This window comes from Sitophilus oryzae, unplaced genomic scaffold, assembly GCF_002938485.1.
Source record: "Sitophilus oryzae breed Bouriz unplaced genomic scaffold, Soryzae_2.0 scaffold_1059_pilon_pilon, whole genome shotgun sequence".
Taxonomy (NCBI): Eukaryota; Metazoa; Arthropoda; class Insecta; order Coleoptera; family Curculionidae; genus Sitophilus; species Sitophilus oryzae.
The window spans coordinates 1,357,191-1,429,279 of record NW_022145681.1 but is presented as its reverse complement, the minus strand read 5'-3'; the positions used below and the strand labels follow the sequence as shown (position 1 = coordinate 1,429,279).

Genomic DNA, 72,089 nt, shown 5'->3' with positions numbered 1-72,089 from the left:
TTTTAAGGGCGAAATGAACTCGCCATCAACAATTTGCAATTTTTTCAATTTTCATTCCTTTTTGAAGTTGTTTTTTAATATGATAAGGCGGCTTTGGAGATTATTGTGAACTGTAAACCACTATCAACTGTTCGACATTTGGGAAATGCTTGGCAGGAGGGCCAGAGGTCGCGAAGCGCTGCCAGCTTCATTAAATGATCTTCGCTTGGTTCTTAAACAAAAATGGGAAAACATATCGCAATATGATATATGCAGCCTCAATGACGTTATGAACGGACGTATACAGGCAGTTATAACAGCCAAGGGAGGCAATCCAGTGTATTAGGTTATTTTTTACATTATATTGATTATTACATATGTTTTCTGCAATATCGTTAGTTCTGTTATCGTTATTAATATTTCTTAAAACTAGGACTATATCTTACCTTAGCATTTAACGTTTATTTTTAATTTAGTATAGAGTATCCAATGCAGCATAATATGACGTTATGATAATAGTCACCAAAACCATCTCGTCATATTAAAAAATTACATCAAAAAGTAATAAAAATTGAAAAAATTGCAAATTGATCGTAATCAGTTCATTTCGCTCTTAAAAATTAACCAAAGCATGTATTGACATGAATCCAAAAACAAAATGCTCAGGAGTCATGGTTCTGACCGCAAAATTATATTTTAGGAAAATTCACACACGAAATTATTGCACAGGGTATTTTAAAGTTAGGGTAAAAAAACAACCCCACGATTAACCCTGTATAATATGCCAAATACTAAAGTTTATAAAAAACTTAGTTTACGAATTAAAGGCTAAAATATGGCTAAAAATAACAAAAATATAACACTTTCAATTTGACCAAAAATTTCTCTGTTGCGGTTTTTTTGCATCTGAGTGTATTATAAAAATATCATTGATTTACTGAATTTATCTATATTCCATGTTAAAGAACCACTCTGTATCAGAACGTCGCTTGTAAAATTTCTCCGTTGCGTTTTTTTGCATCTGAGTGTAGAGTGTAGATATAATATTTTAAACATATAAACAAATTTACATGAAACATTACCATAATTTATTCAAGTCATTATATATTATCAAAAAATGTAAAAATAAAGATACCTACTAAAAATAACTACTGCGAGTAGCAGTTCCAGGTATACCTAGGTGATATTGAAAGGGAGTGATAATAACCCATATAAATATGTTACATATTTAGCAAACTATTTTCATAAAAAAATACGACATACTCTCCTGGTTATCGGTGTGTTGTTGTCTTTGCAGATCAATATGAAGTATTTGCTTGTAGGTTTGTTAATATTTTATACGGTTTATTCCGCAGCTCCTCAGAAAGTCGTGTGTCCCGAACCAGCTGCCAAATGTGAGAAACCTATTGAAGTCTGCTTGGCTTCATATCGATTTGTTAAAAGTCCCTGTGGACCTTGCTGTAATTATTGCGAACCTCTGTAAGTCTTTATATACTCAATACAATAAACAGAGATATTATAGATTTTGATACAAATCAGATGTAAAAACTGCAACGGAAACATTTTTGGTCTAGTTTAAAATGGTTATATTTTTTTTTATTTTTATCCCTATTTTCTTTATTTTTTTAGCAAACTGTATATAAATATATCTACTGAAATGAACAAAATTCTTACAGCTTTAGTGTATATTAATTAATAAATAATATTTTCTTGCCTTTAGCTGTGTATTTTTTCTAATTTCGAAAATTCGAAAGTAGAGATAGAAAATAAAAAGTAAAAAGAAAGTTGTTTTGCTTGTCGAAAAGGGAGGAACCAAGCTCCACTCCCACAACCGGTTTCTAAGCCTACCCTTCATGAGGTGGGCTGTCCAGGGGCTGGTTTCTTTTTTTTTGAAATTAGAAAAAATACACACCTACAGGCAAGAAAATGTTATTTATTAATATATCTACTTTGATTCGTAAACTTAGTTTATTATAAACTTTAGTATTTGATTTATTATACAGGGTTAATTTAAGAGTTGTTTTTACCCTATCTTTAAAACACCCTGGTGCAATAATTTTGTGAACATTCGTCGGAACCATGTTTTCTGAATATTTGGTTTTTTGACTCATGTCAACACATGCCTTGATCAAGTTTTAAGAGCAAAATGAACTTGCCATAAACATTTTGCAACCTTTTCAATTGAGGTGACTTAGAGGTGACTGATAGCGTCAAAGATTGTGCAAAAGTCATTGATCTTGTCGAAGATGGCCGAAATTATGAATATTCGCTTGGTCCTCGAAGAAGAATGGGAAAACATAACATAATATATTTGCAGCCTCATTAACAGTATGTACCGACGCGACGTCTACAGACAGTTATAGTATCCGGGAGAGGCAATACAAAGTATTAGAGTACTTTTTAAAAGTTTTTTGCTTTTACAGGGTGTCCCATATTTTGGTTGAAATCATACGGTATCTCTGTTATTAGAGAATATAGAAGGGTGCGCTTTGCACCAGCCCGTCCCACTTTTTTGTCAAACGGAACATGCTGTAAACATAATTTTTGATGCACTTTTCGTTTCTGAGCTACCGGGTCCTTCCGAAAATTTTGCAATTTAGGACACCCGACACACTTGTGAAATGTATCGAGAAGTTGAAAACTGTTTACTGTATAACTTTTTGAATGATGATATGAACTAAAGTTATGTTTTCTCAAATGGAACACCCTGTACATTTATAAAAATAAAATAAAATATAATCTGGCTTGCTATACGCTTCTCAAAAATATATATAACTCTATAATTATTTTCACTATTTACTGCAATATTTAAAAGTTTTTATTAAAAGATCATATTTAATAGTAGGCCATGACTGATAACTAATTGAAGGGTTGATTTTTTCTTTAACTTAAAAAACTAAAGAATTATTAAAGAATTATTATTAAGTTTTTTAAGTTAAAGAAAAAAACAACCCTTCAATTAGCCCTGTGTATAAAGCCAAATATTAAAATGTATATAAAACTGAGTTTATGAGTTAAAGTTGGTAGATTTATAAACATTTTGCAAAAAAAATCATGAAAACAGAGCAAAAAATAAAAAAATATAACACTTTAAACTTAACAAAAAAAATTCAGTTGTGATTTTTTTGCAACTGAGTGGACATACAAATATTTGCAATTTGAGATATTCTTATACCACTTCCGCCAAAATTTTATTAAAATAATGATTGTTTTGTTCCAGAAAAAGCTAGTCCATTTGCATGCAATGCCTCATCACCTCTGGAAAAATAAATTGAAATCTTTCGATACACACTAACTCTGTTTTTACACATTATAATATTATTATTAAATGAAGGGTCAGGGAAAAAAGCGACGATGTCGCAAAACTGATATTTACATAGAAAACTAATATTATTGGGACATCGTTTGTTATATCCAAATACAATTTAGCATGTGTTGAGGACTTGGTATTCTCAACAGTTTAATTGATTACATAAAAATTGCTATAAAATGAACCTCGTCGGTATTATTCCTTACCCTTCAAATAATTTAATTAAAATATTGAATTATCATGTCATAACCTATTTATTAGTTTTATTTTTGGAACTAAAGAGGTTACTCTTAATTGTTCTGTATTTTAAATATATTTTTTTGAAAATGCAAATTCCGTTTAAGATTTTTTTTTTGAATTTGAATATTTGTTTTGAATTTTAATATAACATAAAATAGTATTGAAATAAAAATAATGAAATAAATATAATAAAAAATTCAAAAAATAATTATTAATGAAACAAAAAGAAAAAAGGCAAACAAAAACCAAAAAAAAAGTATAAAACGTAAAATATAGAATTAATTTTAGTAATTATTTCAGTTTAACTTAAATAGATAAACATAAAACACAAAAAATTCTGGTCTTGTTGGATACGTGATCTACCCAGATTTTCAGAAGACGTCTGTATATCCACATCTCAAATGCTTCAAGTTTTTTTGTGGACGCTTCTATCAATGCCCAGGACTCGGCATCATACAGGAGCATAGATCAGATATAACACTTAAATAATTTCAGTTTGGTCTGTAAATTAAGATCTCTGCTCTTGAACATTTTTCCCATTCTAATAAAAGTAACTCTTGCTTTCTCTATGCGACATTTCATTTCTACAGAGTGGTCTCCCATTGCTCATTAATCATATTAATGAACATAACATAAGTAAAAATTAAAAACAATTTAAAAAATAATCATACAGAATGTTTGAGGTATTTTGGTTTTACCTTATTAATTAATTGTCATCAGGTAATAAATTTAACTTGAGATAATGTCATTTTAACAGAACGCCATCAGTTTTTATAGACATAGCTGTTAAAAAAAACTAAAGTGTTCTTGAATAGTTGTATTTAGATATTATGAATAGTTTTTCTTTGTTCTTTGTGTTATTTTTTTGCTTTCGAGGACGGCAAGAGATAAACTTCACGAAAGTTAAGTATTTTTTGTCCGTTAGGCAAATTTGTTTAATAGTAAGTCACTGCTGACAAATTGGTTTCCATTGGATTAACGCGCAGCAGTGTTTTCCTTACCCTTCAAATAATTTATTTAAAATATTGAATTATCATGTCATAACCTATTTATTAGTTTTATTTTTGGAACTAAAGAGGTTACTCTTAATTGTTCAGTATTTTAAATATATTTTTTTGAAAATGCAAATTCCGTTTAAGATTTTTTTTTTTTGAATTTGAATATTTGTTTTGAATTTTAATATAACATAAAAAAGTATTGAAATAAAAATAATGAAATAAATATAATAAAAAATTCAAAAAATAATTAATGAAACAAAAATAAAAAAGGCAAACAAAAACCAAAAAAAAGTATAAAACGTAAAATATAGAATTAATTTTAGTAACTATTTCAGTTTAACTTAAATAGACAAACCCCCCGTTTGACGTTTTTATACAAAAATCAAAAAATAGTAAAATCATCGAATAATTGTAAATATTAGAATAAGGGCCAATTTACGAAAAAAATAAAATCAGTCGTCCGTGGAGTTGGAAAATATATATTTCTACTAAATGTAGAAATATGTATGTTCTATATATACATACTCTATATTTCTACTAAATGTACAGTACGTATAAATTTATGTAGAGGTAAGGTAGTTTTACCTTACCCGTACTTTTTCTTAAATTTTAAGGCGCTTAATCTTAAAGCGCTTAGCAAAACATGGGCACCCCAAATCTCATTCAAATCGCAATAATGGTCCTTAAAATATCTTAAAAATGGCATTTATTTTTTTAATGCTAAAAATACATAGTAGTTCTATGTCAGAATATTGGTACACCCTGTATTAAGAGCATAAATATTTTTTAATAACTAAGTATATATATTTTATGCTGTTCCATTATTAGAGATAAATTATTATTTTAAAGTGACGTAAAATATAGTAGGAGATTTAATATAATAATGTTTAACATGAGGCCCAGCTTTTAAATGCGTCTGTTAGCGTGTTAGTTTATATTTAGTACTTGATAAGGTACTAATTGTTAAAACATGTAAATAGTTTCTTTTACTCTCTCTGTGTATTTACCAAATACGTTCATTTAGTTTGCAAATTAAAAAAATTAAATAAAAAAAATGTGTGTGCACTATGTGCGCATATAATATTTGAAGTGACACTTCTTACTAACATTTATTAAATTGAAGGATTTGAAGGACTTGTTAGGAAAAGTGTAGTTTGAAATGTTGAAAACGGAATAAATTAGAAAACAAGTAGTTTTTTACGCGTAACAAATAGTTTTATACGCGAAAAATAAAAAAAATAACTAAATAGTTTTTTGCGCGTAAAAAATAGTTTTTTACAAGTAGGAAATTTGCCTCACTTTTACAAGATTTGTATTGAAATATTGATATTTTTGATAAACACGTGGACTGCTCACAGACATATCACTTGATTCGATCGTTTAGGAATTTAATATTAAAATTCTTTCAGCAGTTATAGTTTATGTAGTTCAAGAGGTTTTTAATTTATTATTGCTCTTTCAGTTAGTATTCTATTTTTAGCAATAATGGCATTCATTAGCTAAAGGTTTCACCAGAAACTACATTTAATGTATAAAAGGCATCATAAAAACCGTCTACATCTACCGATTTAGAATTATTTCAATTTTCAATTGCAATTAAGGAATTTGAATTCTAGTTAGTGGTTAAAGATTCCCAACAGAACCTGCTTCGAATAATTCTATCATTTTATTTCAGTTAACCAACTAAACGAGTTACGTGATTCTCCTATTTAACAGAGTTAAACAATACTACAAAGTCTGGAATTGCAATGCTCTTTGTTGCTTCTTTGTTCTAGAAGAAGCAGAAAAAGATAATGATAGGAAATGCTAGTAGATAAGCAAGGGGAATTCGGCCGCAAAATCCCATGCTTTTTCTTATGAAGGTCCATTCTGTCGTTTTTGGTACCCAAGTGGTGGGGGTAATTTTTCTGACGGAAGTAGGCGTGGCCTAGGAATGGGTAAAGGGGCGGGGCGAGCTTCATAAATAAAAGATAAGATTTTGCCGGCGAATCAAAATTGAAAAGGCGTTACCTGTACAACCAATGAGAAAGCCCAGAACCTAGAGGGAGGAGTTATCTATGACCAATCAGAAAGCAAATAAATCTTACGTCATACGTTGGGTGGGGCGTTAAGTTGGCACCTGGGGGTCTAAGTTGTCTCAAAGGTATAGATCACGTAATGAACGACGTTCGTGTCACAAGTCAAATACCATATACGAGCGCCATTCATCATATGCCATATACCTAACATCTAGTCCTGCGCCCTCAGGAGGCCCCTCAACATATAGGTTAATTAAATTAAATTTTATTAGCGCATCCACCATTTTGTCAAGACTGTTTAGTAATTTAATAAAAATTGTTAGCACATTCATCATCATTTTAATAAGACTTAATAATTTATCAAAAATAAAATATAATAGCGTAGATTAAAAATATTATTTACTCTACACAATAGCTATTCCGTCTACATCAGCTCTGTTTAGGGAGGAGGAGGATACGGCGGCAGAAGTGGCGGCGACGGCGCAAGGTAAGTACCTATAGATATTAACACAAGACCCATTAAGCGCAAAGTAATTAGATGTAATTCAAAAAAGGAAAAGTTTAGGTAAACAAAGTTGACTTCGGCAAACATCGGTTGGTATCGTAAGCGCGTTGGGGTGTGGCACTTGTCTCTTTGTAGCGCGCACGCAAGCCCCACTAATTAATAGTTTATAGGATAGTTTAGCAAAATAGTAATAAAATATATACGTATAGCTAAATGATTTATTATAAAACATAACGATTAATTAATTTAAGAGTATTGGGAATCAAAACAAAGATTAAATGTCAAACGCCAACTATGTCAACTAGGTGTGGCTCTAAGCGCAAGCTCCAAAGTAAACCGAAAAATTCAAAATATGTACATATATAATGCAAAACATAACGATTGTGGGGGTATTGAAATTAATTTAAGAAACCAAAAGACATTTCTTTACTAAAAAGATTAAAAGTATTAAGTCAAACGTCAAATGTCAACTAGGTGTGGCGCGCGCAAGCTCTGAAATAAACAGAAAAATTTTAAAAATCTAATGCAAAAACATAACGATTAATTTTAAGAGTATTACACCAAAAGACATTTCTTTACTAAAAGATTAAACGTCATCTGTCAAACATTGACGCTAAAATATACTAGGTGTGGCGCGCAAGCTCTAAAATAAATAGAAAAATTAAAAATCTAATGCAAAACATAGCGATTAATTAATTTCTAGAGCATTAAACAAAAAGGCATTGTTAAAAAACAGAGATTAAACGTCATCTGTCAAACATTGACGTCAAAATCGACGCTAGGTGTGGCTCTAGGCGCAAGTCTGAAAATAAACAGAAAAAATTTTAAAAAAAATATGTACAAGTACTTTTAACGCTATAAGAATAAAATTTAGAGATGAGACTAAAAAGCAAAATAATCTGAGAATCTAACAATAAAAAATAATTAATTTAAAAGTATTAAATCAAACGTCAACTATGTCAACTAGGTGTGGCTCTAAGCGCAAGCTCCAACAGAAATTTTTTAAAAATATATACAAGGACAATTAGCCCATCGTTTAACTTCGGTAAACATCGCTGCTGCAGTCAAACGTCAAAAATCAGCGCCAAAAAACTAGGTGTGACGGCGCGTGGCGGCAGAAATAAAAACAGAAAAACCCTTTGTAATGTAAAACTTTAATATTTATCGAAACGAAAATAAATTCTAAGAGTATTAAATCAAAAAACAAAGCGTGTATTACTAAAAATACGTACTTACGAGGTTTATATGTATTATTATCCAGCCACTCAACACATGCACTTACACCCTTTTCTTCTTCAATAGCCCTTTCACTCAAACGCAACTGAAAATACACAGTAAATTTCTTTTGATGCAGTACCATGAAAAAGTTAGAAACAAACAGGATGATTTTGTAGCTAAAAATATAAATGTGAAGGCCGAATGACAGACAGGAAACTGATAAATACCAGTAATTTGAAATATACGAGGTGTGTAGAATAAGGTTATTATAATGAGGTGTGTAGCTAATTTAGTTGGTTGCTTTCTGTAATAATAATTTTACTACAAAAACAATCTTAAGCCCCAACGCCGCGTCAAGGCATAGCTACATTGTTGGGGACACATTCACACACCCATTCACCTCCAAAACAAATTACTTTAGGAGTAGGCAGCACGAGCCAATAGATCTAAAATTAATCCAGACGGCTCTTTAATTCGCCAATAAAATCTAGGTGGTTCATTATTTTACCTAAAATTTGTATATAGGCAACTATACCAACACAAATCTAAAGTTTAATTCACCTAAAATATTTATTATTTTCTTTTTTTATTTTTTTATTTTATTTTTTTTGTTATTTTTTTATTTTTTTTATTGTTATTACCATTTATTTTTTTTTGTCATATAATTTTTTTATATTTTTAACCAATAATAATTTGTTTTAATTATATTAGCCATGCAATAATGTACTCATTCATACATACAAACATACATATATAATAAACTAAGTATCCATTATGGAGCAATGCCCATGTAAAGTCTGAACAGAGCCCTTAATTAGATGTCTCTTATCGTCATGGGACTTAACCCAATTTTCGACTGCTTTATAGGTATAAATATTATGCTTACTAGATCGTATTAACGTTCTGTGAAATTATTTTTCATTACAACTCTTCAAACAATCAACGTAATCATCAAATGTAATACAATTTTTAATAAATAGATTTTTAACCCCTTAATCTTTTTTTGTTAAAACCAATGTTTTCAGATAATTTTCAATTTCTTTTGTTGTTCTTCCCCTTTTTTTCAAAATGCGATTTCTTTCTGTTCTAGCTCCATAGGTGTATAATATAATTTTGTTGCATACATTTTAGATCGAAGGCCAAATAAAATGAGTCATAATACGTCCGTTATTTTCTATCCCTTCATCATACCGAGAATTTTTTTTATTTACTAGAGGAATACTATAAATATTATCTGAGAGTAGTCGCTGGTGTCAAAGTACAGCGAACAATCTCTGCTTTCATTACGGGTCATAGACGTCTTGATTTTAATTTCATAAATCAGCGAATCGGTATCATCTGTATACAGAACGGTACAATCGGAAAAGTTTTTTCATATAATTATAATGGAAATCGTAAATTGTGGTTTTCACAACCAAAAATACACATTCCCACATAAATTAAGTTTATTAAAAATATATTACAGATTTAGATAATTCAATTATTATAAGGTTTTCATTAATTATGGTGCTGCTTTTAAATTCAGGTCTTGAAATTAACGATTCCGCCCCCGTATCGACCTTCCACATTGTTATAAGTTTAACAGAAGAATGCTTCCGGATTTTTTGGTCACAAACACGTAAACGTTTACGCGTCATTACGCGCATTTCTTTGTATTTTATTTTTACACGTAAAGATTCTTTACGTCTACGTATACGTGTCAGCAGCGGCTGACTCCTGACCGTATGCCGTTGTTCTCTAATGTTAAAATAATCACTTCTAAGAACAGAAGAAAATGTTAGGTAAATGATTTATTTATATGCAAGAAAAGGGAAATGAATATAAAAATATTTGGTAAATTTAAAAATGGAAAGTTAAACCGGTCAAATTCTTTGAATACTTGTAATTTAATCATTATACCTAAAATAAAAATAAACCTGGTATTCAACTCGGTATTCAAAATATTCAAATTTTTAGGGAAATGTATTGGGCCCAGAGATATAAAAAATTGAACGCTCTGATGAATGTGATGAAAAAAACAAACCAGTTTGTTTTCATCCGACCAACGGAACACGTACGTGCACGACGCGCAAACTCCATGCAATGTAACCGCCTACGTAGATATCATTTGTTTTGTTTTTGCTGTGCACGTCCGAGCACGTACGACCAGGTTCAAAGTAGTTAATTAAGACGTAATTTACCTGATTAACTACGTAGTTTTTCCAAAACCACAATTTTTCCCGTTTATTAACTACATGAAATCTGCCATTAAACCATTTATTGATATTATGTCAATTTGCTTTGTATGAGGTCAAATGTAATATGATGTGAATTATTATATTTAAAGTCATATTTCTGTTTTCTTAAATACAGTATGTGTTGGAAGTCAACTACTAACCTCACCTCAAACTTGTGATATTTAAAAGATACATACATAGGTTAAGTATAAATCATACTTTACATAAACCATTAACTACATATAACAAGCTTATGTAGTTTTTAAAAGTAACATGCTTTTCCTTGAACCCCTGCATACATTTAGATCGAAGGCCAACAAAATGAGTCATAATACGTCCAAGTTGTCATCCTTCATCATACCGAGAATTTTTTATTTACTAGTGAGGAATACTATAAATATTATCTGGAGAGAATTGGTGTCAAAGCACAGCGAACAATCTCTGTTTCATTACGTATCGCCTTGATTTTAATTTCATAAATCAGCGAATCGGCATCGTATGAAACGGTACAATCGGAAAGTTTTTTCATATAATTATAATGAAATCAGAATTGGTGGTTTTCGCCAAATCCAAAATATCTCACGTTAAATTGGTTTATTAAATATATCAGATTTAGATAATCCGAATTATTATAAGGTTTTCACTATGGTGCTGCTTTTAATTCAGGTCTTGAAATTAACGATTCCGCCCCTGTATCGACCTTCCCACATTTGTTGGCAGTTTAACAGAAGAATGCTTCCTGATATTTTCCATGGTTTTACCTTGAAAACCGCTTGTTCATCAATTTAAACAAATTCTTTTCAAAATCATTTTTGAAGCTTGCCTGAGCTGTGTGTTTCAATCAATATACGATTTTAACCAGGGAGACTGGATTAAATTCTAAAACACGATGAATTTTTCTACTTAACGCCTAAAGCTTAAAGCTTGTTGTAAATTTCTTATAGTGAACAACATATTCTTTTTTTTTATCATATAACGTGGTTAATAATTTAGAATTTTAGACCCTTTTAGGTATATCATCATGTTCAGGACAAGGTAGATCAGAAAAGAAACTTTGCACCTCGGATGGAATATACAGGTCGACTTCTAATATATATCCCTCACTTGACTCATTGCGATATTCTGAATATTTAAGTTTGAAATTTCATTTTCGTTAAGCCATTTAAAAACCGCCATATGGAAGGTATTGACATTGGTCCCACCCGTATTGATTATTAATATCGAAATACATAAGATAGGTTTCTGTCTTTAGAGGAGTCGTACGATGGAATGTACTTATTGTTCGCTTCAGCGTACCTTTTCGAGCATTGACTCAGACTGCCCCGGAATTCCCTTTCAAATGAAGAGTACCATATCCAAATCTGTAAGGAGTTCAAGTTTTAATATCAGATTTCCTCATTTGAAATAACATACATTGCCAAGCGTATCCGGGAAGAGTATAAGTGTGAGCTGGATCCAAACAATAAGTTTTATGGGACGTAGTTCTAAACTGCTCAAAGATATCAGCCAGTAAAAGAATATCTACTTTCATATACAGTTCTGAATAATCGCGCATATTTTGACAATTAAAAATATTCCAAACTTTTTCAGCATGCGCATAATCTTTATCGTTAATATATGAATCATTTAATTTATTGTAAAAGGCAGGTTTAGGAGGTAGTTGAGTTTCATTCAGTTTATTCCAATCATCCATGAAATCATACGGGAAAATACCTTTACGAGTGAGCAAATTGAAATGTTCTTCGTTTAAGTGTGGAAATTCCGACTTTAGAATTGTATATTCCGAAAGATTAGAAGCTAAAGTATCCAGGCTTGATGCCATGAATCTAAAACTATCTAGAAACCTAAATTGAACTGAATTTCCGGGCACATGTTTAGTTACTGATATATATTTTTCTTTATTGACGGGCAATACATCAATTGATCCTTCTACTTCTGCCAGGGCCTTAATCAGCAGATGTCCGTCGTAATGAACTAAAGTTGTGAAATAAAACAGGAACTATATGTTTATCTTGAAAATTTAAATTGCATTTTTCTATGTAAGCCGCACCTCGATATCTCCCCGTTAGATGGCAGTGATCTCTAACTTTTTTATCATCGGTATTAAAAGGAGATTCACATATATGACATAATTTAGAATTTAAAAAAGCTCGCGTTTGTTGTTGTGTTAAGGGATCCATAGGCAAATCGCAAAGGAAAACCGTTTCCACATTTTCGGCGAAATCAAACAGTTCTTTAACAAACCATTCAATACAGTCTGGTCCTGTGTACGATTTATAAAACGAGAGCGAATCATCGTAATCACATTTAACATAGTATCCTACGCTAAACGGTATATGTGATTGATATTTTTGAGTGTTTTTAATTTTGCTATCTTCGGTGGGTATTAAAAGGCATTCAGAGTCGGCATAAATTGTGAAAGGAACTTTAGTTTTAAATGAAAAATCTTTTAAATTCAATCCACTTTTTTATCGTTTTGTGGAAGTTTTGGAAGAGGGCCACTCATTATGGTTTATACAGTCTCTTTAAATGTAAATTTAATTTGTCTTCATCATAGAAATAGTGAAGACACCTTGTCACATATAATTTTTTTCCATGTTTCTTGTTTATCTATCTGGCTTTGAAACTAAACGCGATAAATTTTTGATCCATACATAATGAAATTTAACAGGAGTAAATATTTGCTCCTCGTTATCCGAACTGAAATAATTGTCTTGTATCATAAGGAGATTGATATGCCAGTTCTAGTTTATTTTTAGTTAGATGAGTAGAATAACGTTGAAAGATTTATTTAATTGTTCCAACCTGTATACATTAATCGATAAATTATTTTGTTTTTCAAATCGGGGAATTTGTTTAAGAGTCATAGGAAATTGAATGCCTTTTTAAATTAAGTACTTTTTGAGGATCTGGGTAAGAAGAAGTTCTATCAGCAATTTTGATGGTGCAGGATACAGATATGATAGTACGGCCCACGCAAACACATATCATCGGAATTTTGGACATTTACACAAGCCTCCCTTTTCTTTTTATTTGTGTGGAAGATCGATATAGGTACCTTGCTCTTAAAGGATTATATTTATTTATATTTACTGTTAAATTTTAATTTCATAGATAACGCCCACCGCCATCTTTTCTCTTTGAAATTCTTCCAATTCAACTAGCAAAGAATTTTGGAATATGGATTAACAAACCAATCATCTAAATTGTAATCTTTATAAATTATTCCGTTTTTAGTATTTAAATATTTTAATTGGTCTCTACTCTGATCTGCTTTATTGATAGTAAACTCTCCAGAAAAACACACCATTAACCCTTCAAGGCATCAACCTTTTTCAGCATATTCTGAATTCGTCTTTTGAACAAGGCCTTACAGTCATTCAAAAACAGTTTCGGATCCGTATGATGAAGGTTGATAATAACGCCCGTTCTAACGCGAGAATCGAAAGCAGAGTGCAAATCTTCCCATTTGACGCGAGAACAGGCAGTCGCTTTCTTTTTATTGAGACCCGCCCCTTTCTTTTGTTTTAATTTAAATTGTTGCCTTAGAGTTTTCACATTAATGAGAGCCGCTTGTAATTGTTGCTTTTCGGCAACAGTTGATGCTTTTTTTAACGCTTTATTAATACGTCTAGTAGCTTTAGTACACGCACAAAGTCCTTCCCGAAGAGCTTCGTCGTTACCTTTCTCCCGAAAAATTCCGAGTAAGGTAGCGATATGCTTAATAAGGTCAACGACAAAAGACATCACACTAAAAAAGAGAGACACACTTTAAACACGTCTTAACTCTTCAAGAGCCAAATCAAAACTAACACTTTTCAATCGACGACGTTTTATTTATAACCTTTTAAAGGACACGCTCAGAAAGGATGCACAATCGGGATATCTCGTAACAAGTATCTATTTTTGTTATTAATATATTTATGACACACGCTATCCAAAAACACACGTCATCCCACAAACTATTCATTAGTGGGCAGAATCACCATTTCCTTTTAAAACCGCATCAAAAATTTCTGATATAATTATCTACACTCGGCATCCGGCGGATGTAGATAATTATTCATTAGTGGGCAGAATCATCATTTCCTTTCAAAAACCGCATCATAAAATTTCTGATATAATTATCTACATCCGACATCCGGCGGATGTAGATAAGACCTATGCACAAAGTTTAATTTTACTTAAATATTTATCGCTAAAACCAAACCATGATGACGAATTTTCTCACGTATTGCTTTTACACCATATATACTTTTTTTCACACCCGGTATATATTCCAAAAAAATTTTATAAGTTCTTTTTAATTTTCCACACTATATTTTCTGTTAAATTACCCCGTAGCATAGTTAATTATTTTTTTAAACTATCGGTAAAGGAGCTTGCGCTAGTGGATTTTAAAAATATGTACCTACCTAAGCCAACGTTAGACAATCAGGGGTCCGTTGAAGCGGTTCAATCAGGTAAACGGGGCCGTTCCAATCAGATCTGTTGTAATCAGAGCCGTTCCAATCAGATCCGTTCCACCGGACCTGTTCCAATCGGCTCCGTTCCATCGGGTCCAACAGGGCCGTTCCAATCAGATCTGTGTTAAGTTTATTGTCAGCGATCCTGTTGCTTTACTGTAGTGTTCCTGTTGCTTTACTCGTAGTGTTCCTGTTGCTTTACTGTAGTGTTGGGTATAAATACTACATATTCTTATGAAAGGTAATCATAGGTAATGTCATCGATCATGGAACGACAACGCTGTAGGTTAAAAACTCCTGATATACCCAAACCAAAATGTATTTGGTATTAGAAGAGCGAAACAAACGGTTCGTTTATCGGTAACGAACCAGTTAAAGTTCAATATGATGATGGGTATCTAGCGATTAAAGACGAAAAATTTGAACTGACGAGCGGATTATTGAATCTTCTTACTCAATCGCATCCTGGTACTGAGTAATTCGAAATAGATCTAGAGAATTATAAGTTTATACTGTTATTGACAAACGCGCATAGACGTCAGTTTAATCAGGATAAACACATTAATTCAAGCAAGAGCTGGAAATATGTAAATATTATTTCTAAACTATTTCCCACCGGCAAGGAAGAAAGGCGGAAAGAAAAACGTACCGTGAAACAAACAACAAGGAAGTCAGGATATAAACGAACAAGTCTTAAACAATAGTTCTCCTGCTCTGGGAATACTATGATATAAAACGAACAAGTCTTAAACAATAGTTCTCCTCCTCTTGGAATACGACGACATTAATGAACTGGTTGATAGGACTATATGTAAATTGATCAGACCCAAGGAAAAAAGAGGGATATTTTCAAGATTTTAGAGGGAGCTTGAGCTGTTTAGAAGTGGTATATAAGCCCTAAACGTATATATGGTGGTTAACAAGCTACTTACATTCAGTTGACAGTCTAATCTTTGTCTGAACAACATGTACGTTATTTTAGCGATAGTGGCAGCGGTTGTTGTGCTTATTCACCCTGCAAGTGGTAAGGAGTTACAAGAAGAAGCCTAGACTTTCTTACGATTTCACGGTTATTTTCATAATAACGAATCAGCAGAAGTCCAGAACCTAGAATCATTGGCTGAGGGTTTAAGGAATTTCAGGCTATATATAATCTGCCAGAGGATGGAACATTGAACCCCCAAACCGTTTCTTTTATACAGAGGTGGTTGGTGTGGAACTCTGATAATTACTATACCCTTCTCGTAATAGCAAACAAGGAAAAATGGAATACTAATATTCTAAGATGGACAGTTTACCCTCCATCAACCGCATATCTTCCACATAGACAAAAATATGTGGAATAACGAGATCGGCTTTCTTTCGAAATGTGGTCTGCCAATAGCAATTTGCAGTTTGAGTATGTCAACCCGTACTCGAAAAAATATTTCTGTAAATATAGTGATTTCTATTTACGGAGGCAAACCATACGTTCCAAAGAATTAATAATAGGGATTGGTGCCCATTTCCAACAGGAGGAATGATACTAGGGTACGCCTATTTTCCCGATTTAATGTCCACGACCGAGGAAGTTCACATACAAAAGTTTAAGTTGGTATTTGATGAGGAACCAGTCCCGGAAGGCGCTACAAGTCTGTTGAGAGTTTTAACACTACGAAGCCAGGCTATGTCCTTGGTATAGCGCATTCTGCAAACTACGAATCTATAATGTACCTGTCTTTGGTGTTTGAAACACAACGAAACTATCGCAAGATGATATATTGGCAATTAAGAGTTATACGGTTCCAAACCGGCAGTAGAACTAATGGTGAGAACCATGAAGACAACAAAAAACGATACCTACGACAAACTACTTGAAGACAACGACGACTATCCCAACGCTGAACACGCAAGGAATCAATTTAAAAGTTCCAAAATTATGCGGGATTTAAATTTAAGATGTCAAATACCCTCGTTTCTAATTGTGAATAATAAGCTCTATTTGTTTTATAAAAAGTACGTGTGTGGATGTTAAATTTAAAACACTAGGGAAATTCTAAGATACACCGCTTGTAATAACTGATTGGTTAACATTTTCACATTACACCTTTGGAAAAAATATCGGGTATTTATCAAAACCAGATAACGAAGTTGTATTATTCAGTGAAAGTATTGGTTTATATTTTCGAATACGCTTTCGTGCTTATTACTTAAACGTGAGCATTATAATCGTTCTTATGGCAGAATTATCCAACCATACGAGGGGTCGTCAATTCAAAATTCGTGGTAAAACGTACTGGTTTTCTTCGATAATAATATGTTTAGCGAAATTGATGATTGTCGGTTTTACCTAAAAGCAACTGCTCTCATAACTGAGCAATTTACAGGAGTGCCTAGTGCAAATAGACTGTGATGGTACAATCTCCTAGTAAAATAGACTCTCTTGTATTTCTTTGGCACACCGATGGCATAATTTATTTCCTTTATAATGGGCATTATTATGGTTATGATGAATTTTCCAATAGTTTAAAAGTAACCGGTAAACTTAGCTTGGATTTCTTTGGAATATCTTGTCCGAACATTAGTATATTAGAGAAACTAAAAGTATTGTTAAATAAAATTATAACTCAAAATATTGTATAAGGCTATTTTATATAATTATATTATGTTTCCTAAATAAATGTAATTAAACATTATTTCTCGTTTTTTATTTAGTAGAAAAACAAAATTACCCATATAAATCGGTTTAAAACCCTAAAAGAACCTTTGCGAATTTAATTTTTATGTAAAAAAAGGTTGACTTACCAGATAGACACACAAAACTACAATGTTTTTGCAATACGTTTGTCTGTTTATTGTAAATTCATTGGAGCGCTCTGATTGGTTTAACTCTAAGAGAAAAATATGCGCACATCAAGCGTTATTGTTTTTGACGCAAACTGAGAGGTGGTTAGCGCTTGCTGATTGGTTGTAAGGGAAAAATTGTGGGGATTTTTGGCTATAAAAGGAATGGATTTTTTTCATTAAGGTATATAGTTTTCAAAAACAAGTGTTAATACTTTCGAAACTTCTCCTAGTGTAGTGTAGAGTCGGTAGAGAAAGGCGTCAGTTGTTGCAAGACATTGATACGATGAAGTTCGTTGTTATAGACGTACAAGGATTTCCCATCCCCGAATTTGAGGTTAAGGAATTATCCATATACGATGGAAAAGAAATGAAAACCTATACGTTTAAACCGAAGATTTGTTACAACCATCTGCCGATACACCATAAGAAGACGATAAATTATATATTTCACAATGTTCATGGAATCCCTTTATAATTCAGGGTATTTACCCTATAAAGCGATGTATAACATAATACAGGAGGAATTGAAGGTGTCGATATGGTTTTCAAGTTAAAGGATCTATTAAAAGGGATTTCTTGCTGCGCACATACAACGAAATGAATCTTTGGTCCACCCTGTATAGTGAACTTGAATTTACTTCTGACCTGTGCCGAAATTAGAACAATCATACAGTAATATTTGTAATTATCATAGACTAGAAATATGTTCTTGTACTGTAAATAATGCCTATATATTATATGATTTATATTATAAACCTTTTAACTCAATAAATTTAAATCTATTAATATCTAGTATTTTTACTTATTAGCTCATTCTATTTGTAAACCATTGTCTTGTTCACATCAGCTCATCATCAAATCGTTATGGATAAATCAAGTGTATTAGAACCAATAATTAATGTAGCATTAAACATTTCCGAGAACCTGGCAGAAAAAGCAAAATTATTTTCCAAAGTACAAACAAGGAGAAGCAAGAAGATTCAAATATCATATGAAGGTTTTTCAACTGCTCTGACTCTGTTGGATGAAAACGTTAATAGTGGTTGGTGTGATAAATCTATAGAAATTGATGGGCATTTCTAAACATAACTTATGCTTTTGAAGAAGAAGTGAAAGTGCTGATAATTCAAGATAGGAAATGGAAAACTTATATTGATTGGGAGGATGATTGTATATTGTTATTTAAATACTGTTTACCTATTTTTTATAATTTACTAGATGAGAGAAATGTGGAAAATAAATACACAGTGAAATGAAAAAAATTGTTTTATTTAGAATACTCTAAATCATTTTTTTTATATAATCAGTCTTGTACAATATAAAAAAGTTTGAAAAATGTTTTTCAGTATTACTGTTAAATACATGTGTAAAATAAATATATAATAAAAATAATTATTTATGTTAGGAAAAATTACTAAATTTGAATGCAACTATTGAAAAGCTTAAATCAAACAGTAGACATAGTATAAAACGCCTAAATTTGTATACAATATAAACATGTTAAATATAGTAAGATAAAATATATTGGATATAATACTCTAAATAGAATACACTAAAAATAGAAAAATAAAATTAACCCATCCTCTTAAACATGAAAGTAACTAAATCTTAATAAATAAATAAATAAAAAAATAAATAAAATTTTACGAAGAGAAACAGTATATGTTTTCGAAACTTCTAGAATTGAAGATCTCCCATAAACATGCTAAATGATGTGGCTGGATGAACATTCGATTAATTTTAAATCAAAAGTTTATTGTTAATTATAGGTTAGAGTTACTTGTAAAATTAGGTTTAAAACCCTTTCATATTATATGTTGGAATTTCTAGATATTAATCCAGATAAGCTCAAAATGATTTTCAACTCATATGTGTATTTACCTCTTATGAATAAATGTATAAATATAATTTAGCGTTTTATTGTATTTGAACATATTTTTAATGTAAACTCTTTAAATTAATAAATATTTTAAATACTCTATTATAGTTATGTGTAGTATCTTTTCTTAATTTCTTTTTAGATATCAACCAAATATACTCATGTATTAGTATAATGATTTAAGACGATTGTGTGTGTGTGTGAGATGAATAATTAATTTTTTGAGTTAAAACCCATGTGTAGATTCAACCAAAAACATGTTTTGAACTATGTGTCTAGATACTTTGATTTTTTAGCGTTTGGTCCCTATAATAATTTTAAAATATATCATGACAAGAAGCGTATAATACAAGTGAATGTGTTCAATTTAAATAATAAATCATTTTGTTATAATTTTAATAAAGTTTTAAATTTTTCTACCTATTTTAACAGATTAAAAATATTATATTCTGAATTATAACGTGGTCTTAGGTGCTTTAAATATTTATGTTAAGAAAACAAAAGTAAACAAGAATACTATGTATCATATAGGTTATGTTTAGTTTTCAAAGTAATGATGACGTCAGAGTATTTCATATGGATTTGTCAAGGCTTGGTTTCTGCGTTCGTCTTATTATTTTTAGAATTCTAGAACCATAAATTGGTGCATGTGTAAATAATGATATGTTTTATTTTCCAATAATTATCCCTTATAAATAAAAAAATAGAAAAATGGTCTTCATGGAGTAGAAGATACTTATCCAAGTTAGCAACTTAACAAACTTATGCGATAAGAAAATATAAAACCACTCAATCAATATAAATGTCTCTCAAATTTTCTGTTTATTTTTCTTTCAATTTGTACATTTTCAATAAACAAATTTTCTGTTAATTTGTTCTTTCGTCTTGTACGTATATATATGAATTGGGATATATGGTGAATATATTTAGCTGATAACGTCATTAACGGAAGTCTCTACTCACCTTATACATATTATTTGTATTAAAATTAATCCTTTTAATTTTTCGTTTTATTTCATACGTATAGGGTATAAATAAATTTAAGGCACACTACTTTTGAATGTCTTAAGTTTTAATACGCTCGCCGTATGTGTTTTAGTGAATCTGTGTTTGTTTTCTATATTGCCACATAATCCAAATGGACTGATGAGGATTACTTACTTTTAGAAAGGCGTTATAGGTAAAGTACATACTTGTAGACTAATTTTAATTCTTATTTTTTTAGTAAAGCGGATATTTTCGGTTTAATTCAAACAGTTTGAACTTTGTTGTTTTTATTTTAATTAAATATCAATCTATCTATCATTGTAGAAAGGGTCGTTATAGTTTTATTTTGACTGTTTACCTATAGGTTAATTTCTTGGACTTAGTACCCATTAAGGAATTAAAGAGCTGTCTGATTTTCCATTTTTAGATTAGTGCTCGTGCTGGCTCTACTCATAGTAATTTGTTTGGAGGAATGAGTGTGCGAATGTGTCCCCAGCAATGTAGTTATGCCTGACGCGGCGTTGGGGCTTAAGATTGTTTTGTAGTAAGATTATTATTATAAAAGCAGTCAACTAAATTAGCTACACAACTGTATATTAATCTTATTCTACACACCTCGTATATTCCAAGTAATTGGTGTTAGTCAGTTTCTCTGTCTGTCATTCGGCCTTCACATTATATTTTAGCTACTAAAATCATCTGTTTGTTTCTAACTTTTCATGGTACTGCATCAAGAAAATTACTGTGTATTTTCAGTGCGTTTAGTGAAAAGGGCTATTGAAGAAGAAAAGGGTGTAGTGCATGTGTTGAGTGGCTGATAAATAATACATATAAACCCTCGTAAGTAGCGTATTTTAGTAATACGCTTTGTTTTTGATTTAATACTCTTAAATTTATTTTCGTTTCGATAAATATTAAAGTTTTTTTTACATTACAAAAGGGTTTTTTCTGTTTATTTCGCCGCCGCCACACCTAGTTTTTTTTGGCGCGCTGATTTTTTGACGTTTGACTGCAGCGATGTTTATACCGAAGTTAAACGATGGGTTATTGTCCTTTGTATATATTTTAAAAATTTTCTGTTGAGCTTGCGCTTAGAGCCACACCTAGTTGACATAGTTGACGTTTGATTTAATACTTTTAAATTAATTATTTTTATTGTTAGATTCTCAGAATTGTTTGCTTTTTAGTCTCATCTCTAAATTTTATTCTATAGCGTTAAGTAACTTGTACATATTTTTAAAATTTTTCTGTTTATTTCTGGAGCTTGCGCCTAGAGCCACACCTAGCGTCGATTTTGACGTCAATGTTTGACAGATGACGTTTAATCTCTGTTTCTTAACAATGCCTTTTGTTTAATGCCTTAAATTAAATTAATCGCTATGTTTTGCATTAGATTTTTAATTTTTTCTATTTATTTTGGAGCTTGCGCGCCACACCTAGTAATTTTAGTGTCAATGTTTGACAGATGACGTTTAATTTTAGTAAAGAAATGTCTTTGCGTAATACTCTTTAAAATTAATCGTTATGTTTTGCATTAGATTTTAAAAAATTTTTCTGTTTATTTCAGAGCTTGCGCGCCACAATTCCTAGTTGACATTTGACGTTTGACTTAATACTTTTAATCTCTTTAGTAAAGAAATGTCTTTTTGGTTTCTTAAATTAATTCCCTCAATAATCTCCCCACAATCGTTATGTTTTGCATTATAATATGTACATATTTCTTTTGAATTTTTTCGGTTTACTTTGGAGCTTGCGCTTGGGAGCTATCACAATCTTAGTTGACATAGTTGGCGTTTGACATTTAATCTTTGTTTTGATTCCCAATACTCTAAATTAATTAATCGTTATGTTTTATAATAAATCATTTAGCTATACGTATATATTTTATTACTATTTTTGCTAAACTATCCTATAAACTATTAATTAGTGGGGCTTGGTGTGCGCGCTACAAAAGACAGTGCCACACCCCAACGCGCTTACGATACCAACCGATGTTTGCCGAAGTCAACTTTGTTTACCTAAACTTTTTCCCTTTGAATTACATCTAATTACTTTGCGCTTATTAGGTTCTTATTGTTAATATCTATAGTACTTACCTTGCGCCGTCGCCGCTGCTGCTGCCGCCGTATCCTCCTCCTCCTAAACAGAGCTGATGTAGACGGAAATAGCTATTGTGTAAGTAAATAATATTTTAATCTACGCTTATTATTTTATATTTTGATAAATTATTATTAAGTCTTTATTAAAATGATGATGAATGTGCTAACATTTTTATTAAATTACTAAACAGTCTTGACAAAATGGTGGATGCGCTTAATAAAAATTTAATTTAATTAACCTATATGTTGGGGGCCTCCTGAGGGCGCAGGACTAGGGTGTTAGGTATATGGCATGATGATGAATGGCGCTCGTATATGGTATTTGACTTGTGTAATGAACGTCGTTCATTACGTGATCTATACCTTTGAGACAGCTTTAGACCGCAGGTGCCAACGCCCCCCACCCAACGTAGTGACGTAAGATTTATTTGCTTTCTGATTGGTCATAGATAACCCTCCCTCTAGGTTCTGGCTTTCTCTGATTGGTTGTACAGGTAACACCTTTTCAATTTTTGATTCGCCGGCAAAATCTTATCTTTTACTTATGAAGCTCGCCCCGCCCCTTTACCCATTCCTAGGCCACGCCTACTTCCGTCAGAAAAATTACCCCCACCACTTGGGTACCAAAAACGACAGAATGGACCTTCATAAGAAAAAGCATGGGATTTTGCGGCCGAATTCCCCTTGCTTATCTACTAATGCTAAAATATCAAAAATTGTCCAGCGATAAAAAAGAAGATTTTGACAGGCAACGTCTAATTTTTTTTACTAAAATAATGCCTGTATGAACAACTCCTACTTTCATATATTCTATTTTTGTAGGAAATATATACTAGGTCTCGATGTGGTGGTTAAAATAATAAAAAAAACTCACAGATTTCGCAATCGCTGGAACCATCAGAGACATTGAAAATGATAACATCACATATAAAACATAATTATCGTTATGATTTTTCACGCAGATACCTTAAAATTAAGTAAATATATTATATCTTTTAATCCTTAGATCCTTTCTGAAATATATCAATACCTAAATAAAAATATCGTTTTATTACAAACAACATAAATAATTGTCAAAACCCAACCTTTTTTGTAACCTTTGCAAATATCTATGTATATCAATCTATTCAATTTTATAATCGCCCCCCGTAGCATAGTCGTCAAGTAATATCATAGTAATATCGTCGGGACTAACAAAACTAAACCTCATATATCGCCGAGAGTTTCGTGCTGTCAGGCCAGTTCGCCTAAATTAGGCATCACGCGACAAAGTTGTGATGCTTTAATTTGGTCGACTGTGCGGCTAGTGCGACACCGTTGCTGACGAACTTGAAAGAAAACTCAAAATTTGGCCCCCATATACGAACATAAACATTTCCAATGTTAAAACAAATTTGTCATGAAATATGAGTGTTACTTTGGTGTTACTTAAAAATTAATAACTGATGCCTTCTATTAAATTGGTTAAACTAAAAGGCTTACAGAAATACTGTTAAAACTGGAGTAGGTCTAGCATCTAGCGCTTTTTCGCTGTGAGGCTTTCTAAGTACGGTCACTACTAATAGTTACTCGACTACTAAGTACTCATTTCAAATATTAGTTACTTTGATTACTATGATTACTTTTTATTGATTTTGGTACTGCTGTCTAGAGGGATATATTTTCAAAAATAGATTCTTTTAATAGATGCGTTTTTCATTTAATAGACCTCTGTGTGTAAATTTAATAGTCTAGAACCATTACAATTTTTTTTATAAATATTCAAAAAAAAAAAAAAAGTTCAGTTGTACAAAATTTCACCCTAATTTCACCCTCTTAGGGTATGAACTTTAAAAATCGTTTCTGAGTACATACTTTCAACGCTTAAGGGTACACTATTCTGTGCAATTTTTTATACTTCTAAAAAAAGACTTTTTCTAAACATTTACACCACATCTCACACCCTTAAAAGGCAAATTTCTAAAAATCGCTACCTAGTGCTCAATTACGTTACCTATAGAACTTCTACGCAAAATTTCATACTTCTAAAACCCATTTTAACAAATTTTTGACACAACTTTCACCCCTTATTTCACCCTATTAGGAGGTGAGTTTTCAAAAAAAATCGCGTCTAAGTACTCACTTTCGCCAATTAAGAAACATCTAGGTATACAAAATATCATAGGACAAATTCAAAAAAAAATATATATATAAAAATTCACCACCAGTTTTACCCCCTTTTATGGTGTGAATTTTCAGAAATCGCTGCTCAGTGCTCAATTATGTCACCCAAGAGACCTCTGTGCAAAATGTCATACTTTTAGAAGCGATTTTGATAAATTTACATAAACAATAAAATCAATGTATTTTTGTATGGCTATTACAGTTGAGGGTTGTGGAACCATGTTAGCATCATCAGGGGATGATTATAAACTGGTTTATAATCATCTGCTGATGATGCTAACATGGTTAGCGAAACGCGCGTCCAGTGTAAAAGTAAAAGTGTTTTGGTGTATTGTGGCGATTTAGTGTTTTTATTTTGCTATGGCTATTGTTTTTTTTATTTTAATAAACATCTTCTGAGTGTGCCGCTCCGTTTCGGATGTTGGCGATAAGCAAGTGATTTGAACTTTATTGGCTGCTGATCTGAATAATCCTCTTCTAGAAAAGGAAAACCAAGTACTGAGGGTTTTCAACCAGACTTTCCCTGGAGTATCAACTGAAGTAGATTATATATCTTTAGGTTTCTCATTATGTATCCCAGATATTCTAATTTTCATTCTTTGATAATGGCCACTATTTCGCTCAGCTTTTGAAGCATTTCCAAAACGGTCTTGTTGGATACGTGATCTACCCAGATTTTCAGAAGACGTCTGTATATCCACATCTCAAATGCTTCAAGTTTTTTTGTGGACGCTTCTATCAATGCCCAGGACTCGGCATCATACAGGAGCATAGATCAGATATAACACTTAAGTAATCTCAGTTTGGTCTGTAAATTAAGATCTCTGCTCTTGAACAAATTTCCCATTCTAATAAAAGTAACTCTTGCTTTCTCTATGCGACATTTCATTTCTACAGAGTGGTCTCCCATTGCTCATTAATCATATTAATGAACATAACATAAGTAAAAATTAAAAACAATTTAAAAAATAATCATACAGAATGTTTGAGGTATTTTGGTTTTACCTTATTAAGTAATTGTCATCAGGTAATAAATTTAACTTGAGATAATGTCATTTTAACAGAACGCCATCAGTTTTTATAGACATAGCTGTTGAAAAAAAAACTAAAGTGTTCTTGAATAATTGTATTTAGATATTATGAATAGTTTATTTCTTTGTTTTTTGTGTTTTTTTTTTTGCTTTCGACGACGGCAAGAGATAAACTTCACAAAGAAAGTTAAGTATTTTTTGTCCGTTAAGCAAATTTGTTTCACAGCTGACAGATTGGTTTCCATTGGATTAACGCGCAGCAGTGTTTTCAAAAAATAACTCTTTTATTTTGTAGTTTTTCTTGCAGTGCAGGTGGTGAGATACAAATTGGACTTTTTTGAAGAAAAAAAAATATTGAATTTTCTATTTACATTCATTTTAACACATTTTTCTACTGATCCTCAATATTTTTAATATGAAAATATTATCTATCAATATTTAGAACTATAGTTCAGAAAACCGATCTTCAAGCCTTTGACAAAATCTCGAAATATTTGTTTGACTATTCGTATTCACGATGATGAGAGAAGTGGAGTTAATTTACATCTGCTGTATAGATTTGTTTCAATTTGGATCGAAATTACTCGACGAATTGGCATTAGTAGTTAGCAATTCAAAGCACAGAGAGAATTAATGAGTAATATAGTCCTGTCAGGTAGAACGTGATTAGATCTGTTTGAACCATATGGGGCTGATACATAATATAAATAAAACAATCAAAAACAAATAATTTAAAAAACAAACATTTTATTTTAATACTACGAAATGAGAAAAATAAACTTTAAATTAAATTAAATCAATCAATTTATATTATACTAGCATGTACCCGCGACTTTGTTCGCGTCGAATTAATCATTTATAATGGTGATATGATAAAGCAAAGCAAGAATTCCCATTAACATACAAACTGGAGCAGAATCGTGGTTAATCAATTGCCCAACTTTTTGGAACACCCTGTATGATTTTTTAAAAAATATCAAAATATGCAAAAAACAAAATAAATTATACGTGTCCAAGCGTTTTCCCGAAAGACTAACCGTTTTTTAAATAACAAATATTGTAATATTTGAGGGGCGTTTTCACCCTCTTGGAATTTGAGATTCGAGAAACCCTTCCTTATCGAACCTCTACACTCCACAGTCAATCCGTTTGCCAAAATCAGCATTAAACGTCAAGCAGCTTAAGCAGAATCGTGATTACTCAATGGTCATATTTTATGAAACACCCTGCATAAATTTTTAAAAAATCTTAAAATATGTAAAACAACAAAATAAAATATACGTGTTTAAGAATTTTTCCGAAAAACTCACCGGATTTTAAATAAAAAATATTCTAATATTTGAGGGGTGGTTTCATCCCCTTAGAATTCGAGTTTCGAAAAATACCTTCTTATCGAACCTCTACGCCCTAAAGTCAATCTGTTTTCCAAAAATTAGCTTTTTACGTCAAGCGCTTTAAGCAGGATCGTGATTAATCAATGACCAGATTTTTCGAAACACTGTATACATTTTTAAAGTCTTAAAATATGTAAAAAACAAAATAAAATATACGTGTTCAAGCGTTTTTTCTGAAACTTGATCGTTTTTTAAATAAAAAATATGGTAATACTTGAGAGGTGGTTTCACCCTCTTGGAACTGGGATTTCGAAAAATCCCTTCTTATCGAACCACTACACCCCAGAATCAACCTGTATGCCAAAATTGAGCTTCTTACGTTGAGTGGTTTGAGCAGGATCGTGATTAATCAGTGAGTCACTTAAGAATTTTATATATTAGTATAGATTATTTGAGGGGCGTTTTCACCCTCTTGGAATTTGAGATTCAAGAAACCCCTCCTTATCGAACCTCTACACCACACTGTCAATCCGTTTGCCAAAAATCAGCTTTATTCAATGGCTTTACTCAATGGCCATATTTTATGAAACACCCTGTATAAATTTTTAAAAATCTTAAAATATGTAAAACAACAAAATAAAATATACGTTTTTAAGAGTTTTTTCGAAAAACTCACCAGTTTTTAAATAAAAAATATTCTAATATTTGAGGGTGGTTTCACCCCCTTAGAATTTGAGTTTCGAAAAATCCCTTCTTATCACACCTCTACACCCTAAAGTCAATCCGTTTTCCAAAAATTAGCTTTTTACGTCAAGCGCTTTAAGCAGGATCGTGATTAACCAATGACCAGATTTTTCGAAACACTGTATACATTTTTAAAAAGTCTTAAAATATGTAAAAAACAAAATAAAATATACGTGTTCAAGAGTTATTTCGGAAACTTGATCGTTTTTTAAATAAAAAATATGGTAATACTTGAGAGGTGGTTTCACACTCTTGGAACTGGGATTTCGAAAAATCCCTTCTTATCGAACCACTACACCCTAGAATCAACCTGTATGGCAAAATTGAGCTTCTTACGTTGAGTGGTTTGAGCAGGATCGTGATTAATCAGTGAGTCACTTAAGAATTTTATATATTAGTATAGATTATTTGAGGGCGTTTTCACCCTCTTGGAATTTGAGATTCAAGAAACCCCTCCTTATCGAACCTCTACACCACACAGTCAATCCGTTTGCCAAAAATCAGCTTTAAACGTCAAGCTTTACTCAATGGCTTTACTCAATGGCCATATTTTATGAAACACCCTGTATAAATTTTTAAAAAATTTTAAAATATGTAAAACAACAAAATAAAATATACGTGTTTAAGAGTTTTTCCGAAAAACTCACCGGTTTTTAAATAAATAATATTCTAATATTTAAGGGGTTGTTTCACCCCCTTAGAATTCGAGTTTCGAAAAATCCCTTCTTATCGAACCTCTACACCCTAAAGTCAATCCGTTTTCCAAAAATCAGCTTTTTATGTCAAGCGCTTTAAGCAGAATCGTGATTACTCAATGGTCATATTTTATGAAACACCCTGTATAAATTTATAAAAAATCTTAAAATATGTAAAAAAAGAAAATAAAATACACGTGTTTAAGCGTTTTTCGGAAACTTAACCGTTTTTAAATAAAAATATTGTAATATTCCACCCCCCTTTTTACCCCCTTAGGGGATGAATTTAAAAAAATCCTTTCTTATCTTACGTAAACATCATAAAAGGAACCCCTGTGCAAAATTTCAGCTTTCTAGGGTCAAGGGTTTGGTCTGGGCGTTGATGAGTCAGTATCAGTCAGGACAGTCAGATTTATATATATATAGATAAATTAAGTAAAGTAGGGATTTCAGTTAACGTCTCTTTTTTGCCGCCAGGGCTAATCTGGACGGGGCCCACTTGGTTTACGCGGAATCCGAACCGCGGTCCTCGGCAATATCATGGTCAATGGCCAACCGACTTGGCAAGTGTCTAAATCGACTCTTACTCACGATATATCCGATCTCATCCGGCCTCGAACCGGCGTGAATGAGCAGTGTGTGTCAATAGATTTTACACTTTTGCCTTTTGGACAACGGCACGATACAGAGTTTTGAACCGGTCACCCGTCCATCCACTAGTATCGCCTTACGTCGCTTAACTTCGGTGTTCTAATGGGAACCGGTGTTTCGACGCAGCTGGGCCGTTGCCCCATTATTTAAATACTTGTCTAAAAAAATAGGATATTCGGTATATAGGTCCGGCAATAGTGCGTCGGGCATCTCTAGCACCTAGAAAAAAAAATTTGGGATTTTTATTTAAGAGCAAACCTAAAGCACAGCCTAAAGTATATATTAGCATGTATTTCAGGAAAATATTTTAACTTCTGTATGGTGGCTCAAAAAAGTATTAGTGGATCGGGATGATTTTATTAAAATGGAACACTCTGTATATTGTTGCATTTTTGGCTTCCTTTCAGATCAATATGCATAATTCTACGATATGAGTAAATATATTTAGATAGTTTCAGAGATATTAATAAATAAATAAAACATATACAGGGTGGTCCGAACTATATCCCGGAAACTTCGGCAGCATATTCTGCAGACCAAAAGTAAGTAAGAAAGTTCGTATAAATGTATGTCCGAAAATGCTTAGTTTCAGAGATACAGGGTGTAGAAATTTCATTTTTATTTCTATTTTTTCTAAATAATGTCTGAAATAACGTCAATATCTGGATGAAAATTGGTGTCTGGGAGTTTTTTGACATGAAAAATTTGATTTTGATGTCAGTATGACTCCTACTAGTAGAGGGCGCAACCTACGTGTGTTTTAACTGTTTTGAAGCGTAATAACTTTTTGTCTGTACCTGTATAAAACTACCAAGTGAAAAAATATACATCTCTGTGATTTTTTACGTAAAAAACATTTCTTTTTAAAAATCTCTACGAGCAACCGTTCTTAAGATATTTAGAATGGAAATAGTAAATACATAAATAATACATAAATAATACAGAAATAATAAATTTGAGAAATTTTTATTTTTTTAAATTAATCATAAATTTTTCTGCAAAAAATGATGATAAAACAGTTTCTGTTGAACATTTCAAATTTATGATTTGAGTCTAATAAATAATTAGTCAACATGTTTAATTTATGTCAATGATGACAGGTATTGAAAATTTCTTTTCCAGATATATCGAAAACCATTACTTGTAGCGGTTTTTACCAAGAGACCTTTTTCACGTAAAAAACTTCGTAAATGTATATTTTTTTACTCAGTAGTTTTATACAGGTACAGACCAAAAGTGATTACTCTTCAAACCAGTTAAAAATATGTAGGTGGCGCCCTCTTCTAACAGGAGTCATATTGACATCAAAATCAAATTTCTCATGTCAAAAAACTCCCAGACACCAATTTTCATCCAAATATTGACGTTACTTCAGAAATTATTTGGAAATAATCGAAATAAAAATAAAACTTCTACACCCTGTATCTCCGAAACTAAGCATTTAGGACATACATTTATATGAACTTTTTTTACTTATTTTTATCTGCAGAATATGTTGCATTGAATAAGTTTCAAGAATACAGTTCGGACCACCCTGTATATTTTACAAACTTCATTAAGAAAAATATTAAAAATACAAGTACCGTCCTGAAGTCAAAACTGTATTAGGTATTTCTTTTAGATGGTATATACTTTCTTTGCTATAAATAAATATCGTAATCTTAAATCATACAAGATGTTCAAAATTCTACGCCGAACTTTCTAAAATATAAATTTCGTTTTTTTAATGGAACACCCTGTATATTATTTTTTATTAGATGGAGAATTAAAAAATAATTTTTTTTTTATATTTAGAGAATTTCAAAATTTTTAACGGTTCCGTAGATATTGGCGGTTTTATATTTCATATAGCATTTTCCACACTAAATTTTTATCAAAACCACCCAATAATTTTTTTCTCGTATTTTGCCGTTGGGAAAAAATAATATACAGTGTTTTCCATTTAAAAAAAATGAAGAAAAATTATTTTATATTTTAGAAAGTTTGGGATAGATATTTTCAAAATCGAAATTTGAGTTATAAGATAACAAAAGTCGATAATATATTCGATCAATCTAAATTAACCTATTCGATATTATACAGATTTTGGTCTATTCTGTATTAACTATTACGTGACCAAATGCGGCAGAATAAAATTAAATTGCATTTTTTTAAATAATTATTAATGCCGATAAATTTCGAACATTACTTATTACTGAATTTCGAACTAATTCATGATTACTTTATGACGCAATACAGATTTTTCCTAACATTTTCAGAGATTAAAAATATATAGCAATTTAAATGGCAGACTCAATACTTCCATACGTACAAAATTATCAAAATTTAAGTTTTACAACAATTAAAGACTCTATTATCAAAATTTAAGGGTATTTATAGTTGGGATAACATTTTTCTTTCTCATTTCCGAGTTTGGTATCGGTATACTGAAGTATTACCGGTTAATGAAATGAATGTACGTTGTGTTTTCGTTTTGGCTTTAAGCGTTGCATTTTCTAATGCTGGAATCATCAATGAACGTAAGTGATATTTTTTTCTAATTTCAAAATTTTTCAAATAATAGTGCATATAATAGTTTAACAAAAAAAATATTTTATTATATATTTTCTATGCTAGGGGGATGTCCCTTGAAATCATTTAACTGATAACTATTGTGGCTAAGTATAATACCATACAATATCCCAATGCTACTACTATCTATAGTATATACCAGGTGCATCGCGTCGTTGGAAATATAAAAAATCGCATGCAAATTTTGAACTGTCTAGATATTGACTCCCCTGTTAATTTACAGCGAAGTTGTAAAGGTCTGGGTATGCTAAATACACATCCAAATTTGAACAAGCCGATTTTAAGTAATTTAAAGGTCCGTATTCACTTGCAACAAAACACTCCGAACCAACCGAACGCGCAGCGCACTCCAAACAATCTGCTACAAAACATTTTCCGGGCGCGCTCTGAACGACCTGCAACAAAACATTTTGCGCGGAGCGTTCCGCCTGTTTGCGGTGTTCGCTGCGTTCCCACCAGTAATCAGTGTGTTTGTCGACATGGATGCATCTGATATTACCATAGCCACTGTTTTTTTTTATTATAGAGGCATTAGCGCACCTTTGCTTGTTTCTATGGATTTCGTCCCTTTCGCTTTCTCTCTTCTAAAACTCGATAGAAGACTTTCCATTTTTTCACGTCCGTTGCGGTGCACCCTATATTATTAGCAATTGCTATCCAATCATCATGTTTCTTTACTTTGTTTTAATATGTCCCATTTGTCAGATCCCATAAAATAGGCTGCCCTTCAAACTCATCAATTAACTGTAAACACTTTTCTCTGTCCCACTCCATAGCTAGGCACAGTTTAAAAACATCACAAACACAACTAACGTTCAAAACTGCCATATCCACTGAACACCGACCAACGAATAAATTCTTTTGAGCAAATCCCGTTTACCGACAAGCTTCGGAAAATGTTTGGCGCGTTCGGTTCAGTTCGGCGCAACGTACTGAGTATACAAACTTGTTACAGCGCGCGCGGCGCGTTTGGTTCGTTCGGAGTGTTTTGTCGCAAGTGAATCCACACACCCACCTTAAGAAAAACTGCATCTATTTTTAAATTAAAACTTAACAAGTAACAACGCAGAACCAGGCAAATGACAACGTGTCTTAAGTTGTCATCCTATAATACTTGTCATCCTATAACTTAAGTTTTTGCCCCATTCGAACCAGTTTTAAATTAAAAAAATACAATTCGAGGACACTAGGCGTACGTACTATAACATAGTAGTGTTAACAGCACAACAAATTACATTTGACAATGACAAAAACATAGGTTCACAACTTAAGGCATGTTGACATTTGCCTGGTTTTGGGGTTTGCTAGTATTTGCTAGGGAAGCTAATATTTTGATAGTTCAAAATTTGCATGGGATTTCCTATATTTTCAACGATGATGCACCACACGGTATAGCTGTTAGCATATATGATATATGCCAACTACTGTTATCATGAGATATGTTTTAATAAATACATAGTGTAGAATTTTGTCGCTTCAGAAATCTTTTTAGAATTTGGTTACATTAGTATATATAGAAATAGAAATATGGTACTACTACAATTAAATTATACGTACAAACTCTGGATATTTAACAGAAAGTTATTTTTTGTAAAATACTATAGGGTAAGTATCTAAAATTACTTCGCCGAGCGCATTAGTAGAATTTTACTAGTATACAAATTTGCCTAACCAACGATTTGTTTAGGAGTTAAAAGCTACTGGCAGGCTGGCTTCCAATTTACAATCTATGTAAACAAGCAAAGTTTAAAATGTTTATTTTACTCTTACAGATTACTCAGGAGGATATGGACAGGAACATGGAGGGGGCTCAATTATCGATAAAGCAATTGGTGCATGGAACTCCGGTATTTCTTCAATATTAAGTCCCGAAAATTCCGCAGGCCATTCATTCGAAGCACAGCCGGTAGCTCACTACGACTCAGATGACTCATGTGACACGGATATTTCTTCACCTGTCGTTGAATCTGCAGCACTTGCAAATTCCGGGTCTATTGAAGTCGCAGATGATTCGGCTAATAAAGAAGTATCACCAGTTGAAACGCAACCAATAGTTAATTACGAATCAGGATCATACGACAAAGAAATTTCACCAGCAGTAGATGCTGGTCCTGCTGTATATAATTCTATTGATGTAACAGATAACTCTAATAACATTGTAATATCACCCTCTAGTTATGAGTCAGTAGAGCAAGTCGAGTTTCCACAACCCCATTACACTTCGGTGGGATCAGTAGCAGAATCAAATTACGAATCATCAAATTACTACCAATCAATACAGCAAGACACAAAAGAGTCGTATTCATCATACTCAGCCGTACCAGTAGTACAAGAATCTAGTTACGCACCAATTGCAGTAGAGCAACCTGCTTCAGTTGAAGTGGCAACAGTAGCACAAACGATATATAATTATGTGCCAACCGAATCAGTACAAATATATCACCCTGAGTTTAGTCCAGTAGCACCAGCAGTAGAAGCAGTAACTAGTTATGAATCAGTAGAGTCAGTACCGGTATATCAACAGGATTCAGTTGCAATTCAACCCGATACGAGTTACGATAATTCAGTACCAATTATAATTCCAATAACACAAAACATTTCAGTAAACCCAGTAACATATATTACACAAGAAAAAGAAGCAGAAGCTTCACCAGAAGTTGTATATGTGACAGAACCTGTATATATAACAGAACCTGTATATGTGACAGAACCTGTATATGTGACAGAAACTGTATATGTGACCGAGCCTGTATACGTGCCAGAGCCTGTATATGTGACAGAAACTGTATATGTAACTGAACCTGTATATATAACAGAACCTGTATATGTGACAGAACCTGTATATGTGACAGAAACTGTACATGTGACTGAGCCTGTATACGTGCCAGAGCCTGTATATGTGACAGAAACTGTATATGTAACTGAACCTGTATATGTGACAGTACCTGTGTACGTAACAGAAGCTGAATGTGAACCAGAGATACCTGTTGTAGCTACAACACAGTCAGTTGTTGTAGTAGAGCCTGTTGAGACGATAACTGAAGCTCCCTGTGATACTGAGCCGGTATATGTGACAGAACCTGTATATGTAACAGAAGCTGCTCTACCTGCAACTGAGCAGGTTTCCATACTGCCTGTTGAGTCGGTAACTGAATGTGAACCAGAGATACCTGTTGTAGCTACAACACAGTCAGTTGTTGTACAGCCTGTTGAGCCTGTAACTGAAACTCCCTGTGATACAGAAGCGTAGGCTGTCCCTATCGAGCCATGTGACTCCGATTGCTAAAATTATTTGAATTATCTTGTCATATATAAATTATTGTTTAATATGTAATATAAAATTTTAAATATATATTATATATTGAAGTAAAACTGCGTTATAAAATTGATAGTAATAATTTGGATCTATCATAAGTAGTATATAATTAAATTTAACACATTATACTTTATTTTATATATTTACTCTATAATATAATTGCAATTAAGCAAAAGTTATAAATATTTATATAGCATAACTTTAAAAAGGATAGGTACATCAGTTATTTAGTCTTATATTTATATGATTTAATATTATTAATAGTTACTATATGTAAAATACGACTATAAATTAATGAAACTAACAAGAGTTATGTTTAGTTTACTACATTACTTGACAAAAAATTATAATGAGCGAATATATATGATTTTTAAATAAAAATTATTTTGGAGTTTTCAATGATTACCATATTATAGTGTACCAAAGAGTTTTACAAAAAACTTTAATTTATTGACAATAATTTTCAAGACTAAGGTCTGATCCTCAGGAAAAAAATGTGTTTAAATCAATTTAAAATGCATGGATTTTGTAGTACAAGTAGTAGTCTCCATTGAAATGGTAGTTCTTTGGTATGTATCTTAGTAATTTTTCTTACGAAATACCCGGTATTTTATTTCATTTTTCGATCTTTGGACATAAACTAAGGCATCTATTATAAGGGTTAAATATATTCACAAACTTTGGTTTTTGAGATATTTAAATATGCATTCTACAGGGTGAGTTTCCTACGATGTTCTCTATGGGTATCTCGAAAACTACTGGAGATAGAGAGTCGGTTAAATGGGGAAAGAATTGCAGAATTGCAATTCATATTGAAAGAAATTTTAAAAATTATTTATATCATAATTATACAAACACAGGGATAGGAAGAGGTGGACTAATTGCATGGGGCTCCTCGATCACCTGACCTATCAATTTTAGAATTTTTTATGCGGTATAGTTAACAATAAGGGTTTACAAAAGAACTTATGAATTAAAAGAGGCACTCGAAGTAGCGGTACGAGAAAAGTTTAATTAAGTCGACCGATCCTTCTGTGAGAATAAGTAGTAATTCAGTTTTAAAAAGATGCAACTCAAAACAATGGCGGATTTTTTGAACATTTTCTAAAATAATTTAAAATGTATGTAGTGATATTATTTTTTTAAGTTTTAGTTTGTGTAATGTAAATTATAAAAAACCGTTTAGTAATATATTCTGACTTTTTATAAGTTATAAATCATAACAGAATAAGAATACCATGCAATCTAAGTGAAATTAGTCAAGAAAGATAAGAATTGGCTATATCTAAATTTAACTTTTCTAACATGTCTTGAAAACCGTTCTCTAAAAAACTTAACATTCACCGGTCAACGTATCCTCGAAAATGTATGGCCAAAAAGGTTGAACCAATAATTCTACACGCTTTTCTTCATTTGATAAATCCATATTTACAATTTTTGTTTATTTTAATACACAAAGATTGGATGTGACAGCTTCACATTTATGAAAGCAAAGACGATTAAACTTGTTTCCATAGCTAACTAAGTGAAATTATTTAAAAATGATAAGGATTGGCTATAACTCAGTAATTTTTCGAAGAAAACATATTACAGCTTATATCGCTAAAAAGTTTAAAAAATGGCGCTTTTTATGAAGTCATGGCCAACTATGGTTTCCATTTAAAAAAAAAACATATGTTTGTGTCACATATCAAAAATGACAAGCTTTAGAAAAAAACGGAGAACACGGTCTCATTAAGGATGTGATTATCTACAACTTTTATCTGAAAACTTTTTGTCTAAAATAGCTTATAATGAAATTAAGGTAAGTAGCCAATTAGTGACCGATCGCCAATTGTTGACCGATTTTGTCTATATACTTCTTAAATAAGAATTTTAAAACATTTATAAACAATTCAACGCCTCCATTTCATTTAGACATATTTAAGGTTAATGTTTTTCACATAATTTTGATATTTACTTTTTTAAATCAGCCGCCAATTTATTTAAAGCGTAGGGGCGCGGGAGATCAGCCCGTTTAGTCGTTATTAGGTGTCGAAGGTGTTAACAGCGTGCTTTGTTTGTTCGAGGCGAATACAATTAAGGTAAGCATATTACTTCAATATTTGAGTTTCTAGACATTAATAAAGGTATATTTTTGACAATTGCATACTTTAAATTAAATATTTTATAACATTTATGTAAAATAATTATCGGTCAATATTTGGGTGCGTTTAACCACAGAAAATCTAATTATTGACCGACCGGTCAATAATTGGTTTATTGCATTACTAATTATAATTCCTTTTATTTTATCTATTTTAATACTGAGACATTTTTTTTATTGAAAAATAAACTAATAATACACTAAACTACACGTAGGCCAAATAATGACCATGATAATATTTTGACCATAATTAGTATTTTTAAAACAAATATGCGGTCACTATTAGGATTAAGCATCGGTCATTATTTAGCTTTCCTTTGGTCAGTAATTGGATCTAAAGGATTTTACCTATTGACCGGTCGGTCAATAATTGATTCACAGACACAACTGCATGGAGATTGCTATTTTCAGTATTTTAATAGCAAATTATTTACCTCAAAACCATGAAACTAATAAAACGATTCATTACATTTTATTTTGACCAAATGATTTTCAGCGTAATATGTTAAAGTATAGTATTATTTTTAATATTAATAGTGTGGTCACAAATAGGGCACTATATAGGTCATTATTTAGTTTTGCGGTAAAACAGAATTTTTGTTCACTCTTAACTAAGTGTCTGGATTAAATAGCCTTGTTAGTTACTTGTTAATTGGACGTTAAACACGTATTTTTAATTTTATATAAAATATACGCCATTTTACTAGCAATTTAGCATTTGTAATTCCTTTAAGGAAAAAATGCGGTACTAAGTATTAAGTACTTTACATTTTTTCAGAATGCCCCCACAAAATAAAAAACGGAAATTATACACCAGGCAGATGCTTGATAACGCTCTACTTGCCGTGGGAAACGGCATGTCCTATGGAAATGCCAGTAAAGCTTTCAATATACCAAAAACCACACTGATATATAAAAATTCTGGCAAAATTCCCATGACAGGCAAACCAGGGCCACCCACATTACTGTCAAGTGATGAAGAAGATATGCTTGTAAAATGGTTAATCTTCGTCAGTAATAGAGGCTTTCCTGCTACCCGGAATCAATTGGCAGATAGCATAGAATTACTTTTTAAATATATGAAGAAAGAAAATCCGTTTCCAAGCGGTCGTCCAACAATAAAATGGCATCAGCTTTTTGAGAAGAGACATCCCGAAATAGCAGTTAGAGTAGCCCAAAATTTATCCAAGCCTAGATCGACACTAAATGAAAACAGTTTAAGGAATTGGCATGCCGAAGTATATACATATTTAAAAAATAATAATTTGGAGAATGTGTTAGAGGACCCAAAACGGGTGTACAACTGTGACGAGTCCGCTTTTTTTTTGAGCCCGAAGGGAAATCGTGTGCTGGCTAGAAAGGGGGAAAAAGCAGTTTATTCTTTTTCTAGTAATGATGACAAGGAATGTTTGACAACGCTCATTATGTGCAATGCCGCTGGAGATTTGCCACCACCGATGGTGGTTTTTCCATACAAACGTATACCACCAAAAATAAGTAATCAAGCACCTAAACATTGGGGTCTTGGTCGTAGTGACAATGGTTGGATGACAGGTGAAACCTTTTTTGAATACATTGCCAATGTATTCTACAAATGGCTGACGGAAAATAATATTTCGTTTCCCGTGCTTTTATTTGTTGATGGACACTCTTCTCATCTTACTCTAACTCTTAGTAAATTCTGTTCTGAAAAGAAAATTATTTTGGTCGCTCTGTATCCTAATGCGACTCATATAATTCAGCCACTAGATGTTGCATTTTTCAGGCCATTAAAAATGTCTTGGAAAACGGTCGTACACACATGGCGTTTAGAGAACAATGGAGCTAAAATATCCAGAGAAGATTTTGCGCCGCTGCTTCAAAAATCGATAGACGAAATGGAAAATAAAACAAAAATAATTTCAAATGGATTTAGAGCTACAGGATTATTTCCTTTTGAAGTGGATAATATAAATTTTTCCAAATATTTCAAAAATGACATAGAAATTTCTGAAGCTTGCCAAAGTACTATTAAAAAACAATATAACAATTGCTACACTATAAATACTGTTTTAAAAAGGATGGAAATGGATCTTCCCGATAAAATTGAAATATTTAAAAATACTGGAGCCGTTTGGAAGGGTGATACCAGAGACACGGGATTATATGAATACTGGAAGTTTTTAAAGGCAGAGAAAAATAAATATAATGAACATGACGAAAGTCAGCAAAATGAGGAAATCGATATGGAAATAAACCAAGACATTTTACCAATTGCAAATTCTTCACCATCAAAGAGCATAGATAATATTATTACAGAAGTGCTGGAAGAGAATGCAGATATGTCTAATATTGATAGAATTATTTTAGACGGAGACAGTTTGGTTATCCCATTTGATATAAATCAAGAATATGAAATTTTAGATACTGATTCAATAAAAGAACCCAATCGTGTTGCTGTTCCACCAAAAGAAGAAAACAGTATTGTTATAGAAATTCTAGAACCAAATAATTCTAATACTAATATATTACAATTAGAGTCAACACCATCCCCAAATGTCCAAAAACAAAACAACGTATCTGCATTAAGTTCAATAGAAAATACCACAATTGGAGAGCAACCTAATAAAATTTCTACGACAACTCCCGACTCTATTCCCACTCCCTTTAAAAGGGCACTTTTTTGGCCTGATTCAAAAGAAAATATAGAAACGAAAAAAAGAAAAAAAGAAAAAGTACCAGCAGTCGCATCATCGGAAGAATGGCAACAATATCATAAAAGAAAAGAAGAGATTAGGAGTAAACAAGTAGAAGAAAAAAATATTCGAAAACAGGTACGTTTAAATAAAAAAGAAAGTAAATTGAATAAGAACGCAGTACCTGAGATAAACCAAACTGAAACACCCTTATCCAATAATTTGAGAAAAAAAATTAATAAAAAAAAATTTGTCGGCAATTTCTGTATTGTCAGGTATGAACAAAAATATTTTCCTGGCAAGATTTTAGATACTAGAAATCAAAATTCTGAAATTGAATATAAAGTGACAGCAATGACACCAAGTGGGTTAAACTGGAAATGGCCATATCCCGAAGATATATTATGGTATAAAGAAGCAGACACTATAACGAATATAACAGAACCAAAAATGATAAACAAGAGAGGTATTTATAGTGTCAAGGATATAGACAGTTTAGTATAATTATTAATTCAAATTTGTTAGACTTTGTTGAGAAACATGTAGTAACAATTTTTGATAAAGTATTTTTTGAAATAATACATTTTGTTCATACGAATAAAGACAAAATTTAACATTTCTTTTACGAAAGGTACTTAACTTGTTGCTAATTTTATAAATGTGCCATACAGATTTAAACAAATGGTTTATCATTAATAAGTGTTGTATTAATTAGTTGTTATATGTATTAATGAATTATTATCGATTAATGTTAATATTTATTATAAATTACCAACGAACTAAGTAGTTTCCTTACTACTTAGTTCCTAGGTATAAATAGTTAATGTGCAATTTATAATATATACTTACATTTAGTAAGTTAAACCAAAGAATTTATGGACGTACCTGCATAATTACATAATAAAATTACCTTAAAAAATAAGTTTATGTGATTTTTCGTATTTGTTTAGAAAAAAGTACTGAACAAAAGTAGGTACTTAGGTATAAATATATTTTTCTAAGTTAGTGGTATGATATGTTTGTGATTATTAATTAATTTATGTAGGTATTTAAAAAATAAAGTTTTAATTAAAATTTTGTTGTTTTATATCCAAAAGTATAGCAATAAGTAAGTATAATTCACATAATCAATTTAATGTGGCCGGTCAATAATTGGATATGCGTATGGTCACTAATTAGATATCTTCAACTTTACACTGGTCAATAATTGGTTAAACCTGCTTTTTTCGAATATCCGTTAATATTTAAGTTATAATACAAAATTATAACAAAATTGCATGATTTTATGAAAGACAATACTTCAAAGTACCCTAAAGAAATATATGTTGAATTTTAGTCAGTTCCAGAAAAAAACAGTACTGAAATAAAGTTGGAGTATCTGCTTAAGCGGTCATTAATTGGCTAGTTTACCTTAGAGACAATTTTTAAAATAGCCGAAATTTGTTTTTTTCGAAATATCTAGTAAGCCATGAACTTTTTCAAAAATCTGAAAGGCGAATATTTATGACCCATAAAACTGCAATTTTTTCCCCATTTAACCGACTGTCTATCTCCAGTAGTTTCCGAGATACCCATAGAGATCATCGTAGGAAACTCACCCTGTATAATAAAAAGATTGTTAACACCCAGTACAATACTTTTTATCAATCCTTGTGTTGACTTTTAAGCCAGAGACACAAACTTTACTGAAAAATTTTATTGCTTCCTTTAATGTATGCAGGGGTATCAAACAATGCTGATCTATTTTAAATATTTATTTTATATAAAAATTTCGTTATTTCAAATAAAACATTATTAGGCGAGGGCCGGGCAGTTAGGTGAAATAATGGCCTTTAGGAGAAGTTTTTGTAATCAATAACTAATTTTTTCACAGATGATAGCACCCGTCAATAGTACTCTGTAAAAAAAAGTTACACCTTCTAGGAAGCTTGCTTTTTCCGCCCTGTTGAATTAAAGATGGCAGACACAATATTTTTTAAATACTGTAACTTTCTTATTTTTTAACCGATTTACCTCAAACAAACTTCATATTAAGGAGGAAGAGAAGCCATTTTTATAACAAAGTTTGTCAAAAAGTCGTATACAGGGCGAGAAAAAAATATAAACCGATTTTTTAATTTTCGGGAATTTTTTAAAATACATGATAATTCAAAAAAAGATAAAAATGCTATTAATATTCATATTTTAACGCAGTTTACACGTTTCAGGTGAAAAAAAGTATAAAAAATTGAAAAATCAATAATCTATTTTTTTCAAAGGGGTATGCTGAGGAAATTGACAATTGAAAACTTTTATTCGAAATATCTCAAAATCTATTCGTTTTAGATGGGTTCATTCACAGTTTAAATGGGGCAATTGTAGGGCTCCACAAGCTCTATCCACACAGGAGTCAACCATCATTTTACAATTTATCATTTTCGAGATTTTTAGGATTTTTAGATTTTGCAAATTTTTAATTTTGGATCGATTTCTACAACACTCTGTACAATATTAAGAAGTAAAAAATTCTCGTTAATGAGCACCACCAATCTCTATCCAACAATGTATAACTAATTACAGAAAAATGAAGGATATGGGAGATATTTTAAAAAAAGGACAAAAAAGGAAAATTTCCAAAAATATTTGAGGCCAAAATTGAACTTTGAGAACACAAGGTTTGGGATCTAATTTTGATTTGGCAAATCTTCCTCCCACAGAAGACTCCAGTAATCAACACGTTTTTAGAGTATATTTATTTACAGGTACAAAGCTGGAGAGGAAACGAGTTAGATCCACTTGAGTGGTGGTGGTTTGCCAGTGGCAATGAGCTTTTTCCTGTGACTTACACCAAACACCTCCAGGGCCCGAACACCTAATGGCAACTTTTTTTGCAAATGCAAAGATCTTTGCACAGAAAAATGTGTGTGTGCTTCTTATAATCGAAAATGCAGCATTGTGTGTAAAAAATGCAATCAAGCCTGTCTAGATGCACCCAGAGTCGATTATGAAGAAGTGCAAATAGATGATGGTGACGTGTAAATACAAATATGAAAAAGTTATTGTTATATATTTGTAGTTAAGCTATTAAAAGTTGAATATATACGTTTCTGTTGGAATAAAAAGAATTTCAGTGTTTATTATTATCTATCATTAAGAATAACAATTTTTTCTTTTTTTAATTTATTTTTAATGTTTTTTTTTAATTTATTTTTACTGTTTTTTTTTTAATTCATATATGTTTAACCTAAAGCCAAAGGCAACTGTTTTGATTTTACGTCAATCGAGCAAAAAATAAAGTATCTTTACATCCTGCATCAGTTTTATTTTTGTTTGTATCCTTAAGGATACACTATACACTATATCTCCCGCACTACTCAATATATCATAAAGTCAAGGACTGTTTCAAAATCAGAACAAAAGAGCGCATATTCTTTAACCTTCTTTGCTACGGAGTACGGTTCAAAAAAAATTGAAGAAAAGCAAGTCGATTTCTTTTATTATTTTTCCTGTTTTTATTTTTGACAGAAAAACAACCTGTCAAAATAGTTTTATATGTTTATTTCAGTTTTCTTTAGTCAAAAGTAAAGGAATGATTTTTACTTAACGAAAATCGGCTAATAAATAAGAAAGTTACGATTTTTTTAAAGTATAGAATCAGACGCCATCTGTAATTCAACATGGCGGAGGAACCTAGCGCTCTAGGAGGTGGAACTTTTTTTACAGAGTACTGTTAATGAGTACTATCATCTGCGAAAAAATCAGCTTGATTGCAAAAACTTCCCCTATTTTTGCTAACTGCTCTGGCGTACTATATGTATTTTTTAAAATAAGTCAAAGCAGATTTAAATGCCCTTTCATACATATCAAAGTTTCCAATACTTATTTATCTCAGATTTTGAAGAAAGAACAATTTTTCAATAAAATTGCAACTAAGAGGACTATATTAGGGTATTTGACAATTTAATTTTTTAAATGTGGCTCATCAAAAGTTTCAAGTATAAGATTAATTGTTTTAGATTTCAATTTCCTTATGCAACTAAAACAACTTCGGCAAGTGATTTAAAGCGACAGAGACAAATACTAGGATTTATGTTCAAACTAAAATTCGCCACCAAGGCAGCTTCTGAAAGACATATTATAAAATCATTAATGCAGTGAGTTGGGAAAACTTTATATCCTTGCTTCAAGTAAGTTTATATCGTCAGAGAAAACAAATTCTATTTCCATTGTCAGTAAACAACACGGTTTTTCTGATGAAATTTACGATGAATGAATAATTCAAAATATTTAATAACTTATAAAAGTTACTTTTCAATGTCCTTATTTATTTATAACTTATAAGATTATACCTTAGTAATAGTATATTTCATATATCATGTAATTTGAACCTAGGTAATTTCATTAGATTGTTACATTACTAGCGATTTTTTGAACACTATCTTGAAGTGTGTTATAGCTGTAATTTTTAATCTCCTTCATTAGTTGATAAAATAATAGGTAAAAATTTACGATTTCTGGGAATTTGACTTTTCAAGTGGATAAAGGCAGGTCAATTTATGTTTCAGCATATAGTTAACCCGTGGTTTGAAACACATTTTTAAAAATGTCAGTTATAAGCTTGTGTATAGAATAGAATTTAAGCTAAACAAAAATAAAATTCTGCGTGTAAAAACTACATCAACTTTAATTTGATGTGTTTTGATTTAGCACAACCGCAGCTTTTTGAAAAACAGAATATTCACAACTGCTATTTTACCATTGGCAATGGCTTTTGTTCTATATCTGTACTGAATTTAAAATTTCCTGAATTTATTTCGCAGCCCAGTCAGTTTATAGTATTTTCATAGTTTTTTAGTGTTTGAAAGCTATCCAATTAAGATGGGTGGGTATTTATTTGGCAAAACATATTTCAGGCGCCTTCTTTATTTTTAAATAAAAAACTCTTAATAAATTATTAATCTTATTTCTAAACTTATTTCACCTCAACTTTCTTTTGCACTTCACAAAAAAAAGTAAAAAAGAAATTGATAGTGATTAAGAAGCAGAGGGAGTTGAGGTAAAAAAAGCGTATTTTGCACTACTCTCGCATTAGAAAATATTGATTGACTTCCGATCATAATCTTTGTTGCAAAAAAAAGTTCGAATGTTTAATTAATACTGAATAAATTAATTTTAATTAATTCATGTTAAACAGTTAAATTATTTGCACTTATTACGGGGAGACCCTGTATAAACATTATATTAATTAAAGTTATACCCTTGATTATGTATAAATAGATGTACAATGAGGGCTTAGTACAAGCCCGTCTTCTAGGTGGCGCCTTGCCCGTTCTGAATTTTTGTATTCCCCTACGATTTTCTTTGAGGGGAATCCGTTAAACCCGCCCATCGTTCAAAAATGGAAGGGCGCGAGGTCACATCTATTGGGCCACTTATTAGCACGTTTCACGCATGTTTACGAAAATAGCTTTCCTTGTTTGTTTCAACTGTGACAAGAAAAAAGGAAAAAAAGTCATATTCGTTTCTAAATTCGGCAGTTTTGTTTATCTTTCTCGACTTCTGATTTCGTTTCGTTTAGGTTATGTCTTAAAAAATAATTATTTATAAGCTGTTGAGTTGAAATATACCTTAATGCATATCTAAATAATTAAAAAAATCAATTTTTTCGTCCCCCACGAAGAAACGAAACAGTATTTTTGAATATTTGGATTACAAACTATTATTTTATGAGTTTTATGTGTTGTGTTTACGTGATGTGTAATGTGTATTTTGTACCTGCTGGATAATATTTTGAAATATATTTAATTAAACAAAAAGCATCTGTATTACAGGTGAGTAAATACTGTTCATATTTATTTCTAAATTCATATAAATTTGTTTTAAATCACTCTTGGTTTTTAGAGTTTTTATCTTAGAGTTTTACCTCATAGAGAGTCTGAGATAAGTTTAATAATAAACATTAAATTTGATAGATTGATAGATAGATTAAACGATAATGGCCAGTTGACTTAAAAATTTAAAAAATACTGATTTTATGCTATAAATTATGTTTCATTTCTTACTTTGCTTTTTTGGAACTGTCAGATATATTGTGTATTTTATAATTTTTCTTAATTAATAACGTAAAATATTGTTTATCTACACTCAACCCTGTGTTTAGATAAAGCTTCATATCAGATTTCCTATTTTATATTTTCACTCAAATCATATTTTTGTAAAATAGGTATGCTTGCATGCAAAAGTAGCGTAAATTTGACAGGGAGGTATTTTTATAGATATACAGGATGATTCGTAGATTTAAATACATATTTACTTTAGAGTTGTATAGTTTGTCAAAAGAAAAGCTATATTTTTTATTTTTTCTTGGTGAATTTGTCAAAAAATTGTCATTCCAGAAAATACTATAATGTCGTAATCGTATAGAGTTCATTTTGACCATTTTTGGATTAAATTTTTTTGTTTATATAATAAAATATATATTTAAAGCCCTTTCTAAGTTAAAAATAAGTAATATGGAAGTTTTTTACTGGAACTAATTTAAGGTAATGTTCTCTTCATATAATTATATAAAAATATGCTAAATTCCTAAATTATTTATATGATTAAATTTTCTTTATATTATTTTTTTTGTATTATATACAGGATGAGTCAAAACTATATATTATATTTTTCTTTGCTATTTCAAATGGAACACTGTATTTTATATCATAAATCAACAAATCTTTTATCCAACTTTTGTTTTGTTAAGATCTATATCCCAGATTAATAGTTATTGGATTGTTCTCAAAATTGTCTCTTTGAGAATAAACATGATTTGTTTTTCGCAATTTTTATTAGTAGGTTTGTCGTTAAAAGTGATGTATCTACATATTTATCAGCGACAAAAATTAAGAATTAGATGTCTAAAATAATTTCCTAATTATTTTTTTACTTAGCGTATCAGTAAATATTATTTATTTTATCGCTGCAGCTGAAAATAATTATGTATTCCAAAACAGGACATTACTGTATAAATATCGATTATTTGGATTTAAAAATTATTTTTCAAAACAAAGTTGGAAAAAACTACGTTTATGTCATAAAATGTGGAGTTCTCTTTGAAATAATCGAGAAAAACCCAACATCTAGTTTTGACGCCACCAGTATATATCATGCATTATAGTTCATTATACTGCAATTTATTATACATACGTAGTTTTGTTTGGTGAAATGAAACTTTCTAAAAGTATTCCCAATTAAAACATATTAAGAATTTCCTACATTATAATTTTGAAAGACGTTTGAGTGGGCAGACAATTTGGTCTAAAATAATCATATGTCTAAAAAAATTAGTCTAAAATAATCAAAAACTACTTAACACATATAACTCGCTTTTAAAAAATCTAAAAGAAATAAGTTTGTTTATTATATTCATATTTTATTAAATTATTATAGGTGTGACTGCTAAGTGGTCGTACTCGCCACTTTAACCAACCATTGGTGGGACCATGGTAGGACCTTCAGAGATTATAATGCGAATTTGTCATACCATGTAAATCTATATACATATATTAATAAATGCGTTTGTTTTATTAAATTTGTTTTCTTATACGGTATGAGCGAAAAAAAACGGCGTCTATTTGTTTACGTACAAATATATGACATCGATATTCATTTCCAAGCCACCTCTGACGCCGTTTTTTTTATCGTATGGTATACACTTACATATATCCCTTATCCTTTAAATCCGATTTATTTCTAATAATTATAAAAATAAGATACCTGATTGATTCTTCCGAAATATTATAAAATGAGATATCAGGAAATAAATAAAGTTACTTATCTCGTTTGTTTTGGGAATTCAAAAAAAAAGGGTATAGAGAATCTTAAGAGACACAGTTCAAATATTATTTTTGAGTATAATGGGTGCTTCAAAAAATGTGGCGGATATAATGAAACATGTTTTTTAATGCAAAACTCTTATTTATAACTTTTGTTTTATTTTCGATTCTGCCTAAAATTCTATAACTTTTTTTTATAAATAACATTAGTATTTGCAAAAAAAATAATTCCTATGTTACATAATTGTCAGTTGTTTCCGAAGTTGGGCTATACAAATTTGGTAGGAGTGTTTTACAGAGTGAAGAAAAAGATATATGTAAAAATACTTGGAGTTAGATGCTACACTGTGTTCAAACAGATTTTTTTGGCTGATCCTATATATTATTATTTTTTCTAGTGCTTTTACAAAACCTTTCAACATTTGTTAAGAAAGTATATTAAGTACATCTATACTCTATACAGCTTGCAATCTGTTCTGAATTTTTCAATTTTTATCCTTCTTTTACTTCATTTACACTATAACAAGTTTTGCCATGACAAAACAAAAATTATTTATTATTAAGCATTAAAGTAATTTATATAGTTATATGACATTATTAATAGAAATTGAAGAATTTTGTAAAATCTATCAGAAAAAAATATAATATACCGGGTGTTTTTCAAAAGTGGCTTGATTGACGTATTCAATTAGTTTCGGTTATTTCTTGTTTCACCGGAAATGACTACAACTTGGTTTTTAAATGGTACCGTCGGTATTTTTTTACTTTATTTGACAGAATATGGCATTGTGAATAGAATAATTTAATGTCAACTTTTGACATATTTACTTAAAAAATTGTATTTTAAATTACAATCTAGAGTGCCATGATAAAAAACAACATGTAACCGGTCGTAAAGGTAACGACAGTTTGACTCGATATACGAAGTGTGTGGTACCAAATTACCTATTTACCAGGTACCAAAAAGGAAAAGACACAAAAAATATTAGACGATCAAATCAATTTTTCCGAAGCTCCTTGATTAAAAATTAATGGTTTTAACACAGCCATGACACTAGATTGAATTTTAAAATGCTATTTTTTTTAATTGAAAATGTCAAAAGTTGACATATGATATATGTCATTCTATTCAGAATGTCATTTTCTATCAAATAAAGTATAAAAAATACTGAGGGTACCATTTAAAAATCAAATGTTGTACTCGTATACATTTCCGGTGAAACAGGAAGTGACCGAAACTAACGGAATACGAATCAATCTCGATTTATGTTATATACCTACTAACATTCCGAATTTGGTAAACCCCGAATTTAATTTTTTTATCTGAAAAAATAAAAAAGTTACAGAGGTGAACCGCTTTTGAAAAAACACTCAGTATAGGCTGCGTCATTGAAAGAATCTGCAGATATTTTTCTATTTTAAATACGTAGTCGAATTTCAAAAATATATATTGAACACCCTGTACCTCTACCTTAAATATCTACATATAAATATCTAATATTTTTTCTTCATCAACAAATTGAAATATTATAAAACTAGTTTTAGGTTACACCATTATACAAGAAATATACGTAAAAAAAGTAATAGAATTTTACGCAGAATCTAAAATAAAATAGGATGTTACATTTAAAAAAAAACATTATGTTAAATCCGCCACACTTTTTACAAAGTTACAGACGTAGGTAGGTATAGTTTCATATTATATTCTTTAATTATCCATCTAAATCAAAATCTTTAATTATCCATCAAAATAAAATATTTATATACCTAATATAATACTTTAGTATCCAACAAGTGGCCATGAAAATCAAAATAAATATAAATCCATGTCCAAAAATAAAAAATGTAAATAACGCTTTGAGGTATAAATTCGGTTCGAATCAGATAAGATATTTTTATTCTTTACCGAGAATTAAATTCGAAGAATTCCTAGTCCCTACTTCTTTGCCAAATTCAATAGTCTCCGCCCCTTTTTACGTTTTAATTTCTGCCACCAGTTGGCAGCATCGACTTATACAGGCTCATTGACTAACTATTAATATATAAACAAGGGTTATACTATACTCTATAGAATTTTTATATATTAAGGTTATTAGTAACCCTACTATGTTAAATTGTTGATAATGTTTTTTTGCAGATTGATTCAGTTAAATAGGTTTTTTTTAAACAAAATAATTTTTCTACTTCATATTGCGCTATCGAATATTTGCAAATTCACATTCAGGAGGTAATTTTCTCCACACCACCACGATTTACCGTTAATGCCAATGACGTGAACATTAAAAATCTATTAAGAACATCGAAAAACCGACTTCAGTGCTAACGAGCTCCTTTATTTCGCTTACTCTGCATTCTTTGCATTTTAACGCACCAACTAACCCTGTAAGGAATTATCCAGAAAAACATTAAGCACCTACATAAATTTCATAAACTCCTATCCAAACTTGTTTTATCCTTTTTCCTAGAAAACGATGATTTTTTAATATTAACCATATTTTCAAAATAAATTTCACTCTTTTTGACCTTGAACTAGGTATACAGGGTGTCCCAGGCTGAGCGTGCATTAAAAGTTTCCAGAGAACCACTATATCAAGACTGGAGATTTTTTGCACATCATTGTTTTACAACGAGATCTATCGATTAAAAATATTTTCAATATGGCGGCACTTCCGGAAATACCGGAAGTTGACGACAACTTTCTTATTTTATATGGATGCCCCTGTTTTTTATTACATACTTAAATTCTATGTAAAATTTTATGAATTTTGATATCAAACAGTCTATACCTAACATTAACCGTTTTTGAGAAAAAAAATATTGAAAAATTTTGGACGAAAAAAACTGCCTGTCAAAAATATATGTATAGTCTAAACGTCAAATTTAGTGATTACCCCAGCCACTGTGCTATAAAGAGAAGACACGTGTCTATCTATTTCAAAACTTGAATTGTTTGAATGTCATTTAATAATGGCTACAGCTGTCATGGAATTGAGCGATTAAAAAAGTATCAGAAATATTTTTTTTCAAATGGAAACCCACTTTTTTTATTTAATTAGTGAAAAGGCTTTTCAATTCGTTACTTTTTGACTATGCATGTTCCTATACCTAAAATAAATCGTTTTTAAGTTATTTAAAATTTAGTTTTAAAGCGTATATTTTTCTTGATTTTTCTGAACCAGTAGCCTATGACTTTAAACGTCAAGTGATGTAAAACAATAGATCTGGCCATGTCATATTGTGACACTTTGTTCAAAAAGCAATATGTTATTGATCATTTTCAAGCCAACTTTACGTTGTTTTTTTTTCAGGGTTGATACATTATATTAATAATATAATTAATAATATCAACTATTAGATATCACTAAGAATACGAGATATATTTTTATAAATATACTTTTTAAACTTTTAACCAAGAGTATTTACAATATAGGTGATTTAAATAATTGTTTTCTGACAGATGGAAATAAACTGTCCGACTTTTTGACACTTAATGTCAAAGGAAGCTAGATAAAATCAAGAAAAATATACGTTTTCAAACTAAATCTTAAATAACTTAAAAACGATTTATTTTTGGTATAGGAACATGTATAGTTAAAAAGTAACGAATTGTAAAATCTTTTCACTAGTGAAATAAAAAAAAGTGGGTTTCCATTTGAAAAAGATGATTTATGATAACTTTTTAATCGCTCAATTTCATGACAGCTACTGCCATTATCGTATGACATTTGAATAATTTAAAAAATTTTAATTTTTGAAATAGATAGCTACATGTGTTCTCTTTATGTCACAGTAGCTGTAGTAATCACTAAATTTGACTTTTAGGCTATACAAATTTTTATGACAGGTAGTTTTTTTGTCCAAAAATTTTAAATATTTTTTTCTCAAAAACGGTTAATGTCAGATATAGAGTGTTTAATATCAATATTCCTAGAATTTTACAGAGAATTTAAGTATGTAATAAAAAGTAGGGGTGGCTATTTAATATAAGAAAGTTGTAGTCAGCTTCCGGTATTTCCGGAAGTGCCGCCATATTGAATATATTTTTAATCGATAGATCTCGTTGTAAAACAATGATATGCAAAAAATCTCCAATCTAGATATTGTGGTTCTCTAGAAACTTCTAATGCACGCTCAGCCTGGGACACCCTGTATATGTCGCGTATCGAATAAATAACTCGGCATTTTGCAAAAAAAAGTAGGCAGATTATAAAACGCCGGCGTTTTTAACAAAAGAAGGATATTTTACAAAGAGCCTATGTGTTTTCAGTCGCTTTGCAAAATGCCTATGAAAACTAGTCAAATTGCACAAAACATTTTATGCGGGATTGGTATAACTAACCTAAATTTATCTAACAATATTTCTTGAATTTCTCTTTTAAAATTTGGAAATAATGGCACAAAAAGTGATAATTCTGTTAAATAGAGTATGGTTGAGGATGATTATTATAAAGATCTAAATTCATTTTTTTCTGAAAGGAAACAAAGTTCCACAAAGAAGCAGCCCTGTGCTTCTGCCCTGTACAGGGTGTCCCATTAAGAATAGCTCTCGGCTGTATCTTGGAAAGTTATTAGCCGTAGCGGCTGCGGAAAAAAATATTTGTAACTAAAGAGGCTATGGAAAATTACTGGAAATTAGTTTCAAGTTTGTAGAACGACCGCTAGTGGGCGCAACTGCAACAAAAAATAAAAAAATGGAGTTTTTACACAATTTTGTCTAGATAAGGTGTACTATAAGTAACAGGTTCTTAATCTTCAGTAAATTTTTAATATTTTCTGTTAGAGCCATTTTCCCCTATCTACCAAAATAAAGTGGTGGGGGAAGGTTAGATCTGTTTTTATTTGAATATTAATAACCCTGGACTGGATGATCGGAATCCAACAAGCGAGAGCTCGTTTAAAAAAGCGTTTCTTACTCTATATTGTACCATATAAACAATAATAATAAGCTTTTAAACGTAGGCGCTAGGGGGCGTTGTCTTACAATTTAACAAACATTGCGCGTTTTTTCAAAAAAATTAAATGCAATAGTATATGCAATTTTAGCTGATAGTAAAGAGTGGTAAAAGCTTAAAAAGTCAGCGAAAACCGCATCTTGATATCTTCTTTCAAACCGAAGATATTAGCAAAATTATAATACATACCAAAAAATAAGCCCTTAATTACCTTATTTTTACAACACGGTATCAGTAGCCCTCTTGATTATGCCCATTCTAACTTAAGAATAAGATAGAAACAGTTAGTTTATTTTAAAATCGACGATATACCAGAATATCATAATATCAAATGTATTAATATCTAATAATTAAGATATTAATAATAGTGAACAAGAAACGATGATTCAGTGAAGTCATGGTAGGCTTTGGAAAAAGTTTCTTTTGGCGTAATAGTATACACGTCAAATTGTTATTAGATCAACATTTTGATAGTCTTAACAGCGTTTTTTATCTTTTGATTGCTTTTTCAAAATGCCAACAACTTCAACTACTTCAAATAATAAAGGCATTTTGAAAAAGCATTTAAAAGATAAAAAAACGCCGCTAAGACTATCAAAATGTTGATCTAATAACAATTTGACATTTATACTACGTATATACTTACGCAAAAAGCAACTATTTTCCAAAGCCTACCATGACTTCACTGAATCATCGTTTCTTGTTCACTATTATTAATATTTTATTTATTAATTATTTTTAGATATTAATACATCTGGTATTATGGTACACTGGTATTTCGTCGATTTTAAAATAAACTAACTGTTTCTATCTTATTTTTTTGTTAGAATGGGCTTAATCAAGAGGGCTACTGATACTGTATTGAGTGTATTGTAAAAATAAGGTAATTAAGGGCTTATTTATATAAAACAGGCAGGCTTTTAGCAGAAGTGTACAGAAAATATCATCATTGTTTAATATGCCTAATTCTGATTAGGCTTTTTGCAAAGTGACAAAGTGAAAAATAGATACCAAATATACTTTGATTAAGATTGACTGGCACAGCGTTACCTACTTTTATATACCTATTTTGTTTTAACCAAAATGTATGAAACAAAAATGAATTAATTATAAATATGACGAATAATTTATAATTTAGTAATTAAATGTTAGACGTGGCAACATCGTTTATATTGTTAGAATAAAGTTCTTTGTATTTTTGAAAGAAAGGTGACGCAATCGAAATATCGATTGTAAACGTGGTCCTTGTCGGCTCTAGTAATATTATCTGGTTTATGGTTTTAGAGAGAGAGGGAAAGTTTGGTCAGAACAATGACTAAATAATTCAAGGACAAATAACACCCGAGAGCAAATTGTTACCATGGCACCAAACAGTGCCGTGGCCATATTTTTTTCTTAACTTAGGTAGTTGAAGGGATATTTATATGTTTGATAAATGTTTTCACTTCGCCTATGGGGTAGGTGGTGGCATCATACTAATTAATTATGAAAAAAACGTATTAAAATGTTAACAAAAGATACAAAACTAGTACAGACGTATAGCACACATCAAGTACATATAATATCCGAAAAATAATAATCGAATTCAATAAGAAAACTTAAGAAAACGCTAAAAAGGTGGAGCGGACTGTTTATTTACCTGTGAAACGTAACTCCCGGCTCTTTCTTGTCACTGCTGCTTTTACATTTGAAAGCTGAACAACTAATCAGCATTGTAATAAAGTTTATACAAAGCTCACTACACATAAACTATTAAAAATTGCTGAAATTGTTGTTGTGACCAGCTGATGACTCATTGTTTGCCACCAAAAGAAAAGGCGTCTAAGGTCACAAATTCTGCTGCAGCCCGTATATGGGCATTACATACAGGAGCGATTTTTTTTGAAAGCCCGGGTAATATTAATTCTAAACCCCCGTCCATCGCGAAATCAGAAGTGTGGGATAAAGAACTTACAACCACAAGCTTTTGAGTGGCATGGCAAAACTTGGAGGATGCATTTGAATAAGATAAGTACACAGTTGCTAATTGGGTTTACAAAACGAAAGTATTGGTTGTCTGTTTGTTGTTTTGAATAGTACAAAAATTAGTAGTTTAGTTAATTGAACTTTTCAAAGAGAAGTCACGGCGTCATATTGCAAACATTAGTCAAACGTTATGGAGAAAAATATTAAAATAGTTAGATATTATTAAGACAAGTATCTTCCGCATTATTTCGTACCGATTTAAGTTTAAGCAATATCGTAGAGATTCGCAATTAATAGTTTTCATAGTCTGAAATTGTCTGAATGAATTCTAACGATCTGTGTATTACTGGTAAATATATTGGTACCAGAATGGTGGTTTAGAATATCAGCCATACCGCTTAATTTTTATTCTGAATAAGTTTTTCTGATTGCCATAACACATAGCAGTACAGGAAAGTTTTTGTCAAAAAAATATTTATCGGTATGGGATTTATTTCTTTTAAGCCGGTCCCAGACACTACGTGCATTTGGCCAATGTGCAAACATTTGAATTATGTACTTCGGCTTTGGCCACCTTCCCACATGCTACATTATTTGTAAAAATGCGTCCAATAACAAATATTTTCCATAGTAGAGCAACGCGTAGGGGAGCGCGCCGCTAAAAAAACACGTAAACAAATAGCCGTAGCGTCTGGGAGTATGGGAGTAATTCCGAAGTTGATTACGCCGCACTACGAGCTCCTTTGATTCGTGCCAGTTTACCGACAACCGCCGGGAAAATGACGAAGTACGAATCTTCGTCGAAGGTAACCTCCCACACGCTACGCGAATAAGCTCGAATACCGAATATTCGCCAAATGCACGTAGTGTCTGGGACCGGCTTTAGGCGCAGTGACAAAACACTGTCGCTTTTGATAAGGCTGTTTTTGTTTTTTTACTTATATCTTGTAGTTTAAAATAGTTTGTTTATTGTTTATAATTTAAATAGATCTTTTAACGATATGTTCTGTTCATTATAGTTGAGAAATAGGTATGTTATTACGTCTTGGAAAATAGATCATTTTAAAATTATTTTCATAATATATTTAATGATTTTATTAATGTCACAGCGTATTCATGAGCAGCCTGTCGATTTGCGACGGTTTGCATGAGACTCTGCGTCCCTGTCTCGTAATCAGTGAAAATGATAAGTACTCGTATATTCATAATTTCAGTTAAAGTGAAAGCTCGTTCTACTTCTATTCATTTTGACTGAATAATGAAGCCATATAACTGAAGTACAAGTTATCCAGTTTTTGCGAAATTGTTGAAAAAATAAAAAAGTTTTACTAGTAAAAAGCAACTAACAAGCTGGTCTTCATTTGGATTCATTCAAGACCCAGACTTTTTCAAAAATTAAAACGTGTAAATACAAGCAGTTTTACCTCCTTCAGTAACACTGACTCAGTCAGTCTACTCCGGTAATACAGTTGTTTATTTCTCTTTATATTATATCTTCTACAAACTATTGGAAAAACATTGAAAATTGTGCACTAGAATTCAAGCTAAACAAAAATAAAATTCTGTTTGTAAAAACTACATCAACTTTAATTTGAGTGTTTTGATTTAGCACAACCGCAGCTCTTCGAAAAACAGAATATTCACAACTGCTATTTTACCATTGAAATGGCTTTTGCTCTATATCTGTACTGAATTTAAAATTGCCTGCATTTATTTTGGTAGCCCAGTCAGTTTAAACCCGTATTTGAAAGCTATCCAATTAAGATGGGTATTTATTTAGCAAAACATATTTCAGGCGCCTTCTTTATTTTTAAATAAAAAATTCTTAATAAAAGTCAATAATTGAGGGAAGCCTTGTTTCTAAGCTTATTTCATCTGAACTTTCTTTTGTACATCACAAAAAAAGGAAAAAAGAAGATGGTCAAACGAAGCAGTCTCAAATAGGGTTGGTTGCTTATAAACTAACCCAAGTAGCAAAATTACGTTGTTCAACGTAATCACAACGTCATCAGGAGCGACCCAACGTTGCTGGACAATATCGAAGCGACGTCTAAGCGATCCATATTTGCACCAAAATGGTGGATGTTTTTAGGGTCGCTACAACGTCGCCAACGTTGGCGACGTTGTTTCAGGCGACGTAGTACGCCCTGTACTAAAAGTTGTTTTTCATGCCGATTCGCGATATTTTGAGGTTAGAGTTAAAAATATTAGTCGTCAAATATTACTATATTCAACCATGGGGAAACCAAAACATTGATTTCAATTAACTTGGTGATGGGTGATGATGTATGAATTAGAAATGGAATATATTATGCTCCATTAAGAAATAACTATGTGAATTTAACTTCGACAAATCTGCAAAGTTTTGAGATGTCGGCAATCGAAATTCATCAACGAAGATTAGTTTACTGTTGAAAGTGACCATGATACTTCGAAATATGGCAAAACCCCTTTTTTATTTCCTAGGTTTAATTTTAAAATTATAGTTAACTTGGTTAAACTAACTTTTCTTTTTTTTTTAATTTTAAGATCAATATACGAAATCTACCAGGAAAATTAGTAGTACAATCCTAATAGATACAGTTTTTTAATGAAATTCGCAGTATTTTTTGGTTTCTGTTATTTTATTCGATTCGTCCACAACGCACGAAAAGATAAATCATATTAAAATGGCGGAGTTGCCTAAGGCAACCTTTAAAATACCAATATAGTGCATAAGGTGCGGTAACCGACCTTTGGGTCACCTATGTCAACCTTTAGTTCAAAAATTGACACCTGCTTTGACGAAATAGGACCTCTGAACCCTACCGACATCTAGGAGGTAAATAAGAAAATTCCTTCTTACAGTGCTCTTTTTTACCTAGGAACAATACAATAAAAAAGAAAGCTGGGTCATCCTTTGGTGGTGGTCACATACTCGTTAATAAGATTGCTGACATTAGATCAGTATTTTTATTTATTTATTGTTAAAAAAACCATATATACATTTTATACAAACAGTTGTTGGTGTTTGAAGAATTGTTCGTGCATCAATCGGCAGCTCTTTCATATCAGAAGATGATAATCCTTTTAAAAGCTGGTTTACAGCTGAATGATATATATTATTTTGTACACTACACTGATTTGAAAATGTTTTTACTTTTGTTGAAAGGACGTCAGGATGAACTTCAGTTGACTGCTCTTCTGGAGGATCATTTTTCTCATAGAATTCCTCTGTTGTATGAGCTTCAGGTGTACTGTTATTTATTTCTATAGTATCCATTGATGATAAGCTATCACTAGTAGCACTATTACTTTTCAAAATTGAAGTGGACGTTCCTTCGATACATGATTGCGAGGATGTGGATGACGAACCTAAACTCGTTATTTCCACTTCATTTTTCGGACACTCACTTGCTCGCTGACTTTCTTCTAAATACTTTTTCCTATTTCTATAAAAAGTTGTAGAGTATTTATATACTTTTTTCCTATACATCTTCTTTTCGCTTTACACAGTAAGTACCACAGAAAAAATACCTAACCAATTGCTCTGACAGTACAGTGTACAGAATTTTTTGATGTTAGGTGTAGATAGTTCCGCTTCCACAACAAAAATCCAAGACAAAAATCGATGTCGTCGCGCTCGTCGCCGTAATCCAACGTAGTAATTGGTTATAATTTTGAAGTTACTTTGGGTCGTTTAAGGAAACGTTGTATTACGTTGTAGTTAGCATGTACTTACACTCGCAATTTAAAAGTACGTTGTACAACGTTGTACTACGTTTGTTATTCTGTAGTACAATAAACATGCCTTCTGGCGACGTAATAAAAACGGTATAAAACCCAACTTCTAAAAACGTTCTGCCCTACAACGTTTACCAACGTTGTTAAGGGTCAAAATATACAACTGTTTAAGTGCAACGTCGTAGCGACGTTTTGACTACGTAATTTGAGGTTTGGGTATGCATAGGGTAGGGAAAAGTACCAATTTCAAAGTTGCGCATAGTCAAAACTAGTCGGAAGTCGGAATTTTGTTACTTGGGAAGTTCACTAAATATAATATATCTATAACTCCAAGCACTATTCAAATTAGTCGAGAATAATGTGCAATAACCGGAGCTTTACAATACTCAAACTATGTTGAGCACAGCCATTTTTTTCAAATCATGGCACTTTAGAAACAAAACTATGCATTTCCTCACCCATGTTTACAACAACTTTTTTTATATTTTTTGATGAGGAATCAATGAATACTTATTTAACATTTTTGAAAGTTAATGACATTACTTCTTTTAAAGGTTGCTATTAAGTGTATTAAAGCAAATTAATGAAATTTCGAAAATATGAAAAGACCTGCACTTTTAAATCAGCATTTATCAGTCTACGCAATTTTGCTAACAAGAGAAAAAAAAGTCAGTGGTGGACATATTTTTTTTCCGAAAAATAGTCCAGTGATAACCCATATCCACGTCCCTGGCGAATATGTCGACACTTTTTTAGCATTAAAATATGTCGCACTTACAGTAACTTTTACTCTCAAAATTTCATTCGAATCGCTTAAGTACCTAATTGGAAGAAAATTATAATAAATCGTAAAAAGATGAAGGCTTTGACCCACTATAATTACGAAAAAAAGCAGAATCAGACCTATGTTAATATGAAAAATAAATCTTATTTTTACAAGAGGAATCTCCCCACGGGAGATGGTACATGTTTTTTGAAACACCTTGTATAAGATGCATTTTCATCTATGTACGTATATGCCTCACCAAAGTGTTTTTTCGACAACAAAATAAGTCGAATAAATTAATGCGTTTTCGAAGAACCATGACTACGCGTAATCTAATCTTTAGTATAATTGTGGAATATCGATTTCTAGAGTAGCACAGGAAATTAGATCGACACGAGATACGTTGTTTTTACTGTTTCCATTATCTTTTGCCTTCCAGTGGGAAGAAAAATACAATTATTTTAAACCAATAAATTGGCAACGATAAAATTTAAGTAATTTTATCTCTATTTAAAAAATAATGCACATATTGGGTCAACTTTCGTTTAGCTGAAATCAGTTATTAGAAAAAAAATTGTTTTTAAAAGGCCACCTTTTTAAAAGTAAACCACGGAAAACACAAATTTTCTTGCGGAAATGCGTAATTTCCAAATTTCGCACTATAGAATAACTGAAATCTGCTATCAAAAAATACACTTTGCGTTTTATTTTTAATATTTTTCTGAACATAAGCTGTTTTCATTTTCTAAGGAAATTTATTAGACTTTAGAATAGCTGAAATCAGTTATATAAAAAATAAATATATTTTTGCCTTTTAGAAGCATTCACGAATTGAGGAAAATATAAATTTTCCTGCGGAAATAAACTGTATCCATTTTCTGAGGAAATTTAATAGACTTTAGAATAGCTGAAATCAGTTATATAAAAAATAAATATATTTTTGCTTTGTAGAAGCGTTTACAAACTCAGGAAAATAAAAAATTTTAAGAAATGCTTGATTTTCATTTTCCATTTGTTCCTTATTATATTATCGGGTCTTGTAAAGTATAAGTACCCACGAATTTAGCAAAAAATTTTTGGCAGGGAGTCCTAGGCATATAGAACAGTTTAAAAGAAAAAAGTCCTTGGATGAAGCACTTTTGAACCAAAAAAAATCATTTAAAAGTGTCTAAAATGCTAACCAATCTAATAATATTTTTACACAATCACAGTTAATTATTAAAATATAAAAACTACAGACCCTCCACAAAGAAAAGCTAACCAAAGTAACCCAAATGCTAACCAATCTAATATTTTTGCAAAATCCCAGTTAATTATTAAAATATAAAAGAAAACTGCATGATCCAATGATTTTTTGTTTTGAATCAGCCCTATTTACGTAAAGCTTTAATAAAAAAAAAACAAGAACAAGTGCAACATTCCGAGATACTTATAGTTTACAAGAACCTATATCAGTGATTCCCAAAGTGGTCCAGGTGGACCCCCAGGGGTCCACGGGAGACTTGCTGGGGGTCTACGTAGGCGTGAACAAAAAATGGGGGTCCATAAGATGTTAATGGGGGTCCACGAAAATTTATCTGCTTTTGATAGTAAAGAGCAAAAATGTAAGCATAGTTTTTATAAGGGCCTACCTACATTGTTTTAAGTACCTATCTAAGCAGATAATATTTTAATAAGGCAAGCGACTGTTACTTGTCCAAACTTGCGTATTCGATATTACGTACAATTTCGTGTACAGACTTGCAAAGCGCTATCCGCCCGACAATGCTTAATGCTTGTTCAGACATGAACTTGATCACCACTATAAATACTTGATGCCAAAGGCAAACGCATTCATTTGTTTCCGGAATTTCGAAAAAAAGGCGGAATTTGGAAAAAAGTTGTGAGAAAAAATTTATATCTGTGTTTGCTAGTGTCGGAGAAAAGTAAGTAACCTACCTTTTTTTTGTTATAGTACTTAAGTATTTTGTTTACGTGTACTAGTCGGTTGATCACAACGGCCTGTATAGATAGGTAACTTAGTAACTTACAGATATTTTAATTGTCCTCTTTCGATTTTAAGACAAACACAGCACGTTTTATTCAATTGTTTTTCACGAGAGAAACACTGCCTCTCTAAAAGGCCGAATAAGCAATATTGCAGAGCAATTAATTTTGTAATTTTTTTCTTGCAAATAACTACTAATTTTATAAAACAGTAATTTCATAATCATTTTAAATTGGTTTTGAAGTAACTATTTTATCAAAACTATTCCTTTTCGGAAAGAGCGAGCGGTGCGCGGGCGACGGGAAAAGGGCGGGGCTTGGACTTCGATGCCAGTTTGTCACGTTTTAACAATGAAGCCGCAGACAAAAAATACGCAAATACACGGAGCGCGTGAACTCATTGATTTAATAAAATGTTAGTTATCGTTTTTATGGACAATTTTGGGATTTCGACTTTATTTTTTCCTACACAAATATGATCAGTATTCGATACTGAGTACACCAATTTTTATTTATACTATTAAAAAATTAGTGGTAAATTATGTACTTTAAAATTGATACCGTTTTGTGAAAACGTCTGTATTTGTCTCAGCGGTTTATTAGTTGGTCCCTTTACAAGCCGTAATTCTATTTCCGCGTGCTGACAAAGGCTGCGGTGTGATACCTATATTCAGAAAAAACTTGGTTACTAAAACTTTTTTTTACAGGTAAGGTAACTGACACGAAACATGGCTACAGCAAAGAAAAAATGTCGACAATATAGTATCGATTATTTGAAATATGGTTTTGTTCCATCAGAGGCAGACAAACAATTGCCCATGTGCCTATTATGCAACAAAGTTTTGAGCAATGACTCTATGAAACCATCAAAGCTCGAAGATCATCTAAAAAGGTGTCATACTGATAAAATAGGTAAAGATTTAAAATATTTTCAAACATTGAAAGAAAAATATGGAAAGAGACCCACCATGCACAGTATGTTCGCTTCAACATCTCAAAGTAACGATGATGGCTTGCGGGCATCTTACAATATCTCATTACTTATAGCAAAATCTGGAAAACCGCACACTATCGGAGAACAATTAATTTTACCCGCTGTTGAAGAGGTTTTAAAAACTGTTTTGCACAAATCTCCATTTGACGTACTAAAAAGAATTCCATTAAGTAACAATACTGTACAAAGACGCATTGATGAAATGAGCTCTGATATCGAAAGCTTTTTGTGCAATCATCTGCAAAAAACTCATTTTTCTATACAACTGGACGAGTCAACGTTACCCAGTAATGAAGCATTACTATTGGCATATGTCCGATTTATTGTTGAGGAAGAAATTCACGAAGAATTGCTATTTGCCAGAACTTTGGAGACTGACACTAAAGGCGAATCAATATTTAATGTCCTGAGTAATTTTTTTACGGAAAAATCGATCCCATTTACAAACATTATTTCAGTGGCAACAGACGGAGCTCCTGCAATGGTCGGGCGATATCGTGGGTTTATAAGTCATCTCAAAAGAATTATACCAGGACTTACAGCTATTCATTGCGTAATCCACCGACAACATCTTGTGGCAAAACATTTAAGTGACAGGTTGAACCAATCTCTTCATTTTGTAATAAAAGCTGTCAACAAAATCAGAAGCAATGCATTGAATACGCGTTTATTTGCTCAATTGTGCGACGAAAATGATGAAGACTTCCAACGACTGCTCTTACATACTGAAGTACGCTGGTTGTCGAAAGGTGCATGCTTAACGAGATTTTACTCTGTTTTCGATTCCATATTAGAGTTCTTAGAAAGTAGAGATCCAGATTTAAAAGAAAACTTGATCAAATTCAAAGCAGACATTGCGTATTTGACAGATTTGTTTAAAAAATTTAATGATATTAACTTGCAGTTACAAGGGGACAGCCTGAATTTAATAAAAACAAAGGGGATAATTTCGGCTTTTCTTGGGAAATTGAAATTTATGAAGCAAAACATTAGTCGGCGCGAATTCTCTCAATTTCCAAACTTGTCGCAGGTAGAATGTATTGATGAGGATATCCATACCTACAGTCAACATTTAAGTGCTCTGCATGATGACTTCAAAACCAGGTTTGAAGATATACTGACGATGGATATACCACCATGGATCATAAATCCATTTGATGAAACGGAAGTGGCCAATGTTGTATTACAAGAGGAGCTGCTCGAGCTAAGCACTAATGAGGAGCTGAAGGTGAAATTTAGAAAAGGCTACCCAACATTTTGGCTGCAAGCAGAAATACCCGAAAAATATCCTGGACTGTGGGAAATCGCAAGGAAATTTTTAATAGCTTTTCCCTCGTCATACCTTGTCGAAAGGAGTTTTAGTGCCGTTACAAACCTCTTAACAAAAAAAAGAGCAAATTAAACATCACAGAGCGGGGGGATTTGCGGTTATTGCTCACAAAAATAAAGCCAAACATTGATCGTTTGCTGACACTCCATCAGATACATCCTTCCCATTAATTAAAATTATGACCTGAACCTATATTACCTTAATATTTTTTCTTGTAATTCTATTCTTTTAATAAATAAAGTGATATAAAATGTACCATTTTTCGTTTTTATTTTACATATCGGAATATAGGGACAGAACTCAGAAGTGATACAATTTTTATTTTTTGGCGACTTTAAGAATGTGGTAGAAATGTAGCAGCAGGGGGTCCACCGAAACCAGTAAAATTTTGAAAGTGGTCCACGAGAAAAATAAGTTTGGGAACTACTGACCTATATTATCTATTCTACAAGAATTGTTATTCCTCCGAAAGATGTTTTACCCCACCCAGCACCCCTATTCGCTTCCGGGTCCCGTAAGCTTCCAAACTGAAAAATGTATGAAAAACAAAGTGCACAAAATGACATTGCCACATTTCCGCAGGATTTTTTTTGTATTTCTTTACTCGTAAGGGTTCGTATAAAACAAATATAAGTTCATTTTTCATGTAACTGATTTCGGCTATTCTAAAGTCAAAGAATTTTTTTATGTAAAATAAAAATAAAGAATTTCCGCAGACACTTTTTTGTGTTTTTATGTTTAGAAAAATGTCTAAAACACACCCCGAACACTAGTTTTGATGTAACAGATTTCGGATATACTAAAATCCGAAAAATGAAAATGACGCATTTCCGCAGGGAAATTTTTGGTATATTTGTACTCCTAACGCCTTCTATAATGCATATATAAAGTCATTTTATATATAACAGATTTCAGCTAAACAAAAGTTGCGCCCACATATTAGAATTAACATTGATTTCTTTACATTACCCACTTTATAAAATTTTAAACTAGTACTCTGTATAATAAATAATTGTATGTATATACTCACTTTATGGGCGATGTAGCAGTAGTGATATATGGAACTAGCTTTAGAAATGGCAATTTATTCAAAATGAGGAAATGCTTTCAGGTCATATTTCAGCAAGGCAACAGACGGTTAAATCTTTTTTAACTTATTTTTTTACGTATGAAAGTTAAAAGGTTTTTCGCAAAGTTCCCCTTTTTGGTTTAAATCTAGTTAGTTTTTAATAGTGTAACGCCACTTTAAAAAGTAGTTCTTTTACCTTTTCAGACATAATTTAAATTGTTAGCTTTAAAAATTGTGTAAAGAAAAAATTAAAGGCGTCATGGGGGATAATGTATATAGAGATCCAATTATAAAGGTACTAGCATGTACCCGCGACTTTGTTCGCGTCGAATTAATCATTTATAATGGTAATATGATAAAGCAAAGCAAGAATTTCCATTAACATACAAACTGGAGCAGAATCGTGGTTAATCAATTGCCCAACTTTTTGGAACACCCTGTATGATTTTTTAAAAAATTTCAAAATATGTAAAAAACAAAATAAATTATACGTGTCCAAGCGTTTTCCCGAAAGACTAACCGTTTTTTAAATAACAAATATTGTAATATTTGAGGGGCGTTTTCACCCTCTTGGAATTTGAGATTCGAGAAACCCTTCCTTATCGAACCTCTACACTCCACAGTCAATCCGTTTGCCAAAATCAGCATTAAACGTCAAGCAGCTTAAGCAGAATCGTGATTACTCAATGGTCATATTTTATGAAACACCCTGTATAAATTTTTAAAAAATCTTAAAATATGTAAAACAACAAAATAAAATATACGTGTTTAAGAATTTTTCCGAAAAACTCACCGGATTTTAAATAAAAAATATTCTAATATATGAGGGGTGGTTTCACCCCCTTAGAATTCGAGTTTCGAAAAATACCTTCTTATCGAACCTCTACACCCTAAAGTCAAACCGTTTTCCAAAAATTAGCTTTTTACGTCAAGCGCTTTAAGCAGGATCGTGATTAATCAATGACCAGATTTTTCGAAACACTGTATACGTTTTTAAAAAGTCTAAAAATATGTAAAAAACAAAATAAAATATACGTGTTCAAGCGTTTTTTCGGAAACTTGATCGTTTTTTAAATAAAAAATATGGTAATACTTGAGAGGTGGTTTCACCCTCTTGGAACTGGGATTTCGAAAAATCCCTTCTTATCGAACCACTACACCCCAGAATCAACCTGTATGCCAAAATTGAGCTTCTTACGTTGAGTGGTTTGAGCAGGATCGTGATTAATCAGTGAGTCACTTAAGAATTTTATATATTAGTATAGATTATTTGAGGGGCGTTTTCACCCTCTTGGAATTTGAGATTCAAGAAACCCCTCCTTATCGAACCTCTACACCACACAGTCAATCCGTTTGCCAAAAATCAGCTTTATTCAATGGCTTTATTCAATGGCCATATTTTATGAAACACCCTGTATAAATTTTTAAAAAATCTTAAAATATGTAAAACAACAAAATAAAATATACGTGTTTAAGAGTTTTTCCGAAAAACTCACCGGTTTTTAAATAAATAATATTCTAATATTTAAGGGGTGGTTTCACCCCCTTAGAATTCGAGTTTCGAAAAGTTCCTTCTTATTGAACCTCTACACCCTAAAGTCAATCCGTTTTCCAAAAATCAGCTTTTTATGTCAAGCGCTTTAAGCAGGATCGTGATTAATCAATGATCAGATTTTTCGAAACACCCTGTATACATTTTTAAAAAATCTTAAAATATGTAAAAAAAGAAAATAAAATACACGTGTTTAAGCGTTTTTTCGGAAACTTAACCGTTTTTTAAATAAAAAATATTGTAATATTCCACCCCTCTTTTTACCCCCTTAGGGGATGAATTTTAAAAAATCCTTTCTTATCTCACGTAAACATCATAAAAGGAACCCCTGTGCAAAATTTTAGCTTTTTAGGGTCAAGGGTTTGGTCTGGGCGTTGATGAGTCAGTGATCAGTCAGGACTTAGAGATTTATATACATATATAGATTATTTGAGGGGCGTTTTCACCCTCTTGGAATTTGAGGTTCGAGAAACCCCTCCTTATCGAACCTCTACACCCCACAGTCAATCCGTTTGCCAAAAATCAGCTTTAAACGTTAAGCAGTTTAAGCAGAATCGTGATTACTCAATGGCCATATTTTATGAAACACCCTGTATAAATTTTTAAAAATCTTAAAATATATAAAACAACAAAATAAAATATACGTGTTTAAGAGTTTTTCCGAAAAACTCACCGGTTTTATATAAAAAATATTCTAATATTTGAGGGGTGGTTTCACACCCTTAGAATTCGAGTTTCGGAAAATCCCTTCTTATCGAACCTCTACACCCTAAAGTCAATCCGTTTTCCAAGAATCATCTTTTTACGTCAAGCATTTTAAGCAGGATCGTGATTAATCAATGACCAGATTTTTCGAAACACCCTGTATATATTTTTAAAAATCTTAAAATATGTAAAAAAGAAAATAAAATATACGTGTTTAAGCGTTTTTTCGGAAACTTGACCGTTTTTTAAATAAAAAATATTGTAATATTCCACCCCCCTTTTTACCCCCTTAGGGGATGAATTTAAAAAAATCCTTTCTTATCTTACGTAAACATCATAAAAGGAACCCCTGTGCAAAATTTCAGCTTTCTAGGGTCAAGGGTTTGGTCTGGGCGTTGATGAGTCAGTATCAGTCAGGACAGTCAGATTTATATATATAGATGTATTATAAAGGAATTGTATATCTGCATAAGAAGCTAAAAATATATATACTTTAATTTACTAAGAATCTAGCTCTCTTGTATAATAATTCTAAATTAAATGTAAATCTAAAGTTATATTTAGAGAACTGAACTTATGCACCGTGAATTTTCTGTCACAAATTTTGTCAAAAGTTTGTTTCAAAAGTTTTTGAAAAAATATTAGTCACAATTTGTAGTTCATTCTCAAAAATTTTATTTTTACGCATTTTTTCTTTTGATTAAATAATTATAGTGTATAGATTCTCTTATAAAACTCATTTAATGTCATGGATTTTATTTGGTTATTATATTATTTGAAAAAATTCTTTCTGGTTTGCTAAGCATTCTTTGTGCAAGTATTCAACAAATTCTTCAAACCTAAAAAATATGTCCTGGACTTATGAAAAGTGTTTAGATTGTTGTGCATAAAGGCCGCCATCTTGAATTTTCTCTTAAACCAGTGCTGCTCTCTATTAGATATTTTGGTTTACGACTTGATACATTTTTGTGGTGCTTCTCGACTTCTATTGGTAAGCATCTTTTGGTCCTTTCGATAGAAGATACGCTCACATACGAATTTTATAAATGATTTAGTAAAGGGTATGCATGAGGAGTAATGCAATTTCTTCGTGGATTGGTCAGTGAAAGTCAGTCCAAGAAAATATTTTATTTCATAATTTACCATTGTCTACCGGTATCAGGTCAATATATATAGTCTGTCCAACGAGAAAATTATTGACAATGACAGTTATTGTCTGTCATTTTAATTCACTGGTACGTTGGATACTCTGTCATTTCTTGGAAGTCGTCCGTCGTAATCTTCCGTGCCTCATTGAGAACATGTATATGTTGACAACGGAATTAGTATTATAACTTTATATTCAAGATTATTTTTTGATGATTGGAAGTCAAGTCTTTAATTTGAATGCAAGAGAATGTATCAATGATTAAGTTTGATACATTTATTGTTTATTAACTTTTGTTCTTCCGTTTATATTATTGACAAGTCAGACTCTGGTCATATTTGGCTATTATTTCTCAATACTCGTAAAATTGCAGTAAAATCCTTACCGGTAGAGCTGTAAATACTAAATCGATATATTACTGTAAGTTACAGAGTTTATGTTTCAATTCTAGCCTAAAATGAAAATTTCTGATTGATTTATCACCTCACAATTCAAATATTAATCTAAAAACACGTTACTATGCGCAAAAAATGGCAAGAATTCTGTTATGGAACTGAGTTAGTATTTGGTAAAAATATTTTTATGGAGGAATTCAGTAGGGATTGATTACATGTCCACATATAATTTATTGTTTATACGCAATCCAATAAAGTATTGTTTTTCGATAATTAAATAATAGCCTAATATAACACTAGCTAATGTACATTGCAAAATTATCATTGATAACTTCTGCGTATTATTTTTTATGTTAAATAAGTTTTTGTACGTTAAATCAATATAAAAATATAATAAAATAGTATGTTGTTTTATTAGGAGTAAAAATGACACTTTGTGTGGCGAGGCTGTACGTTTTGACATACAGACGAGCCAAAAAAACATTTTTACTCCGAATAGAACATGCTATTTTTTTTCAAACCCCAAAATAATTCTTGAACAATTTCAAACGTTACAAATACTGTAACAAGATTTAAAAATAATACCTTGTATGTAATTATATATCGAGAAACTATGGTTACGGCTCATTGAATTTGACAATTTATGTCAGTTTAATAATATATTTTTGTATGCCTAGGCGTTAAAGTGACTTTTTTATATTTTCAATCACGTCGCAAAAATTAATACTTTTGCGACGTTTGATGAAAAAAATTTTATTGAAAAAAATATATTAACATTGAAAATATTTCTGTTATCCTATATCAGGGAACCCAAATCGAATTAAAATGCTACATTTGCCACACCATGACGTCATATATACAAGGATATAGGAAATCTCGGCGCAGCGGTGGCAGTCGGCCAGCGCGCGCAAAAACCATTACATCGCTAATTGTTTATTGATATATCTTTATTAGTTTAAAAGCAAAAAATATGGGGTTTGCTTTGATACCTTGTCAAGACATAAGCGAAGATTTTAAATTGTTTCTTTTTTTCATTTAGGCCTTCGTTTTTCGTTAAATGAAAGTTATATTAAAAAAGTCTATTTTTAAACCAAATTTTCGCATGATTGAAATGAGTTATTCATGTTTAAAGTTTTTTTTGGTCATAAGCGCTAATGGAAATGTTTTTTTGTAAATAATTATAAAAAATTACTCCCTATGAAGACTTTATTGTGTACTGGACCAAAAAATAAGTATTTGTTTTCTCTATACGGTGGTATTAATATATCGATTTTTGATGATAGTGCCCTTTTGCCCGGTCTAATTTTGTACTACTTTCGGAATAAGGGTCCCCATATCATGTACTGTACTTCCATCCCTGAAAAATTCAGCTTGTGACACCGAAGTAAGAGGTAAAGTCAAAATAGGCTTTAATCTACCTACATCATAGGTAGGTGTAGGTACTCTAGGTATATTCTACCTAGACAGTAGCTGACAGTAGTAATTAATTTATTATCCGATAAGTAGTTGTCTCAATATAAGTTTAATTATCTTATACCTCCTATAACGGTAGGTTTTGGATTTTTTCCTGATTGGTTTGTTAAACAAAAATATACTGGGCATATAAATGTCTAACACATACATATGTATTGAATGTACTTATTTTAACCAATACATTGTTTTGTTTTTTTAATCTCACAAATAAGAAATGTTTTATAGTTTTTATTATAAAAAACAGTGATTATACAATTTATTTACACCTCTTACACTGTTTTCTGTAAGGGGTGTAACCAGGAGTATATTTATCCAAAAATATAGGAGTATATTTCGTAACCTCTTACGATATAAGAGGGCACACAGTGTTTTGTTACTTAATGCTTAGACTAAAATTTAATAATCTATTTGTACATAAAATAAAATAGACTAGAAAGTCAATTAATTAATATTGACGTAATTACTAAATAATTACAAGATTTTTTTTCTAATTATTTTAGTGTATCTTTAGTCACCTAATTATAAAGGAGAGATATCCAACCATTGCATTATTTTACTCACAAATAAATGTTTTATGGTTTTTATTATAAAACAAGGATTAATTATTATACACCCCTTAACCCAAACACTCCAAGGAGGATTTTTCGTGACCCCTTGTTTAAAGTGGACAAGCTTTATTAGTCAATGTTTTAATTACCCAGCGTCTTTAATAAAAATCTAATGTATTTTTTCATAGAAATGATCTGACATAAAAAGCAAATTTTATTAAAGAACTTTTTGATTATCTACAAGGAGTAAACCGCTGACAAATGTCTGTATACTAAGGCCAAAGTAATGCCACAAATACAAATTAAATACCAAAATTTCTCATATAATGTCCCACTAAGGCCAAGCTGATTCCAATATAATACCACTAATACCACGAATAATATGTAACACATTTGTTTAACGAATTAACCTGTAACAATAGTGGTAGGTACGTGCACACATTTTTTTCTAGGTAACTTAAAAGTCGTTAAAAAGTCTAATTATATTTAAAGAAGATATAATTCCAACTAATTGCATTATAAGGCCAATAATGCACAAGTAATACCATTAAAATTTTAGCGTTTTTAATTTGGGTAAGATATTTCTTTAACGAATTAACCTGTAACAATAGTGGTTGGTACGCGCACAGATTTTTTGTCTAGGTAACTTATTAAGGCGTTAAACAGGCCTATAAAAGCTATAACAATATAGGTAACTAATATTTATAATTTAATTCGAGTTTTAATCTCAAATAATAAATGTTTTTATTGGTGTATTTCTGAAGTGTTCGTTATTAAAAGTAGATATTCTTCAAGTTATGCGAAGTAATAAGTAATGTTTCCGGTGAGACCGCGTATATGTCACCGGATTCTGATTAGTATAAAGACTTTTTTCTATAGAAAGAGTTTTTTCTATATTTTCCTTTCAAAATAAGACTAATTTCTTCTTATTCTTTTAAATATTACAGTGTTTCTTTTTCCTAAAATGTTATACTTAATTTTCGCTTAAAATTAAAAAATCACCAAGTGGAGGAAAATATACGTTATGGAATAAAGTTTATACAAATCACTTTACCATAATAAAAACAGGCATTTCACACATTTATCTATTAAAATCGAGATTAAAATAATAAACTTGCGTAACATGTTATACATGAGATAGAAAGTTTCAGAATCGATTAATACGCAATACGCTACGCAGTCAACTTGTTCCTATGCGCGGATGAGCGTCTTCAAGACTCTTCCATCGGCCAGGGTCACGACGCCGCCGAAGAGGAATCGGCCTACGTTTGGCTAAACAGGCTGGACACGGTGTACTACGATATTGGCGAGTCTGAATATTTACAAAAATTTGCAAAGTAAAATAAGTTGGAAAAATAATTAATCCATACATATATAAAACCTCAAAGGTTTTTTTTGTTGCATCCATCCCGTAGATATATGTAGATTTGTTATGAAGTATTTTTATAGTGCTTAATGGCTATTTCTTTGTGTAAAACGACTAAATACTAAAACATACCTGAAAAACACCTACACACAATACCTCCAGAAATAAATTATTTGTCATTGTCAGTGGTGTGTCAGTTAGATTATATATTAAGTTTTTAGATATTTTAGGAGTGAGTTCATACCGCCAGCT

At 31.3% G+C, this 72,089-nt stretch overlaps 2 protein-coding genes across 2 annotated transcripts; both read left to right on the top strand.

Moving 5' to 3' along the window:
• The first annotated feature begins 31,729 nt into the window (after positions 1–31,729).
• LOC115876609 (protein SON-like) lies at positions 31,730–35,507 on the top strand. Its single transcript, XM_030892444.1, has 2 exons — positions 31,730–31,878; positions 33,703–35,507. The coding sequence occupies exons 1-2, from the start codon at positions 31,809–31,811 to the stop codon at positions 35,178–35,180; spliced, it is 1,548 nt and encodes a 515-aa protein (XP_030748304.1). The 5' UTR covers positions 31,730–31,808; the 3' UTR covers positions 35,181–35,507.
• A 2,664-nt stretch (positions 35,508–38,171) lies between these two features.
• On the top strand, positions 38,172–42,922 carry LOC115876185 (jerky protein homolog-like). The gene is made up of 2 exons (XM_030891885.1): positions 38,172–40,046; positions 42,809–42,922. Exons 1-2 carry the CDS (start codon positions 38,172–38,174, stop codon positions 42,920–42,922), a joined length of 1,989 nt encoding a protein of 662 aa, XP_030747745.1.
• Positions 42,923–72,089: the final 29,167 nt, after the last annotated feature.

Coding starts and splice junctions, on each gene's coding strand:
- LOC115876609 (XM_030892444.1), top strand. CDS start 31,809: ATGAATGTACGTTGTGTTTTCGTTTTGGCTTTAAGCGTTGCATTTTCT. Junction 31,879..33,702: donor TGCTGGAATCATCAATGAAC/GTAAGTGATATT, acceptor TTACTCTTACAG/ATTACTCAGGAGGATATGGA.
- LOC115876185 (XM_030891885.1), top strand. CDS start 38,172: ATGCCCCCACAAAATAAAAAACGGAAATTATACACCAGGCAGATGCTT. Junction 40,047..42,808: donor TTCCCACTCCCTTTAAAAGG/GCACTTTTTTGG, acceptor ATTTATTTACAG/GTACAAAGCTGGAGAGGAAA.